The sequence below is a fragment of the Lonchura striata genome, chromosome W (assembly GCF_050655825.1).
Source record: "Lonchura striata isolate lonStrDom1 chromosome W, ASM5065582v1, whole genome shotgun sequence".
Lineage (NCBI taxonomy): Eukaryota > Metazoa > Chordata > Aves > Passeriformes > Estrildidae > Lonchura > Lonchura striata.
Genome location: NC_140743.1, coordinates 19,209,130 through 19,281,218, shown reverse-complemented (window position 1 = coordinate 19,281,218; position 72,089 = coordinate 19,209,130). Strand labels below are relative to the sequence as shown.

General features: G+C 43.2%; 2 long non-coding RNA genes and 2 pseudogenes across 3 annotated transcripts; 2 read left to right on the top strand and 2 right to left on the bottom strand.

Moving 5' to 3' along the window:
• Window positions 1-18,465: 18,465 nt before the first annotated feature.
• On the bottom strand, window positions 18,466-19,632 carry LOC146763136 (uncharacterized). Its single transcript, XR_014952653.1, has 2 exons — window positions 19,015-19,632; window positions 18,466-18,865 (listed from the first exon to the last, which is right to left on the bottom strand). It is a non-coding gene; the product is annotated as an uncharacterized LOC146763136 (long non-coding RNA).
• A 14,621-nt stretch (window positions 19,633-34,253) lies between these two features.
• On the top strand, window positions 34,254-53,170 carry LOC146763134 (uncharacterized). Of its 2 annotated transcripts, XR_014952568.1 has the most exons (4): window positions 34,254-34,299; window positions 34,941-35,114; window positions 50,955-51,433; window positions 52,472-53,170. It is a non-coding gene; the product is annotated as an uncharacterized LOC146763134 (long non-coding RNA). The 2 variants fall into 2 exon arrangements; XR_014952567.1 differs by lacking the exons at window positions 50,955-51,433; window positions 52,472-53,170 and adding an exon at window positions 48,084-48,215.
• LOC146763135 (endogenous retrovirus group K member 9 Gag polyprotein-like) lies at window positions 44,919-46,350 on the top strand (annotated as a pseudogene).
• Window positions 53,171-62,888: 9,718 nt separating the features above from the next.
• Window positions 62,889-64,158, bottom strand: LOC146763133 (uncharacterized; annotated as a pseudogene).
• Between the last annotated feature and the right edge of the window lie 7,931 nt (window positions 64,159-72,089).

Here is a 72,089-nt window from a genome sequence, read left to right as displayed (position 1 = left end):
TCTTTACTAGGAGAAAACTAGACAACAATTTAAAAAGGCAAATGCAATCGGTACAAACAAAACCAGTGAAAGAAAAAGTCTAGAACCTGAGGAATGCCAGTATCAGTTTTGCTGGGACAATTGCTTTCCCTTGCAATAGTTGATGAGTTGCAGCTGAAGTGGTGATCTTTAGAAGGGTATAATTTTCCTCTGAAGATCTGGTGGCAGTGGGGGCCGGTCTTCCTCTGCGCCGGGGTTGCCTCTGAGCTCCGCTGCCGTCGCCTCTGCGCGCGCCGGCTGCTTCGCTGCGAGTGCCGCCGAAGAGAGAGAGAGCGAGAGCTGCTTTTCTGGGAATCCCGCGAAGAGAGAGAGAGAGCTGCTTCTCTCGGAGTCCCGCAAAGAAGAGAGAGAGCTGCTTCCCCCCTCTGGGTGGGACCCCTCACGGTGTTACATTTTTTTCAGCCCTTCATTGAATCAGTCAATGGTGTATAAACAAACCATTGCCTCTACAGGACAAACCATTGTCTCTGAGAGAGATAACAAAAACCTGTCCAACCGGTTCGCCTTCGACAGATGGCAAATGGAATACAAGCTTATCTTACAACCCAGGACAAGTACCCAGAAGTTTGCACAGTTCATTTTTTAGTTCACAAAACATTAAATGCAAAAATAAGTTTTAGAGAGAAATCAAAAATAAGTCAGGAATTAATAGAAAAGATGACAGTGTTTACTGATAGTTCAAGAAAAGCTCACAAATCACATGGAAAATTCCAAAGACAGAGAAATGGGAATCAGATGTAAAAAATGGTACAAGGTTCACCACAAATTGTAAAATTAGTAGCAATAGTCAGTTTTTCAGTTATTTCAGAAGCCATAAATCTGATCACAGATTCAGTGTATATTGCAAATGTGGCCAAACAATTAGAGGAATCACTTTTAAAACATATGGACAATGAATTTTTATATTCATATCTATTATGCATGAAAATAATCCTAAAAGACAGAGAACATAAATATTTTGTTATGCACATCAGAATGCATTCTTCATTTCCAAGGTTTTTAAGTAAAAGTGAATGTTCATGTAGATAGATTTACAGTGTCCATCTCACAGACACTGCCAGACATTTTTGAGCAAGAAAAATTGAGCCATGCATTTTTTCACAAAAGTATACAAACATTGATGGAATCCTTTCGCTTTCTAAAGGTCAGGCAAAGGAAATCATCAGTGCTTGTCAGAGTGTCAGTTTGTACAGCATCCTGTATTTACAGGAGTGACCAATTTGAGAGGTTTGATAAAGCCTTCAGCTGTGGCAAACTGATGTCACAAAATATGCATCTTTTGAGAGGCTTGAAAACATTTGTGTTTCAGTTGATATGTTTTCACATTTATGTTTCAGTTCACACATTTTCAGGAGCAATTTTTGGATCATGACATACAAGAGAAACCACAGAATATATCATACCTTAAAATCCATTTGGATAAACAGAAAAAGAGGAGGCAGGAGCAACATCTCACATGCAGTTGAACAAAGATTTGTATGTGAATTGTCAGACATTTTACAAACAGTGCACGAGCAGAGCTAAGGGAAAATTCTTTAGTTTTGATCAAAAACCCAGAGTCAGGACAAATTGAAAATCCATTTACATTAATAACTTGGGGCAAGGGTTTTGTTTGTGTTTCTATAGAACGAGCACCGAAGTGGGTATTATCATATTTCGCAAATCACCCATATGGGTATGGTGTAACGGGTCTTGATTATTCCACTGGGGATTCTATAGGGGCCATTTAATATCTGCTAATGGTCCCTGTTGATGTTCATCATCCCAGATTCTCATGACCATTCTCCTTTCTTCTGCAGAAAACAAAATCCCTAACATGGATTGCATCTCCTCTTATTTGTCTCTCCCTGCAAACTTCCATGCAGTAATGAGCCATTTTTACTTTATCTTTTTCCTTCCTAGAAGGAAAGGCATTCCAATATTTAATCATTAAGACTAATGGACTATCCTCTGAAATATGGGGAAGTTTTACAGGGATTCCCCCACCCATGGGTTCAGCAGGCTTGCTTTTCCTCTGACCCATCTTCTGGAGTGCCTTCTAACACACCCACACACTTGCTTCCCTCAGTTCGTGGCCCAGTCCGTTGCTGGATATGGGAACCGCACTACTATGAGGTCCGCACTTGCTTGGGGAGTCCGAGCTGCTGGCTCCCTCTCATACACCACACTCGTCACACTCCAGGATCCCCGACCCCCGACCAGGCGGTCCCGTTCTCCCAGAACAGGCCTCCTCCGGACACCAGGTCCTTCGGAAAATACTTACACCATCCAGTATCTTCGCCTGGGGCTTCGTGCACAAAAGATTAAGGGGGTAGCCGGCAGTTTTTTGCTTGCTATCTGATTTTAGGTTCGTCGGTCGGAGTCCGGGGAGGAGTGTCCCCATAAGGCCACTGTTAAAGCAAAGGAAGTGGGGCGCCTCCTTAGGAGACCTCTTGTCTGGGTGTTCTGATCTGCGTCACGGCACCAAATTTGTTATAAATTGAGGCGAATAATTTGATTCAGCCTTTTAAGATCAATTAATAATTTTATTAATTACAGCAAGTGATAGCAAGCAAACAGCGCTGGGTTCAGCAGGGAGCCTGGCTGACAACCTTTACTTCTCTTCAGTCCCTTTTTATCCAGCACAAGTGGGGGTGATGGGTTTCCTTCCACTGTGGTTATCAATTCCAGCAGTAGTTGGTTTCACAAGTGGGGGTGATGGATCTCCTTCCGCTGCGGTTATCAATTCCAGCCAGTCCTGCAAGATCTTTCACAATCTTTGTTTGCGGTTACCAGCCTTGCCCAAGCCTGCAAATTCCATGCCCCGCCGCCCCCCCCCCCCCCCCCCCCCTTTTATCCTAATTTCATACTTTTGATGAACAAACAAGTCAATGCAGTTTCTCACATGTAATATATCATATAAAAGATAGCAGAAGCCCTGGGCGGGGGGAGAGAGACGAAGAAGACAGCAGATAGAGAGGATGTCAGTGTGTGTGTGTGTCTCTACCCAGGCTGCTGATCAAATAGCCGCAGTCCAAGAACATAATCTGTTAGATAACTAGCAATAAACTGCCTTGAGACCGAACAGCTAAAGCCTGCGGAGTTTTTCTTTGGAAGCATGGGTTGGAGGAGGAATTTCATCACCATATGAGACCCCAGAGCAAGGCTGGGGTTCTCACAATTGGGATCCTTTGCAAGCGTTGCCTCCAGCGTTTCCACTCGCCGCCTCACCGTCCGCGGCTGCACCGTCGGTCCCCGCCCCCATCCTGGCTCCGGCCCCGCCGGTTAATTTGTCTGCCCCGGTCCTGTCCGCCTGGCCCGCGGCCGCTTCGCCGGCCGTTCCGGGCGTGTCCTGCCGTGTGGTCTGGGGTCGTCGTGCCGACCGCGCCGGGGGCGGGGCGGGTTCCGGGGCTTCCGTTGCTCTCGGCCGTCCCATCCCTGTCTGCCCTGTCCGTGCCGGCTGCGCTGGGCGCCGCCGCTGCTGTCGGGGACACCCCGCCTGGTTTGTCTCTGCCGGGAGCTCCTGAATCAGCCGCCATCAGACATGTGCGGCTCGGTTTCCATCGAAGATCCCCCTTTGGAGGTTCTGGCAGCGGACCCCGCCTGCGCCTTGGAGGACTAAGCCTCGGCGCGGATCCCTCCTCTAAACCCCCATCCTGCCCTGCGTTACGTTCTCTCGGTAATTGTTGCTGTCGAGCCAGGACGGGAATGAGAAGACTCTGACTCAGAAGGCTGTGAGAGAAAAACTCCGATTTATTCAAAATACACCGCTCTTTTCTACAGAGCTTCGCAAGGATCAAATCCATTGGTTCTGAAGTGAAAACAACCCAAAGCATTGGTGCAGAGTGCTTGACGCACAGTGATAGAACTTAACTATAAACAATGTGAAAAACAAGAGAGATAAAGAATTATTTACATTCTTCTCCAGCTCTTTCCCAGGCTTTTTGCCTGGATAGAAACTCTCAGTTTCTTTCTTTGACTGAATCTGAGACCCACAGGTAACCACAAGTCTGGCTGTTCAGGGAAACTCTATCTAGAGGAAGCAGCTCCGGAGTTGGGTCAAAATGATGAAGAGGGGAGGAAACACATGAATAATTACCATAATTGATAATCAAGGGAATAAAAGAGACGGCATCCCGAAGGCGAAATGAAACAACAAAAAAAAAAAAAGGCTTTTTAGGGGCAACCTTTAAGAGAGAAAGAAGAAATTCCAACTGAATAGTTAGACAGGCTTAGGACATTATAAAAGACATTGTACTAATCAGGTAAAAGATCTGAAAATCTTCCAAGAGATGGGCACAGAAATGGAATAGAGAAGTCATAAGCTCTATAGTTTAGGGGACAAATACCATCTGGAGCCGGTGATAACTTTAAAAGTGGGTGCCCAAGAAGAAGAGTTAGAATTTGTGGTAGACATAGGGGCAGAAAGAACCTGCCTGTTAAATATTCCAAAAGGTTATAGTGTGAGCAAAGATACTTTAAAGGTAATAGGGGCAAAAAGAGAGAGTTTCAAAATTCCTGTCATTGAAGATGTGGTAATTAAGGGCGAAACTAGAATTTATATGGAGAATGTCTTATTGGTCCCTGGGGTAGGTAGCAACTTATTAAGAGGAAACTTACAGGTGAAACTAGAAATAGGATTTATACCAGATGAAGGGAAAATGACAGCTAGAATTTTAAAATTTGGCCAGGAAGATGAGAAAAAAAAAAAAAAAAAAAAAAAAAAACAACAAGATAATCTGGGCTGGGGAAGGAAATAGGGGAGGATTAGATATTGACCCAATAAGGGTCACAGTTGAGAGAGAAGATTATCCCATATGTGTTCTATATCCTTAGAAGGACGGAAAGGTTTGAAGCCAGTAATAGAAAGACTAATAAAAGGATGGGACATTAGAACCTTGTATGTCTCCTCATAATACCCCTATTCTCCCAGTAAAGAAGCACGAGGGGAATTATCTTTTATTATCTGGGGAAGCTGAAGTTGAGGTTAGAGATGATATTATAAAACTTAAATTTTCTGCAAGAAAAAGTATTAAGGGTATCAAAAGGGAAGCTGCAATTTGTAGAACCAGAGGTAAAATATCTTGGACGCTTAATAAGTACGGGTAGCTGGAAACTCAACTATGAGAGAATTTCAGGAATTTTATCTCTTCCCCCTCCCTCTCCAAAGAGGGAAATCAGAAAACTACTCAGATTATTAGGATATTGCAGATTATGGATTAATGGGTACACACAAGCAATAAAAATTTTATATAGAAAATTAACAAGGGAAAATGATGTTAAATTAGAAGAGTTGAAGTTAAAACTGGCCTAAGTACCAGCTTTAAGCTTACCCTTGTTAGAAAAACCCTTTTCATTTGCATATAAATGTTGAAAATTGAGTAGCTCATAGAATTTTAATTCAAGAGTAGGGAGGAGAAAAGAAACCAGTAACTTGTTTTTCAAAGGTGCTAGACCTGATAGTAAAAGGGTTTAAAATCATGGGGATTTAGCGTTAAAAGGAAAATTAAGCTTAGTAGGCCCTGAAAAGAAAATAAATACCCTAAGTACAGGAAGACTTTGTACCTTGCTAGAACTGCACCTGTTTAGCTAGTACATGATAAATTATATAATTGTTAGATGTGATGATTGTTTAGTAATTAAATATAATTACTGTTTAATTGTAAGAATAATCATGAGAAACTGTGGTCAGGGGCCTAAGAAAGATCATGAGAAACTCATGTCAATGTATACAATAGAACAATATAAGTTTAATAATTAATATGTTAGTTATATAACATCGCAAAAGCGTTGCAGGTTCGGCATTCTGTGGTGTCTTGTAGCTGTAATATGGAGAAGCTTAAAGGTCTCTTGGGCAGCAATGCCCCCATACCACGTTCTTCTCCTTTGGGGTGCTTATTAGCACATTGGAAACAGGGTAATTTTGGGCAAGATTTACGTAGGGGTAAGTTAATTGATTACTGTAATACATGGTGGCCAGAATATGTCTTGGAAGGCGGTGAAAAGTGGCCACCACATGGAACATTGAAACATAACACTATTTTGCAATTGATGTTGTTTTGTAAACGCGAAGGAAAATGGGATGAGGTTCTGTATATTGATTTGTTTTTCTACTTGCGAGATAAGCCAGAATGGCAGGTTGAATGTGGATTTATGGTAGTTAAGGCATCTGCAAGTGATAAGTGTGGGGTTTGTGGGAAGGAGAAACGTTGTTTAGAACATTTTGCATTGAAAGAAAGTCTGGATCAGAGGAACAATACAGATGTTGATTTACAGGTAGCCCCCGCAAGACCAAGAGAACCTAACTCTATCCTGCCTGCCCCTACCCCTACTTCATCACCTGCTTCATCCAATCCTATTTTGTCTAGTCCTATTTCACCCACTCAAACCCTCTCTCCCTATCCTCCTCTTCCACCATCATCTGACTCTTTTTCCCCTGGAGATGATCTAAATTTAACTGTGATGCATAGAAGGGGGGAGGATGAAAGTGAAGGAGATAGCAAGAGTGTAGATGAAAGTGAATCTGCGATACTGGTGTCTCATAGGATTCGGAGTCAGTCAAAGCCCTCCCCGGTTTTGGCCAGAAAAGATCTGGGTAGAGAGAAGCAGACTGTGATTGCCCCCTTACAACAGGGAATAGGAGCGGAGGGGCCGGTGTTTTTAAAGGTACCTTTTTCCCCCTGAGGATTTAATAATTTGGAATCAATCGGCTGGAACTTATAGAGAAAATCCTGATAAACTGGCAAGAGTGGTAAAAATTATTATGAAAACCCAGAATCCAGATTGGGATGATATACAAGTAATATTAGACACCCTAATGGATTCTACAGAGAAAGAGACGGTACTTAAAGCAGCCAAGGAAAGGGAAAGGGAGGATATCAGAAACAGGCTCATAATGGGAACCCTAGATGATAATTTTCCAACCGAGGATCCAGGGTGGGATCCTAATGCACCTGGGCATATGCAGAGGCTGAAGAAATATCAGGAGTGGGTCCAGATAGGCGTTCAGAATGCTGTGCCTAAGACTATAAATTGGTCTAAATTGTATGAGATAAGGCAGGAAAAGAAAGAATCCCCTACTGCGTTTTTGGAAAGGCTTAAGGAAGCAGCGAGAAAATACACAGATCTCCAAATAGATGCACCACAAGCAAAGGTTCAGCTCGCTCTCATTTTCCTGGGGCAGTCACAGGATGACATTAGGAGAAAACTGCAAAAACTAGAAGGGGAAGAATTAAGAAATCTGGATAAATTGCTTGAAGTAGCTTGGAAAGTATATAATAACAGGGAAAAGGAAATAAGTAAAAGGCAACAGCAAAACCTCTTGGCAGTAATACAAGGGAAAGGAAACCCAGGCATCAGAGGGAGGGGCAGGGGTGGCCGTGGACTGGGGAGGGGAGGTGGACTTGGCAGGGGACACGGGGGAACTGCTGTGCCAAAATTAGGATTTAACCAGTGTGCTTTTTGCCTGCAAGAAGGTCACTGTAAGAACGAGTGTCCAAACCGGTTTTACCAAGGCAACCATCCAAGCCAGGATCAAGATATTGAAAAATTAATGATGCTGGGTGAATATAGTAAGTAATTGACTAAATACAGGAAATACCAAGGAACCTTTCATGACCATACAGCTAGGTGATAAAGCAGCAAAATTCCTGGTGGATAGGGGGGGCACATATTCTGTACCAAATGATTTGCAAGGACAGATTGGGGACAAACAAACAAACAACAGTAGTCGGGGCCATAGGGAAGGAGGAAAATCGGTCCTGACGCATGAATTCCTGTATGTACCTGAGTGTTCAATTCCCCTTTTAGGTAGAGATTTATTGGCAAAACTTGATGCAGTGATAACCTTTGAGAATGGGGAGCTTTTAATGAAAATACCTGCATCAAAGACAGGACAAATTTTAATGATTAAAGAAAAACCAGCTCCCACTATTCCTAGGGAAGTATAAGATGCGGTAATTCCTTCAGTATGGGAAACAGATATACCTGGGAAATCTAAATTAGCACAGCCAATACATGTTGAATTGAAGGAAGGGGCAAAAGCAGTACAGGTTAAACAGTATCCTATAAAACCAGAAGCACAGCAGGGAATAGTAAAAATTATTGATAAATTCTTGAAATACCAAATTTTAGAAGAATGTGAATCAGAATATAATACACCTATATTTCCAGTGAGGAAACCCAATGGTGAGTTTAGACTAGTCCAGGATTTGAGAGCAATAAATGAAATAGCTAAGGACATTTATCCAGTGGTTGCCAATCCCTACACATAGTTAACATCCTTAAAAGAGACATATAAATGGTTTACAATAATTGATCTAAAAGATGCCTTTTTCTGCATACCCCTTGACAAAGAAAGTAGGAACCTGTTTGCCTTTGAGTGGGAAAATCCAGGAAACAGAAGAAAGACCCAGCTCACTTGGATTCAAGAACAGTCCGACCCTATTCGGAAACCAACTGGCAAAGGAGCTGGAGACCTGGACGACAAGAAGGCAAGTACGGAGAGAACAAAACCTGCTGCTACAGTATGTTGATGATATACTGATAGCCACAGAGGAGAAAACAACCAGCATAAAGGTAACAATTGAGATTTTAAATTCACTGGGAATGGGAGGATATAAGGTATCTAATGAAAAAGCACAAATTGCCCAACAGACTGTGATTTACCTGGGATGTGAAACCTCAAAAGGGCAGTGAAAACTGGGTATTAATCGTATTCAAGCTATTTGTGCCATTCCAGAGCCCCAGAATCTACATGATCCACAGGCGGCACCACCCTGTCATCCCAAGGAAGACTCACAGCTCATGTAGATTCTGGGGCTCTGGGTGTATGTGCTGATTAATTCTGTCACTTAACTAAAAAATCTGGGGTTAGCATTTAGAAACATTGGAGAAGTTAGAAGGAGACCCTTGATTTTAAGTGGCGACTTAGCTGTATCTTATTTTTTGGGTGAATGTTGGAATTCTATCTTATTATTGCTGTGGGACATTTGGTGTAATAGATGTGATTGCAAAAAGTTATTTACTTTGACTGCTGTGGTTTCTGGGCTGTGCCGTGTATTTGTTGTTAATGTTTGGATGTGCACTGCAGTGGAAAAAGCCTTAGCATCTATTACACCGCAGCTCTGCTGTGGAGAGGCAGTGACTAAAGAAATTCCTGCCTTGGCTCTGCCCAGTCTCCGCTTGCACAGCCTGAGCGGAGGGGAGGGGAGCAGTTCTGGCACAGTTATAACACGCTTCTGCTCGTATTGGGGTGACTGTGTCTCTTTCTTGCTCTCAGCCCTCGCTCACACTTAGTGTTGGCTGCGCTGGACTTATTCTTGTAATTTGTCCCTCTCTGATACTTTTGCGTTCGCTTTAATTTCTGCAAACGCAGTGTGCATTCTGGATTCACTTGTCTCTGTTTGTGTCGCCATGGGAACGACAGAAGGAACACTAGCCCCGACTGTACCCCGCCGCGCCGGCCCCGGCCACGGCCGTGGGCTTGGGAATGTCCCCTCTCACGCCTGACTGGACTTGGCACTATTTTAGTCTCGCCTGGGTCATTCCGCTCGGCCCTGGTGGCTGTCCCTATCTTAGCGTGGTTCGGCGCCCTGCTGACGTCATTAGCGCGCGACCGCCGCTCCCCGCCGCGCCCTAACTTTAACTTAAACGGATAAGTTTGCCAACAAAATTCAGAGGTTTTTGCACAAAAATGAATGTTATATAGATCATTTTAATCCATCAATTCGATCCTACAAATTTGACAGCTAACACAGCTTTAGAGTAAGACTTATCAGCCCTGCCCGGGAAGGGATGCCAATTTTCACTAGAAACAAGTGTTTCAGCTGTTTACAGACTCTGAACCACTGGCACAATGTTTCTAATAATTATACTTTGTTCAATTTTATATATGTTATTTAAAATCTTTCTTTTGAACTCTTTTGAATTATTATTGTTTTTAATAAGTTTTCTGCATTTTATTATTAAGATATTTTGTCTTGTTCTATATTATGTTTTATATTTTAACCTTCTTGTTTCAAAAGAAAAGAAGAGAAAGAGAGAAAAAAGAAAAAAGGTATAAAGAGAAAAAAGAAAAGAAGTGAAGAAGTGCCTAAAATAAGGCTAAAATAAGTAATGAAAATTTTATATATTTTAATCTTTTGAGATTGTTCTTTTGTAGATTTAATTTCACGGATTGTCGAGGAAAATATGAAGAAAGTGCCAGACATTAGACAGATCAAATTAAAAAAATCAGTCAAGTTAATAACTTTGAGCAAAGATCGTAGTAATGTTTTCATGAAGTTTAAAATAGATCTTTGTTTTTATCTTACAAGCCCTCAAAAAGTGTTCTTATAAATTTAGAAATAATGGCTCAAATCATTGTTAAGGCAAACACCAGATTACTAACAATGTCAGGCAGAAATTTCCTAATCATTCATTTACATTTAAAGAAAGAAAAAATATTTTGAGTAGACAATCCAAAGTCACAAGATTTTTCAATCACATTGTTAAAATACCCAGAAGTTTGCACAGTTCATTTTTTAGCTCACAATACGTTAAATGCAAAAATAAGTTTTAGAGAAAAATCAAAAATAAGTTAAGAATTAATAAAAAAGATAACAGTGTTTACTGATAGTTCAAGGAAACCTCACAAATCACATAGAAAATTCCAAAAATAGAGAAATGGGAATCAGATGTAAAAAATGGTAAAAGACTCACCACAAATTGTAAAATTAGTAGTAATAGTCAAAGTTTTTCAGTTATTTCAAAAGCCATCAATCTGATCACAAATTCAGTATATATTGCAAATGTGACCAAACAATTAGAAGAATCACTTCTAAAACATATGGACAATAAAGTTTTATATTCGTATCTATTATGTATAAAAATAATCCTGATAGACAAAGAACATAAATATTTTGTTATGCACATCAAAATACATTCTTCATTTCTGAGGCTTTTAATAAAAGTAAATGCTCATATAGACAAATTCAGAGTGTCCATCTCGCAAACACTGCCAGACATTTTTGAGCAAAAAAAATTGAGCCATGCATTTTTTCACAAAAGTATACAAACATTAATAGAATCCTTTCGCTTTCTAAAAGTCAGGCAAAAGAAATCATCAGTACTTGTCAGAGTATCAGTTTATACAATGTCCTATATTTACAAGAGTGACCAATTTAAGAGGTTTAAAAAAAAAAAAAAAAAGTCTTCAGCTGTAGCAAACTAATGTCACAAAATATACATTTTTTGAGAACCTTAAAAACATTTGTGTTTCAGTTGATATGTTTTCACATTTATTTTTCAGTTCACACATTTTCAAGAGCAATTTTTAGATCATAACATACAGAAGAAACCACAAAATATATCATACCTTAAAATCCATTTGGATAAACAAAAAAAGAGAAGGCAAGAGCAACATCTCACATGCAGTTAAACAAAATTTTATATGTAAATTGTCAAACATTTTACAAACAGTGCACGAGCAGTGCTAAAGAAAAATTCTTTAGTTTTAGTCAAAATCCCAGAGTCCAGACAAATTGAAAGTTCATTTACATTAATAACTTAGGGCAAGAGTTTTGTTTATGTTTCTATAGAACGAAAATCGAAGTAAGTGTCGGCAAGGCACGTGAAACCTTATCGGGTGCAGATGCCAGTGAACATAGACCAGAGAAGCAGAAAAGCAAACACGCAGACAAAAATGGACAGCAATGCTGCAGACGTCTCGTCAGACAACGATTAGCAACTCAGAAACTTAAGGTTTTTCTAAAAAATCAAGTGTTATTTAGATATTACTACATTGCGGAATTTCTCACAGAAGTTGGGGACATAGACATGGGGTTCAAACAGATAGTGTTCATGTGCTTCATTCCTTTGCTTATTGCCTTAGGCAATGGGACAAGCTTTCCCATGAGACAACCAAGAGAAAAGGTGTGGGAGACTTTAGCAAAGGCAGCGGGTCTGGACAGCATTTGCCTAACCCATTCAAAACTAGAGAAACAATTTTTGACATGCTTAATAAGTGTGCCAATAAAGGAATGTCCAATTCCAAGAGACACCCTTCCAAAAAGGTTCTGAAGTCCTTTTCAGATCCTATGGAGGGATGGCGTGTCTAGACACAGTTCCTTCCTGTAGCTCACTTTAAACCTCCAAAATTAGAAATTTTTAGATCAACAAAAATGGGATTTAGTACCAAATTCAATCCATTAAGAGTAGCAAAGATAGATAATCAGATAGTAGATATCATTCCAAATCAGTTCTTTTATAGAAATGCCTAGTGCAATCACACCAAAGTGATGAACAAACTATCCCTTCAACACCCAGCCACTTTACCGAAGGGAGTGTTTTTTCATTTGCGAAGACAAAATTTGGCCTGCTATCCCTGCAAAAGTCAAAAGCAGTCCATGCAACATTGAGGAGCTCTCATTAGTAACACCTAATTTGAGAACTTTAAAAGAGCAGACACACATGAAAGAGAAAAGGTCCTTTGAACAATATAGCCAAATTGTGATAATGATGTCTATATTTAGGACAAGGCTCAGAGAATTGCAGTAGCAATTTTCTCACCCCAAAAACAGCGTTGGGGGTGACCTTAACACAATTAAACCACATAGCATGCTAGATTGAGTAAACATAATCGTGCCATTTCATCTGCACTGAGTGACATGTTAACAAATATCAGCAGTGCAAGACAAGCGGTGCTTCAAAACAAAGCAGCAGTTAGTTATTTGCTGCTGTCACATAAGCACAGATGTAAAAAATTTGAGGAGACATGCTACATAAACTTGTTTAATCATTCAAAATCTATTCATAAGAATATGAAACAAATGCAAAGTTGTTGCAGAGGATAGATAGATATGATTGTTATTTTAGCTAGCCGGATGTCACTTCTACCCTTGGATGAATCCTGGAGTGAAATGGACTGTTCCATCCCACCCCGCAAAAGATTGTGGTTCATCCCGCACCTCTGTACCTGCCCCTGAAGCATCAGAGTCTGTAACCCCATTGGCCCATGCCTTGTCCCAGCCCACCTAGGAACCCCTGAAAAGGGGGCTCCGAGCGGCCATGCGGCCTCTTGGCCCTCTCCTCCTCTCTTGGACTTCCTCCCTCTCTTGGATTTCCTCCCCTCTAGGACTCCCTCCCTGCCTGGGGCTTCCCCTCTCCTAAACCCTCCGTTTCTCTCTCCCCTCCCCCGTCCTCCTAAGCCCAGCCACGTGCTACGCCTGAGAGCACGAGGCTTGGGCATCCCTGAATTCTCCAATAAACCTCTTCCCCCAAGAGCAAGCTTCAGAGATCTCTGCCTCCCTACACCCCAACCGTGCGGAGGAGAATACTCATCCCCCACAAAGTAGTATCAGCAAATTGAAAAAAAAGAAACTTACAAGATTCTAATAAAATAATTTCATTAGCTTTTTTAATCTTTCACCATTGTGAAAAAACTTTTTAAAATAGTGTTATATATTCTCATAGGATTTGTAGTTCTACTTATTCTGCCATACATTTTCATGTGCATTCAAAAAGCCTTAAACAACATAGCAAAACAGGTGTTTCTAGTTCAAACAGGGAGGGGAGATGTGGGAACTCAAAATGTCTCTCAGACATTTTTAGAGGTTCCAGGCCTTGGTCAGAAGCATTCTAAACCCTGGCAAACAGCTGAAAAACAACTGTGATTTTGAGTTTGAGCCATAGAATGAATTACCAACTTTGGAGGTAGAAAAAGCAATCACAAAAGGTTAGATAATATAGTATAAGTAGTTACGAAGTAGAGGGGAAATTTTTTTAATATTGTACAGGGAGGTTTTAGCACATATACAAGAAGGTTTTTACTTTGTACATGGGGGTCAGAAGTTCTAAGATGGAGGAAAGTGGGCTGATCCTGTCCTTCTTCTTCCTTACCTCCATGTTCTTGGTGATGTTAGCACTCACAGATTAGTTTAAAGTAGAAAAACACTTGGCAACGTAAGTAGTAAGTATTAGGGAATAACTGTAAACATGTTATACGTAATATAAAAGATAGCAGCAGCCCTAGGCAGAGGGAGAAACAAAGAAGACAGCAGATAGAGAGGATGTCAGGGGGTGTGTGTGCCTCTACCCAGGCCGCTAATCAAATAGCTGCAGTCCAAGAACATAATCTGTTAAATAACTAACAATAAACTGCCTTAAGACCAAACAACTAAGCCTGCGAAGTTTTTCTTTAGAAGCACAAGTTAGAGGAAGAATTTCACCACCACATGTGACCCCAAAACAAGGCTAGGGTTCTCACAATGGATTAATTGCAAAACCCCTGTATGAGGCCCAGAAGACGCAGCCATTTACCTGGGGCAAACCACAGAAGGAGGCTTTCCTCAAACTAAAGGAGGCCTTGACAACTGCTCCTGCATTCGGGTTACCTGATTTGTCCAAAGATTTTCAGCTGTTTGTACATGAAAGGATGCGTCTGGCATTGGGAGTCTTAACCCAACGTTTGGGAAGCTGGAAAAGGCTGGTGGGCTACTTTTCCAAACAACTTGATAACATCAGTCCTGGATGGCTTTCATGTCTGCGGGCAGTCGCAGCCACTGTGATCCTGATACAAGAAGCGAGGAAGCTCACCATGGGGAGGCACATAGATGTCTATGTACCACATATGGTAACGACTGTGTTGGAGCAGACGGGGGGCCATTGGCTCTCCCCGAGTCGAATGATGAAATTCCAGGTAATCTTAACAGAGCAAGATGATGTAACATTAAAAACAACTAACCTTTTGGACCCAGCCTTGTTCCTAGGTATAACATCTGAAGAAAGCCCATTGGAACACGATTGCGTGGAAGTAATAGAACACACCTGTGCAGCTAGAGCGGATCTGAAAGATGTCCCCCTAGAACAGCCAGACTGGGAGTTGTTCAGAGATGGAAGCAGTTTCATGAAGAACAGAATCAGACATGCTGGATATGTGGTAACAACAATCAGTACAGTGGTAGAGGCAAAAGCATTGCCACCAAATACATCCGCCCAGAAGGCAGAACTGGTTGCTTTAACCAGAGCACTAGAATTAAGTGAAGGGAAAAAGGTGAACATATGGACTGATTCAAAATATGCATTTGGAGTAGTGCATGTGCATGGGGCCCTATGGAAAGAACGGGGCCTGTTTTCGTCTCAAGGGATGCACATTAAATATCAAGATGCAGTTCTGCAGCTGATAAGAGCAGCACAAAAACCTGAACAAGTGGAAATTATGCACTGTAAGGCACATCAATCAGGAAACTCCAAAATGTGTGAGGGAAATTGAAAGGTAGACTGGACAGCTTGACCGGCTGCTAGAAAGGTGCAAAGAGCAATGGCATTGGTACCTTTAAAATTTAATGTATCTCAATTTAATTTACCTCCACAGCCAAAATATTCAGCAGAAGATGAGAAATTGGGACATTTACTGCATGCACAGAAGAATCCAGAAGGGTGGTATGTAACTGCACACGGACAGATAGTGGTACCCCCCTTGATAATGAGAGAGGTTGTACAAATTAAACATAACGAATGTCATTGGGGTGCAGAGGTGTTGGTAAAATTTCTAAAACGTTATTTGGTCTCAGTACAAATGTTAACAATGGCAAAATGAATAGTGTCAAAGTGTGAGATTTGCTTGAAAAACAACCCAGTGGCTAGATGATAGGCACAACTAGGAAGGGTTTGGGTAGGCATAGAACGAGGAGATTATTAGCAGGTAGATTTTTTAGAATTACCAAGAACTCGAGGATACAAATATTTGTTTGTAGCGTGTTGGGGTGTGTTTTAAGTTACCCCTAGTTATGGTTGCTCCCTCTCCCCCTCTTTTTGTAAAATGGTCCAGCCTCCCTTCTCCTCCCGCCTCCGTCTGCCTGTGATTCCTCCCTCCACCCAGTTCATTGTATTCCTGCTGAGTTATCCCCCCAACCCCACCCCGGAGCCTGTCTGTCTCTCAGAGACCTCTCCCTTCCACCTAGAAAGTTCCATCCAGGGCCTCGAGTGATAAGCTGGTCACCGGGGTCCCCTCCCTCCCTCCTAACTCATTGGAAGTTTCCCCTGCGTGTCACCCCTGTCACCACCCCCAGGTGTTATCCCATTGGTTGGCTGCTGTTTCCTCCCCTTGTTACCACCCCCCTTTAACAAGCAGGGCTTCTGGTTCTCATCACCTTTTGGTGCTTATCTTTCTTCGAGCCAATAAACTCGAAACACAGATACCCCCAGAAGGACGGCTCCTTGCTTTTGTCAGAGTCGCTCTGCGTGTCTTTCAGTCTGGTGGCTTCTTTTCCCACAAGCCATACCTCGTGTCCCCAGCGGCACACGAGAGTGGCCTTTGCTGCCGCAGTGCTAAAGGTACTAGGCTAGCTGAGACAGCAACAGCCCTGGTTGGTCAGCAGTAGAATTCCTGCCTGCCAGGGTTCGATTCCGGGCTAAGGCACCAGTGCTAGCTGAGACTTCGGAAGGCACAGTGACAGTAGGGGTTGATACATTTTCTGGATGGCCAGAAGCCCTTCCCTGTCACATGAACCCAGCAAAAGAAACAGTTAAGTCTTTACTACAAGAAATCATTCCCAGATTCGCGGTGCCTCTAGGGATATCAGATAGGGCACCCCATTTCATAGCCACGGTGGTAAAAGAAGTAAGTAGGTTGCTGGGAATAACTTGGGACCTCCACACACCATGGAGACCCCAGTCAAGTGGACAGGTGGAAAGGATGAATCAGACACTAAAAAAGGCAAATCAGTAAAATATGTCAAGAAGCAAAACTGCAGATGTAGAATATGACATCAGTTAAAACAAATAGAGCATAAAGTACAAGAAGAGCAGAAATATTTGACTATGAGCTGGTTAGACAAAGTCTTCAAAGGGTTATGGTGTAATGTGGGTTCATGGATTTAAGTCTATCATTGAGAGTGTAATAATCCTATTAATTGTTTTCTTAGTAATTTGGTTAATCTACAGTGTCCTAAAAGGAGAGATACAGAAGAGAACATCCTGGAACCGGAAAATAATCAAGGCACTGACACGGGGTCCACACCTATCATCCTCTGATCCTCCAGCCAATGACAACTTTTGCGTCAATCCTGGATTTGAAGAACATCATGTATAAACTTAGAAACTAAAAGACTGTATCAAGTGAAAGTATTTGCACTTACAGTGAAGTGAAAATACTTTCAAAGGGGGGAAAATTATAGTAAAAGGGTTTAAAATCATGGGCATTTAGCGTTAAAAGGAAAATTAAGCTTAGTAGGCCCTGAAAAGAAAATAAATACCCTAAGTACAGGAAGACTTTGTACCTTGCTAGAACTGCACCTGTTTAGCTAGTACATGATAAATGATATAATTGTTAGATGTGATGATTGTTTAGTAATTAAATATAATTACTGTTTAATCATAAGAATAATCATGAGAAACTGTGGTCAGGGGCCTAAGAAAGATCACAAGAAACTAATGTCAATGTATACAATAGAACAATATAAGTTTAGTAATTAATATGTAAGTTATATAACGATAGAATATAAAATACGTTCAGCTCGAAAGCCATGTTGGAGTCAGATTTGGGTCTGTACCCCTGATTTCCAGAGCTCTCAATAAAAGCACCTGCATATAATCATATCCTGTGATTATGTGTGTTCTTGAACGCTAACAGACCCAATAAGCCATAACTGGCAAGTATGTATTCAAGCTATAGCAGCTACTGTGATCCTAGTAAAAGAAGGTCACAAGCTTATTTTAGAAGTAAACTAGTTGTGTGTACAACTCATGCCGTTCGAGGTGTGTTGAATCAGAGAAGGGAAGGAAGAAAGAAATTGAAAAAGGGGGGAGGGGTGATTGGCAGGGTCTGGGATGCTGGAATGTGGAGTGATGATGTCTTGGTGTGTCCTGGTTCAGGGCAAATTTGGGAAAGAACCCCCAAAGGGGTTCCTCTAGGAAGCAGATTCAATTGGCCCCTCCCCCCAACAAGTTCAGGAAAGATACCTCTTTGGAGAAAAAGTGGAAAAAACCTGTTTATTAAACTAGCAAACTTAAACAATATTAAACAATAAAACTTCTTGCCACTCCAAGAGAGAGACAAACTCAGAAAAAATCCCCCGGACTGCAGTTCATCTCACTCAGTCTCTGATCAGTCCCTCTGGTGCTGGAAATGTCGCGTCCCAGGCCCGGCCCGCTGGGCCACAGGTGCGAGCTGCTGCTGCTTTTCTGGTGTTCAGTCCAGAGCAGGTCCAAAGAAAGGGAAAAAACCACAGTCCAGGGAACTTCTTTGCCTCAGCTAGCTAAAACTAACTAGAAAAAGCAAAGTACAGCTCTGTCTCACTGTCTGTCCATCGGCAGACACCACAGTCCAGGAGCAGGAATGTGGAGGAGAGAGTGCAGTTCTTCTGTCATGGTTTGACACTGGCACAATGCCAGTGCCCCCATGAAAATGTGATCCCTACCTTGAATGCTGTGAAGTGGAATCTAGAATAGAGCAAAGCAGGCCCAAGCTTAATAACAGGAAAAAAACTTTATTAAACTACTATTACTAAAGAAAAGAGAAAACTAAAGAAGGGAAAAAAAACCACACAAAGATCAAATGAAAACCTTGCAAAACATTCCTCCCCCCACCACCCAACTCCAACAAACCACAGTGAGACACAATCTGGACCCCAATCAGGTTTCCACACTCCAAGCAATCGATACTCAGTCCATCGAGGGAACAGAGTCTCTCCTGTGCCACAGACCCCCCAAGAAACACAGCTCCACATCCTGTGTTTCCATGTCACACATGGCACCGCCCGGAGAAAAAGTTTGCCATGGTGACCCTTCTCCTTTCCATGCACAGTGCTCTCACCACAATGCATGGATGGACAGACTGCTCTTAGGATTTTTTCCTTTCAAGGATGCCCTGCCAAGAGGGGAGAAAACAACAGTTCAGTTTTTCATTGTTTGGGACCACAGTCCCCCCCATTTTCCCCTGGGGCCGAGGGCTCAAGAACAGAGATCTTCTTCTCTTTCCTTTCCAGGACAAGGGGGTGCCACCACAAACCCCCTAACCTTTTCTCTGTTCACTCCACGTTTGTCTCTTCCCAGCTGAAGCAGGTCTCTTGACTCACTGGCATCCTCCTAAAACACAGTCCCTCTTGGAGGAGAAGATTGGTTCAGGTTGTGGCTAACACGGAAAAGTCCAGCCAAAAGCCACTCCTTGTCCCCCTCCCATCCAGAATTCCTCCTTCTAACATCCCAGGGTCCAAGGTGTCCCTCTTCCTCTCTTTCAAAACCGAGGAGGGGAAAGGAAAATTCACAAAGCTTTCATTTCTCAAGGAAGGGTTAAAAGTCCGAACTCCCAGGGATGGCTCAATGCCCGGACATCCAGCAACTCCCACGCACTGGGCACCTTGCAGCTTACCCCGCTCCTCCTTCCTCGCGGTGGAATTGCTGACAGGACAGGACTGCCGCTGTCTCTTTCTTTCTCCCTCTCGGGAGAGAAACTCTGGGGGGGGGAAATGGAGACATCCCAGATTTCTTCCACCCTTCCATCTGCAGGGGCCAGCCCGATTCCAGTCCCTCCACCCTTCGGAGTCACCTCCATCAGGCCATGGGGCTTCCCCTCCCCCACCCAGCTTGCTGCTGGGCAGGGGAGGTTTGCACTGCACGCTGACCGGAACCAAAGAGAGCGAGTTCCCCTGGGAATTCTGCTTTCAACCCCTCTGTGTTCTCAGAGGCGTGTCTACTTTCAATTGGTCAATATCTAAATTGACCTCTTCCTTCCGGAAAAAATTCTCTTTCCGTGTCAAACCACGACATCTTGAAAACAAACTCCACGCTTCTTCCCCCCCGCTTTCACTCTTGGAACAAGTCTTAAAGGTGTAGAACTTATTATTCAACATAAACAGGGCAGACGATTGGGGATAAAGGCATCCTACAGTCAACCTAGGACATGGTGCTAGAAGAGGACAAGGGTTTGAATGCAGTCTCTGCATAAAGGGCAGAGAAGTGTCTTAACACATGGTTGTTAGGAAGCTGTTCAACGCCGAACTGGGGTCTGGAAAAATTTTAGCAGAACGGGCCCTCCTTGAAGGGAAAAGTAGCTATGTCGACTAAGGAAATAGAATACCAAAAACACCTGGGGATGCCAGGTTTAAAGTAGTCAAAGTTGAGAAGTGGGGTCTCAGGGTCTGTGGCAGGGGCTGATTCATGGGGGTGACCCAGCGCAGCAACTCCCAGTGTTTCACCGACCCGGTAGAAGTGGCACAGGGTGCAGTTTCCATGAGGCGCCGCTGGGGTTTGGGGGCTGGCTTGGTTGTCCCAGTGTCCCAGACAGTGAGGGACTGCCGGATGCACTAGCTGCCCCAGTAGTGGTGCTGGGTGCATATAGCGTCGGTGGCTCCCAGCCTGCTAAGGTCCCGAGTCCAGGATGGTATCCTCAGACCCGGCAAGCGCTGCCAAGGGCTGAGAGACAGGACGAGAGGGAAGCAAAGCGCAGGCGAGAGACAGCGTTAATAAAAGCACTGCTGTGAAAAAAGGGAGAGGGACCAGCATTAGACATAAGATCAAGGCAGAGATAGCCTTAATCTCTCGCTGGCTCTCCAAAACTTCACAAAGTTGTTTATTTTTAAAGCAAGATTTCTTTTTTTTTTCTTTCTGTTTTTTCTCTTTTTTTTGTTGTTAAGAAGAGGGGGATTTTGTTCTGAAGAATGGGTCTGTAAGGCTAAAACAGTTAAATGCTGCCCAAAAAGTAAAAAGCAAGAGATGTGATTCATCTCGTGTTAAAATTGGCCTGGTCTTTCTTACTTAACTAATTACAGCTCACAGGAAGAAGAATTTGCCTCTGCAGCTATTAACACAACTGGATACAAGAAGAGGCGGCTATAAAAAAAAGCTTTTAGCTAAACCCAGAAAGTTTTAAAGAAAACTAATAGTAAAAGAAAATGCAGTATTGTCTTTCTTTTAACACTGTGTTATTAAGAAGTCCTTTCCAGGTACTACTAAAGCAGCAATCTGAACCACAGAAAGAGGGTGAATTCATGCCAGCAAAATTAAAGGACTTGTGAAGAAACTTGAGGAATGGACTATCACATTTAAACCAGGTGATACCAAACTGACTTTCAACTGGGACTGGGTGGTAATGGTTTGGGAAGACCCAAATGATCCAAGGAAGGTACAAAGAATAACACCTAACTGAGAAATAAGGCAAAGCTTACATCACTGGTTTTAAGCACTGCCTGAATAAGCCCTGAGACACCTCCGACACCTCCTTGGGAGAGGAATACTGCTACTTCAAACAGGAGGATCGGGACTGTTTTAGTCAAAGAGTTCTTATATTCTGGCCTTGGCCTGTGACTTGTACAGGGAAGAAGGGAAACTACCATTAGTACTATACTGTATACTTTATTTGATTCATCCCAATACTGGACACTCTAACTGGGTTATAAATATATGTTTAAATTGTGGGAATAATTGGTATTGTAGTTCACAAAATCTATGTCCACTTTGCAAGTATCGAGTACTGAATCTATTCCCTATACAGATAAAATTCAAAACAACTGAAGTAATAACTTTGTTTTGTGGATGGGAATTATTAGTGGCTGTTGACGGAGAAATACCTGAGGAACGGTGGGAAACAACAGCTAAGGAGTGTAGAAAACAACTTGCCTAAAAAAATTAATAGAAAAGGAGTGATGAGGGAAACAGAGGGCAAGCCTGGATTGACCACTGTACTCGCCACCGAGAAGATCCCATATACCTGCTATGGGAAGCAAATCCATAGGTAAGTGAGGTGGAGGCATAAGCCATACCAGACCTCTGTTATTCCTGTTTCTGTCACTCATTTGTTCTCTTTTCCCTTTCAAGATACCAGCACGATCACATCACAAATGCTACCGAAAGCATTACATGGAAAGAAACCAAAGTTCCTCTTTTATTACACATACCCATGTCAACAGCCACTGTTATAACCCATCCAAATTAAGTACCTGCAGGCAAAATGGGGAAAAATATTGGATTACTGTGGGAACTCAAAATGTCTCTCAGACATTTTTAGAGGTTCCAGGCCGTGGTCAGAAGCATTCTAGACCGTGGCAGACAACTGAAAAACAGCTGTGATTTTGAGTTTGAGCCATGGAATGAATTACCAACTTTGGAGGTGGAACAAGCAATCACAAAAGGTTAGATAGTATAGTAAAAGTAGTTACAAAGTAGAGGGGAAATTTTTTTAGTATTGTACAGGGGGGTTTTTAACACATGTACAGGGGGGTTTTCACTTTGTACATGGGGGTCAGAAGTTCTAAGATGGAGGAAAGTGGGCTGATCCTGTTCTTCCTCCTTCTTCTTCCTTACCTCCATGTTCTTGGTGATGTTGGCACTCACAGATTGGTTTAGAGTAGAAAAACACTTGGCAACGTAGGTAGTAGGTATTGGGGAATAATTGTAAACATGTAATACGTAATATATTTTATAAAAGATAGCAGCAGCCCTGGGCGGAGAGAGAGACGAAGAAGACAGCAGATAGAGAGGATGTCAGGGTGTGTGTGTGCCTCTACCCAGGCCGCTGATCAAATAGCCGCAGTCCAAGAACATAATCTGTTAGATAACTAGCAATAAACTGCCTTGAGACCGAACAGCTAAGCCTGCGGAGTTTTTCTTTGGAAGCACGGGTTGGAGGAGGAATTTCACCACCACATGAGGCCCCAAAGCAAGGCTGGGGTTCTCACATTTGGCGTCCCTGCGCGAGCATCAGCAAAAAGAAGAAAAAGAAACATCAAACAACCTCCAACCTTCATCGGCAGAAAAAGAAAGAAGAAAAAAAAAAAAAAAAGGAAGAGCAGTACACACTCTCCGCATTTTCAAGAAGAGAGGGAGTGGATAGCTCAAGATAAGAACCTGACCTTCACCAAGGCATTTCGTCTGGAGGCCAGCCAGGAGGAGAGAAACCAGAAGCGCGCCTGGGATTCCTTGCCTGTGGCCTGCTGGACGATGGACAGTGCCATCTTTGGACTGACTTCATGCTGACTCAACTTTTGGTGAGAATGGTCGAAATTAAGAACATGGGGAGGGAAGGATTTTTTCCAAGGACACACCAAAGATATTTTTTAGCCCTATAGGGCGAAACTTCTACCCATCAGGTAGAGACAGCCCAAATGAAATGAAAGCTTTGTTATCATAGGTGGGGTGTAGTCACTCGCACACAGATATATATTTTTTCTTGGGATTGAATTTTTGGCAAAGGATCAATAAGTAACTTTATTACTGAGCCACAAAAGGACAAAATATAAGACTGCCGCAAAACTTTTGCTTTTAACAAAGACAATATTATAGCCAGCTCTACGGCACGGCACGTCCAGCCGGACAGCTGGGGTTTCTATGGGAGCACAAAGGGGGAAGATCGCCCAGCCAGCAGCTTGGGGCAGTTTTCCTCACCACAGATCCAGGGGAGAATCAGGGGATGGTCTGTCATCATGCCCTGTGTCTCTGGGTTGCCACTGTTCCTCAGTTTCCCTCGAACCTCAATCCCTGAGCTCCTCCAATGCAAATCCCCCAGACAGAGAGATAAGCCAAGCACAGCCGCAGCCCCTGGTGGGGAAGGGACCAAGCGCTGCTCGAGTCCAAATCCGCGGCGAGAGGGGCAGCGGCGGCGGCGTCTCCGTGGGGGTGGGTGCAGAGGGAGTGCAGAGCAGAGAGGGAAGAGGAGGGGAGAGGAGAAATCTTTCGTAGCTGCTCAGGCTGGGAGTTCAAAACAGCCCGCGGTGTAGGCGAGAGTTGGGGCAGCGGGAACAGCGCAGACACGGGGCGGCAGGGGCGCGGGTGCAGCGGCCAGGTGTCCTGAGCGTCCCGTGAGGCGTTCGGTGTCGAGAATCCGTGAAGCCGCAAGAGCGGCCACCCAAGAGGCGGGGGGGCAGCTCCCGGACCGCGGCAGCCAGACCCGCTGAGGAAATAGCAGAGTGAAGCGACAGGCGTCCCTCGCTGCAACTCAGGCGGTGGGCACGCACGTGAAGGTTGAGCGGAGCCCGAGAGCCACGGGTGCAGGGAATTCTCGCATCTGGAACGCGCGGGACGAGCGCAGGCAGGGCGGGGCCGGCGCGCGCGGGCTGTTGGTGCTGGGACAGTCAGGAGAGGGGCAAAGCGAAATGGGAGACATCGGGGCCGGAATGGGAACAGGAGGGTGATTGTGTCAGCCCGGGGGGGACGGCAGTGGCTCTGAACCAAGCGCTGCAAGCCGGAGTTAGGCGAAAGCACGGCCGGGACCAGAGCAGGAGCGTCCACACCCCCGGGGTGACACAGGCAGGGACGGAGCGAGGCCAGGATGACTCAGGGCACGGATCCGTTGCAGTTCCCATGGCAACAGCCAGCTCAAACCCACAGCCACCCCTGTCAGTTTCAGATACGGCCAGAACAGAATAGTTATTGCATCAAAAATGAGTTACACATAGATCGGTTGTTAGAAGAAATGTTAGACTGAAAGTTTATCAGGAATTAGTACGGGGTTTGCGAATGTAAATCAATTGTCGGAAGTACAAATTGGAGAGCAGAGTGCGCCGAACGGTAGAGCAGGTTCTCTCGTATCTCGAGAGCGGCACGGGCACTGAGACCGTCAGCGGCGGCGGCGGCCGCCAGCCAGCCAGACATCCACAGGCTGCGCGGCGACCGCGCGGGGGGGGAATCCCGAGCGCGGGACACGGCGCGGGACACGGCGGCTGCAGGAAGCGGCGGTCACGCGCTGATGACGTCAGCAGAGCGCCGAATCACGCTGAGATGGGGACAGCCACCGGGGCCGGGCGGGACGACCCGAGCGGGACTGGAACGGTGCCAGGTCCAGTCGGGTGTGAGAGGGGACATTCCCGAGCCCACGGCCGTGGCCGGGGTCGGCGCGGCGGGGTGCAGTCGGGGCTGGTGTTCCTTCTCTCGTTCCCATGGCGACGCAGACAGAGACGGGTGAATCCAGGATGCACACTGCGTTTGCAGAAGTTAAAGTGAACGCAGAAGTGTCTGAGGGACAGATTGCAGGCACGGGTCCAGCGCAGCCGACACTGGGCGTGAGCGGGGGCTGAGAGCAGGAGAGAGACACAGTCACCCCGATGCAGGCAGAAGCGGGGTGTGACTGTGCCAGAACTGCTCCCCTCCAAACCGTTCAGGCTCATGCAAGCGGGGACTGGGCACAGCCAAGGCAGGGATTTCTTTGGTCACTGCCTCTCCACAGCAGAGCTGTGGTGTGACAGATGCCGAGGCTTTTTCCACTGCAGTGCACATCCAAACATTAACAACAAATACATGGCACAGCCCAGAAACCACAACAGCCAAAGTAAACATCTTTTTGCAAAGCGCATCTATTGAACCAAATGTCCCACAACAATAACGAGATGGAATTCCAACGTTCACCTAAAAATAAGATACAGCTAAGTCGCCACTTGAAATCATAAGGGTCTCCTTCAAACTTCTCCAATGTTTCTAAACTCTAACCCCAGATTTCTTAGTTAGGTGAGAGAATTGATCAGCACATGCACCCATCCGGTGTGGTGAAGAATATTGTTAATAGAACATAATGTGAAAAAGAGATATCATAATGAGAATTGAGATAGAAAATTGAATCGCATGAAACTTTAGTAATTTATTATGTTAAGGTTTAAGTTAAGTTGTATTTTAGCATTCTATTAATAATATAATTGAATTTTATATATAGTTTAATTTAAGTTTAAGTTAAGTATTGTTTAATTAGAGTATATAACTTTAAGTTTATCTTAGTTTGGGCCCTGAAAATGTTAAGTTTATAAGCGTTTAATTGATAGTGGATTTATATATTGTTAATTTGATATATATATAGATTTCTTAAAGCTAATATAATTTAGGGATTTTTTTACCAATATTTTATATGTTAAGTTTAAGTAATGTTTAATTCAAAAATTATTTTAAGTTTTTCAAAAGTTAAGTTTGTTTAATTAACAAAGTTTAGTTGTTTTTCTTTAAGGATAAGAAGGTTTTGACTGAAAGAGTTTATGAGATAATAATGAATATTAAGTTAAAGGGAAGATACAGTCTATCAGATTCTTGGTTTTATTTTAATCTTTTCTGTTTTATTGTAAGTTTATCAGTGTATAAGAGTCTTGAAGAAATTTATTCTGAGTTTTTCTGAGATTGATTTCATTGTTTAATGATCACTTGTTTATTTTGTTATTTCTTTGTGTAATTATACAAAGGATATTTGTTTCCAAATTCTTTCTTTTACGTTTAACTATTTAAGTGTTTTATAAATGTTATTGTTAAGAAATTTTATCATGTTATCAGGTGAAGCTCTGTGCTTTGTTTTTTCATAGCGAATTTTCGTATGTTTTATTGTTGTTTTTGTAATCTCATACAGGTTACATGTCATTCTGAAGTTTCATTTTGGATTTTAACTATTTCATGCATTTTTCTAGGTGAACTCTCTGGTTTGTTTTTACATTTCTTGTGAGTGGAATCATTGCATTTCTATTTTTTAACATTCTTGAATGTTTTTCAGAAAATCTCAGATGCCTGAAGCATTCTGACAGTCTTTTGTTAATGTTAATTTTATGGTTTCTTTCAATTGAAAAAACATCCGTTTCCTTCAAAGGAGTTTCAAGAAGAATGAATCCTCGTGTCATTTCATCAATTTATCAGTTTGAACTTTGAGTGTTTATTTTATATGAAAATGTTATAATAAGTTGTTATGTTCTAGGTATCATATATGTAATGTTAGTATAAGCTTTGTTTAAGATAGTATGTTAAAGAGCATCACTCCAATTTAAAGTTTGGGTTTTGGCCAGGCCCTGACTTTAACTTGGACGGATGAGTTTGCCAGCAAAATTCAGATGTTTTTGCACAAAAATGAATGTTATGTAGATCATTTTGATCCATCAATTCGATCCTACACATGTGACAGCTGACACAGCTTTGGGGTGAGACTTGTCAGCCCTGCCCGGGAAGGGATGTCAATTTTCACTGGAAACAAGTGTTTCAGCTGTTTGCAGACTCTGAACCACTGGCACAATGTTTCTGATAATTATGCTTTGTTCAATTTTATATATGTTGTTTAGAATCTTTCTTTTGAACTCTTTCGAATTTTTATTGATTTTGAAACGTTTTCTGCATTTTATTATCAGGATATTTTGTCTGGTTTTATATTATATTTTACATTTTAACCTTTTTGTTTCAAAAGAAAAGAAGAGAAAGAGAGAAAAAAGAAAAAAGGTGTAAAGAGAAAAAAGAAAAGAAGTGAAGAAGTGCCTGAAATAAGGCTGGAATAAGTAATGAAAATTTTGTATATTTTAATCTTTTGAGATTGTTCTTTTGTAGATTTGATTTCACTGATTGTCGAGGAAAATATGAGGAGAGTGCCAGACACTGGACGGACCAAATTGAAAAAATCAGTCAAATTAATAACTTTGAGCAAGGATCGTGGTAATGTTTTTATAGAATTTTAAAGTAGGTATTTGTTTTTAGCTTACAGGCCCTCAAAAAGTGTTCTTATAGATTTAGAGATAATGGCTCATATCATTGTTAAGGCAAACACCGGATTGCTGACAATATCAGGCAGAGATTTCTTAATCATTCATTTACATTTAAAGAAAGAAAAAATATTTTGAGTGGACAATCCAAAGTCACAAGATTTTTCAATCACGTTGTTAGAATACCCAGAAGTTTGCACAGTTCGTTTTTTAGCTCACAATACGTTAAATGCAAAAATAAGTTTTAGAGAAAAATCAAAAATAAGTTAAGAATTAATGGAAAAGATAACAGTGTTTACTGATAGTTCAAGGAAAACTCACAAATCACATGGAAAATTCCAAAAATAGAGAAATGGGAATCAGATGTAAAAAATGGTAAAAGACTCACCATAAATTGTAAAATTAGTAGTAATAGCCAGAGTTTTTCAGTTATTTCAAAAGCCATCAATCTGATCACAGATTCAGTGTATATTGCAAATGTGACCAAACAATTAGAGGAATTACTTTTAAAACATATGGACAATGAAGTTTTATATTCATATCTATTATGTATGAAAATAATCCTAAAAGACAGAGAATATAAATATTTTGTTATGCACATCAGAATGCATTCTTAATTTCTGAGGTTTTTAGTAAAAGTAAATGTTCATGTAGACAGATTCACAGTGTCCATCTCACAAACACTGCCAGATATTTTTGAGCAAGAAAAATTGAGCCATGCATTTTTTCACAAAAGTATACAAAAATTGATGGAATCCTTTCGCTTTCTAAAGGTTAGGCAAAGGAAATCGTCAGTGCTTGTCAGAGTGTCAGTTTGTACAGCGTCCTGTATTTACAGGAGTGACCAATTTGAGAGGTTTGAAAAAGTCTTCAGCTGTGGCAAACTGATGTCACAAAATATGCATCTTTTGAGAGGCTTGAAAACATTTGTGTTTCAGTTGATATGTTTTCACATTTATGTTTCAGTTCACACATTTTCAAGAGCAATTTTTAGATCATAACATACAGAAGAAACCACAGAATATATCATACCTTGAAATCCATTTGGATAAACAGAAAAGGAGGAGACAGGAGCAACATCTCATATGCAGCTGAACAAAGATTTGTATGTGAATTGTCAGACATTTTACAAACAGTGCACCAGCAGTGCTAAGGGAAAATTCTTTAGTTTTGGTCAAAAACCCAGAGTCAGGACAAATTGAAAGTCCATTTAGATTAATAACTTGGGGCAAGGGTTTTGTTTGTGTTTCTATAGAACGAGCACCGAAGTGGGTGTCGGCAAAGCACGTGAAACCTTATCGGGTGCAGATGCCAGTGAACATGGACCAGAGAAGCAGAGAAGCAAGCACACAGACAAAGATGGACAGCAATGCTGCAGATGTCTCGTCAGACAATGATTGGCAACTCAGAGACTTGGGGTTTTTCTGGGGAATCAAATGTTGTTTGGGCATTGCTGCATTGCGGGGTTTCTCACAGAGGTTGGGGACATGGACATGGGGTTCAGACAGATAGTGTTCATGTGCTTCATTCCCTTGCTTGTTGCCTTGGGCAATGGGACAGGCTTTCCCATGAGACGACCAAGGGAAAAGGTGTGGGAGACTTTGGCAAAGGCAGCGGGTCTGGACAGCATTTGCCTGACCCATTCAGAACTGGGGAAACAATTTTTGACATGCTTGGTAGGTGTGCCAGTGAAGGAATGACCAATTCCAGGGGACACCCTTCCAAAAATGTTCTGAAGTCCTTTTCGGATCCTGTGGAGGGATGGCGTGTCTGGACACAGTTCCTTCCTGTGGCTCACTTTGAACCTCCAAAGTTGGAAATTTTTTGGGTCGACAAAAATGGAATTTGGTATCAAATTCAATCCATTGAGAGTGGCAAAGATAAATGATCTGATAATAGATATCATTCCAAATCAGTTATTTTATAGAAATGCCTGGTGCAATCACACCAAAGTGACGAGCAAACTATCCCTTCAACACCCAGCCACTTTACCGAAGGGAGTGTTTTTTGATTTGCGGGGACAGAATTTGGCCTGCTATCCCTGCAAAAGTCAAAAGCAGTCCATGCAGCATTGAGGAGCTCTCATTGATAACACCTGATTTGAAAACTTTAAAGGAGCAGACACACAGGAAAGAAAAAAGATCCTTTGAACAATATAGCCAAATTGTGATAATGATGTTTGTACTTGGGACAAGGCTCGGAGAATTGCAGTTGCAATTTTCTCACCCCAAAAACAGCGTTGGGGGTGGCCTTGACACAATTGGACCACATAGTATGCTGGATTGAGTAAACACTGTCGTGCCATTTCGTCTGCACTGAGTGACATGTTAACAGATATCAGCAGTGCAAGACAAGCGGTGCTTCAGAACAAGGCAGCAGTTGGTTATTTGCTGCTGTCACATGGGCACAGATGTGAAAAATCTGAGGGGATATGCTGCATGAACTTGTTTGATCATTCAAAATCTATTCATAAGAATATGAAACAGATGCAAAGTAGTATCAGCAAATTGAGAAAAAAGAAACTTACAGGATACTTGTGAAATGATTTCATTGGCTTTTTTAATCTTTCACCATTGTGGAAAAAACTTTTTAAAATAGTGTTATATATTCTTATAGGGTTTGTAGTTCTACTTGTTCTGCCATGCATTTTCATGTGCATTCGAAGAGCCTTGAACAACATGGCAAAGCAGGTGTTTCTGGTTCAAACAGAGAGGGGAGATGTGGGAACTCAAAATGTCTCTCAGACATTTTTAGAGGTTCCAGGCCGTGGTCAGAAGCATTCTAGACCGTGGCAGACAACTGAAAAACAGCTGTGATTTTGAGTTTGAGCCATGGAATGAATTACCAACTTTGGAGGTGGAACAAGCAATCACAAAAGGTTAGATAGTATAGTAAAAGTAGTTACAAAGTAGAGGGGAAATTTTTTTAGTATTGTACAGGGGGGTTTTTAACACATGTACAGGGGGGTTTTCACTTTGTACATGGGGGTCAGAAGTTCTAAGATGGAGGAAAGTGGGCTGATCCTGTTCTTCCTCCTTCTTCTTCCTTACCTCCATGTTCTTGGTGATGTTGGCACTCACAGATTGGTTTAGAGTAGAAAAACACTTGGCAACGTAGGTAGTAGGTATTGGGGAATAATTGTAAACATGTAATACGTAATATATTTTATAAAAGATAGCAGCAGCCCTGGGCGGAGAGAGAGACGAAGAAGACAGCAGATAGAGAGGATGTCAGGGTGTGTGTGTGCCTCTACCCAGGCCGCTGATCAAATAGCCGCAGTCCAAGAACATAATCTGTTAGATAACTAGCAATAAACTGCCTTGAGACCGAACAGCTAAGCCTGCGGAGTTTTTCTTTGGAAGCACGGGTTGGAGGAGGAATTTCACCACCACATGAGGCCCCAAAGCAAGGCTGGGGTTCTCACAGATTACAAGGAACTTTAGGAAAAAATGGTAATAGATGGGGAGTTGAATGTCCAGAAGGAGAGAGATAGATTTGTTTTGCATTTGATCTTTGAAATATAGTTCAAGACTCAGTAAAAAGGCAATTAGTAAACAAAAAAGTAAAACCAGCACAGAAATATAACTCTGTATTGACCCCAAATTATATACTGAATTGTATTATAAGACTCCAAGCAGTTATAGAGAAGATAACAAAAAAATCTGCACAGGCATTAGAATTAATATTGAGTCAGCGAAGCCAAACAAAAACTGTAGTGTATCAGAATAAGTAGGCTTTAGACTATTTACTGACTAAAGAAGGGGGTGTTTGTGGTAAGTTTAGTATAGCACATTGTTGAAAATAGATGACAATGGGGACGTCATCCTGGAAAAAAAAAAACAAAGGTTATCAGAAAAGAATAACCCAGGTACCGGTCCAAAAATTGGAAAACAATGTTAAAAACTAACTGGTGGAGTAATGTATTGAGGATAGGATGGTGGAAGAAATTAGGATTCTTCCTTTTATGTGTTACAAGTGCTTTGATGTTTCTTCTTTTTTTAATTCCATATTTGATTTGATTACCAACATAGTCTGGGGTGTTAAATTTTAGATAAATGGTATGCTCTGTCTCACCCCTCGAAAATGTATGGTTTATTCCAAGCCTGTAATGCTCCCCTGAAGTATCATGTGTCTGTAATCCCATTGGCCCAAATCTTATTCTGTGCCCACTTTGAATCTCCCTGTTAACTGTGTGTGGGACCAGGCTCACTCTCTTGGCCGGTGCTCTCTCAGCCTGTCTCTCCCCCTCCCCTTTCCCCCTCCCTCCCCATTTCCCCCCTCTCCCTCAGAAACCATACTGCTTCCTGGGGGTAGGACCCCCAATAAACCCTCATCTAATTAGCACCCTCAGAAGCTGTGTGGAGTCTCCTTGCCTGCCTGCTGCTACCAGTGAACTCACAGCTTAGGGGGCCCCCCAGGGACACCCCGGGAACACCCCGCGGGTTCCCCCAAATGCATTGCAACAATAATCCAAAGAATGCATGCAAGTGGATAAGAAATATTGCTCAAGACAAATGATCTATAAAGAATAAGAGGGGGGATTGTAAAAAATGCATATTTTATGATTGGCTCTTCGCAAATATTAAATTGAATATTATATGTGTTATGGAGGGTTATTTTGTAATACTGTATTGATCCTATTTAAGTAGTGTGTTAAATATAGTTTGAGGTTACAACATAATGTTAAAATAGAAACTATGCGATGTAAGATATTTTTTACTAGCTCAAGAAAGGGATAAGATAATCAAGAAACTTTTCGCACAGAGATAACAGCGACACGAAACCTGTAGAGTTACAACCTCCTTATCAGAAAAGACAAACATTCTTCCACCTTCTCTCCATCTTTATGGAACCACCAGGATTAAGGGGAAGAAGTTGACAAGAACCAGAAAAGTTCTTAATTTGCAAGGAATTTATGCATCATGTATGAGATATATGAATATGCATCAGGCTATTGCTTTTAAAGGTTATTCCTTTGTTTGCAAGGCATGTTTTTGGCAGCTTAGTGCCCAAAAACATCTGGACATCCATAATTCTTTGCTTTTTATTGTCTCGTATTGTCCTAATCCTCATGGTCCAAATTTTTATTACTTTAATTTTATCACTATTTTTATAACTATTTTATTACTAATAAACTTTTAACATTATAAAAAACAATTGATTGATGTTTTTCACATCCTCTTTTCCCTTCAGGGAGGGCTTGTTCTCCTAAACCTTCCAGGACTCCAATTTGGCTATGAACAACCTCCAAATAACCACGTGTTAAGACACTTCCCTGCCCTTCATACAGAAACTGCATTCAAACTCCTGTCCTCCTTCAGCACCAAGACATCATCATTCCAGATTCCAACATCCCAGAGTCTGCCTACCACCCCTTCCCCTTCTTCAACCTCTCTCTTTCTTCCCTTTGCACTTTCTTTTCTTTTCCCTATCTTTTCCTTTTTTTTTTTTCCCCTCTGATTCAACACACCTCGGACTACATGAGGTGTACACACAACTAGTTTATTTCTAAAAGTAAGTCCACAGTTCTCTCCTCTTCAGGTACAACCCCCACTTCCAGTTGCATCTGCAAGTCTCTCCCTAACAATTTGATGCTTGCTCTAGGAACCAACAAGACATATCCCATTCAAATTCTAGTTTTTCCTTCAATTACCATATCTTTTATGACAGCAACTGTAAAACTCTCTCCTTTTTCCAAATGTTTACCTTTACAGTGTCTTTGCTTACACTATAACCTTTTGGAATATTCAATAGACAGGTTCTTTCTGCCTCTGTGTTTACCATAAATTCTAATTCTTCTTCTTGGGGACCCCCTTTTAAAGTTATCACAGATTCCAGATGGTATTTGTCCCCCAGAAAACAGAGCTTATGACTTCCCTGTTCCTCTTCTGAGCCCATCTCTCGGAAGATTTTCAGATCTTTTATCCAATCTGGGCAATCTCTTCTATAATGTCCTTCGACCCCACAGTAAAAACAGATATTTCACGAATGCTCCTGAGATTTGGTTTGTACTGAGGTTCTGTTCTTGTCCTTTCCCCTGTCTCTATGACTTTCATGTCTAGGAGTGGTGCCTGGGGGTTTTAGAGTTCTCTGGAAACTACTTTCTTGCATAGTGGTTACCATAATTTTTGCTTTCATTTTAGGTTTTTCTTCATCTCTCTGGACATAAGTCTTTTGAGCCTCCTTTAATAATTTATCTAGTGATCTTTCATGCTAGTCTCACTTTTTTTTTATATTTTTTTCCTAATATCTGGCCATGCATTAGTGACAAAATTTATTCTTAACAGATCTTGTCCCACCATAGTCTCAGGGTCTATTCTGGAATATTGTTTCATATTTCTCTTAAGTCTGTCTAACCATTCAGTTGGAGTTTCTTCTTTCCCCTGCGGTCCCTCAAAAGCCTTTTTAGGATTTTGCCTTCGGGGTGCTGCCTCTTTTATTCCCTTGATTATCAAATTACGATAATAATTCATGTGTTTCTTCCCTTCCTCATAATTTGGACTCGAATTAGGAGGTGCTATTGGCATTTTCTGATCTCCTGTGGGGGGCCTGCTGGTTTTCCCTTTTCCAAATTTTTATCCCAGCAGCCCTGATTATTTGCTTCTCCTCCTAAAAAAACCCCTATTTTCATCCCAAGACGATAAGGTGCTTCTTCTTCAGGGAGAAAGTTTTCTTGAACAGCAGGAGCTGTCATTACCAAGGGAACGGGACCCAGGGCAGGGACGGATGGAAGTGTCGAAGGAAGGAGGAGTGAGGGGAGGGATCCCACGCCAAGGCTTGGTCCTCCAAGGGGAGGGCGTAGGCGGGGTCTGCTGCCGGAACCGCCAAAGGAGGGGGGGTCTTCCGGTGGAAACCGAACCAGAGTGTGGATGGCCCGCACATGGTTCGTGGCGGCTGGGTTGGCAGCTCCCATAGACAAAGCAGGCGGGGCGGGGGCGGCAGCAGTGGTGACGCCCAGTGCAGTCGGCACGGGCAGAGCTGCCGGGGGTGGGGCTGTGGGAACGGCCGCAGGAGAGGGGGTCGGGGATGGAGCGGTTGGAACAAACGGGGCGGCCGGCACGGCCGGCCCGGGGCCATAGACCACGCGGCAGGCGGAACCCCGGCATGGCCGGCAGAGTGGCCGTGGGCCAGGCAGCTGGGATTGGGGCAGACAAATTCACTGGCGAGACCGGAGCCGGGATGGGGGCCGGGGGCGGGGCGGGGGGAGGTAGCGGCGCAGCTTAGAAGGCAGCAAGCGGGAACGGAGAAGGTGATACTTGTAAAGGATCTCAATCTTTTTTCTTTCTTTTTTTCCCTCTTGTTCCCAGCCCTTTTCTTTCCCCTTTTTCTTTTCTTGCTTTGTCTCGGGGATTTCTGATATTTTAAAGATTTTTATTCTCCTACGATCTCACATCCAGCATGTGTCATATTATCTTTCTTCTAGATTAAACGGTTCTTTTGAATTTACAAATAAATTAAGAGCTTGACTGTTATAAATTTACGCCACAACGGATCATAATCCAATTAGAATTTTATTAATTACAGCAAGTAGGATATGAGCAAAGACTGCGCTGGACGGCCGGGGAGTCTCCGCTCCACCTCTGCCGCGCCGATTCGTTCAAACAGCCTTCTTTTTATTCCATCCTTTCCATGAAGTTCTGGGGGCCTCCTTTTGTCTAAGCTAATTCTTGGATCATCTTGCAGTTTCCTTCTGTTTAGGTAAGCAGTCTGTAAGTAATTGTGGTTATCTTTATCTTGTATCCTCAGTCTCCAGGTGTAAGTGATTGTGGTTCTCTTATCTTGCAAATGTTGTGCCCGCAGGCTATTTGCATATCTTCCGTTTCCTAAACAATACCTCAGTCTGTCGTTTCTCACACTCTGTTTCCTAACCTTTACATATATCTTAATAAACAATACCCTAGTCTGTAGTTTCTCACATTGACAAATCCAAACTTCAAAAAAAGAACAGTATCTAGGCCAATAAGCGTGGTCAGATCTTATTTCCTTCTTTGCCAATTCTATCATACAAAATTGGGTCATCTTTACCTTGTCCTTTCTCCTTGTACAAGGATTTGTATCCCAGTTAGCTAACATAATTCCCAAAGGGCTATCTTGGGGTATCTCTGATGGTACCCTTTTCCCCCCTATATAAAGCTTACTGATTTTCTGTCCCATTTTTCAAGATCTTATCAGTGAAAAAATGCATATTTTATTATTGGCTTTTTGCAAATATTAAATTGAATGCTATATGTATTATTTTATATTGATTAGAAGTGATGTATTAACATTTTAATAGTATGGTAAATGTAGTTTTATAGTTAAAATAGAAACTATGTATGTGGGGTTTTTTTAAAAGGAATGAGATACTCGCTTCGAGATAAGTCACAGAACACCTAAATCTTCCAGAGAAGAGGAATTTATGGGGCTTTTTTCCCTTTTATTAGACAGAGGAAAGAAATGTTAGCAAACCTCTTAGACTTACACGAAGTGGACCCCTGTTGCCAGAGAATCACTGGCCTGTGTAGGCCCCCACCCTGACCCCTTCTACCTCCCCTGAGGTTTGGCTATCCCTCTGAATTGTTAAAACAGAAAATCACGGACAAAAGTTCTCTAACTAGTCAAAGTTAGAAAGTGGTATGTTTATTACGCCAGCGAGCAGCACCATGGGGATCATCCCCGAAATGCATGACCGTGGCGCACAAGGATTTTTGCCTTTACTTATTTCCCAAAATAATACATATGCACAACCCCAGCACCTCCCATCCCCACTTTGTATTAAAATGAGGTTATTAGTCTTTCAGGTGTGCGCAATTCTTCTCTTGAATTGGGTCCCTGGTCTCGAATTGGGTCAGTGGTCCCAGGGATGCAGTCAGGAAGGTCTTTGTCAGGTCTCTATGACCCTCTGGCATGATCCAAGGCCCCCTGCTTCCTGATGGATTGACATAGGGTCCAGGTGCTGGGCATTGTTCTGCTGGTTTCAATATGTTCCTATGAAGGTTCACTTGCTCCACTTCCTTCTACAAATAAGCTCATCATATAACAATTAGCTTTATCTTAAGCATCTAATAATCATTAACCTATAATTGGTGTATCAAACTTCAATATGAATTGGTTCTGACCCTCAGCTAAAATCTTAACCCTTTTAAATCGTGATTCATTCCCCACTCCTTCAAAGTTAGTAAGTTCTTTTACTAATATACAGATTCTTCATCTAGCAAAGCTGCGCAGTAAGTGTCTCTTAAAACTGTACCATATGCTCTTGATATTGACGTTAAAGCTGCTACTCACCACAACAATCTCCAATTCTAAACAAGTACTATAATAGACAAAATCAAACTTATACTAAGTTAAGCAAAACAATAATTGGATGAACTAAGGTATTGAGCAAGACAGTTGCAGTTGGAGACCACCCAAAGAGCACATCCCACCAATGATGGGATGGGCCTTCTTTCAATCTTTTAGACTCTCTGTATAGTCTCTGTCATGGTGTATTGTAATCAAAGTTTTCCTTTCTTGCTTAATCTTTACTTTTTTTAAGAATTCTCTTTAATTCATAATGCTTCTACAATTGGGTAACTAAAGCTAAGTTCATCCCTATAGGCACAGATGATATTTCTTGGACAGTAATCAAATTCACCTTTATATGTTGGTATGATACAACAGGTGCCTGATAGGAAAAATAACATCCGTCAGTTTTGACAAAGTTGCAAATGCACATGTTAAATTGAGTTTTATTCACAGTGATCTCATCCACCATTATAGTGGGGCATGCTGTCCTGAGGCAGGCAGAACCTTGTCCTGTATACACAAGCAAGGTTGTCTGGTTAATGGGATGCATTTTAAAGTGACAAATACTTTGCTCTGTATCTAAACAAACATCTTTATCATCACTTACATTACCTTCACATATAAACCCTAATTGTTCCCTCATTGAGCAAGGTTCTAAGTTAACAGTTCGCCACATTCTTTTGACCTTTCGTGCCCACATTCTGTGTTCAAAAGGATATAGTATGGTCCCCTCGTGATTTAGGAACAATTGGATATATCAAGCTTACTGATGCATCACATATGGTTAAAACAAAAGCTGTTACCATATTCATCATGGGATCATAAGTAAAATTAAAACCCACTAGGATTGAAGTTATTTTTCTAAATCTGAGGTGTTATCCCAAACAACTTTACGAATTTCGTCAGGGAATATGTCTTCTTCCCCATCCCCAATAATTGAAGCTGCCACTGATTTCATCCATAATTGTGCCTGTGTACACCCAAAAGCCAAAGATATGTTCCCACTAGCTGTACCTAAAGTATCAATTATCAATTGATGATCTCGTTCTTCCATATTGTCCTATGCTGGTAATATTTTGGATAATTGTTCCAATAAATCTCTACCCAAAAGTGCTGATGGAGCGTTGGGCATATATAAGTACTTGTGAATTCCCCATTGTTTCCCAAGTTTATATTTCAATGGCCTACAAAAATAATCTCTTTCAGATTGGCCAGTTGCCCCCTTTACCATGACATAATCATCTGTTATTGGCATTCATGCTTTATTTAACGCCGAATATGTTGCCCCTGTGTCTATCAGAAATTCCATTTCTTTTTTCTTGCCCCCTAGTTTCATTATAACCAGAGGGTCTCCTACGGTAAGATCTTCTTGTCCACATCAGTCTTCCTTAACATGGGCAACTACCACCCCCCCTTTTTGATCTCCTCTGTTTTGTTTGTTGCCTTTTCTTAGTTCCAGGCACTGGTTTTTCCAGTGTCCAACTCTCTTGCAGAATGCACATTGATCTCTCCTTAGCCGAGGTGGTCCCTGTCTTAGTGGCCCTTGTCCACATTTCCCTTTTTCTTCTTCCCTTACTACTGCTAATAATTTTTTAATCCCTTCATTGCACTTTTCTTCCTGGTTACTAAATACTTTCCATACCTTTTCTAGCAAAGTCTCTAAATCCCGCACTGTTGGACCCTGTATCTTCTGAAGTTTGCATCTAATGTCCCCTGTAGATTGTCCTATGTCCTGGCTTGTAAAATAAGCATGTATTCTATTTGCCATCTGTTGGAGGTTGGACAGTTTTCTTATCTCTTCCAAGAACAATGTCTCCCTTCGGGGAGATATGTTAATGGACCATTAAATGACTCACTGCATGGCTGGTAAAGTTACATCATCCCATTGTGAGATGCTCCACCCAGAGGGAGGAGCCAAGCATTCCCTACATGCATAAAACCAGCATTTTTTGAGACATCAGGGCAGCCTCTTTGCTGGATTCCCAGGAGAGCAGCTTCTTCTCTGCTGGATTCTCAGAGGAGCAGCTTCTTCCCCACTGTATCCCCAGAGGAAGACCAGGCCCATCACCAGACCTTCAGAGAAAACTACACCCTTCTACAGATCACCGTTTCAGCAGCATTTCATCTGCCACTCCAGGAGGAGCAGCCACCATTTAACTAGACTATTACCAACACCCTGACTCCTCAGGGTGTCGGGTTTCTGACTCTATCAGTAGTTTTGTTTGTACTAATTACATGTTTTTTATTTAGTTTTTTTTTCCCCTAGTAAACAACTGCTATTCCCATTCCCATATCTTTGCCTGAGAGCCTTTTAATTTTGAAATTGTGGTAATTCGGAGGGAGGGGGTATACCTTTTCCATTTCACAGGAGGCTCTTGCCTTCCTTCACAGACTCCTATCTTTTCAAACCAAGACATCCTAAGAATAAGTCCACTAGACGTTGTATCCCTTCCTCAGATTTAGGATCTAAAGTTGTATAATGACGCATTGCATCCAGCAAATGTTCTAGAAATTCAGAAGGTTTTTCGGTGGGACCTTGCTTAATTGTATATAGGGCTGACTATATATTGGTGGTTACCAATATTGGGAATGGGACATGTCCTGGCTTGTCTGGCCCCTGCTGCTGGACCAAATGGCGGCAACTGTGGTGTTTCACCCCAGAGACACCTTTGGCTAGCTGGATGTTGCAGCTGGGCACATGGAGACAAGCCCAGGCATGCCGGAGCTCAGGTGGCGGTGGGATGGAGGTCTCTCTTGCAGAGGTTCCACTCCTCAGGTTTCCTGCTGTTGGAGAAGCTTTTAAGGCTATGGTGAAGGAAAGGAGTTGGTTCTGATGGAGGGTTTAATCAAGAGCTTTTCTGGCACACAGGCCTCTGAATCCAGTCGCAGCTCCAAGCAGAACTGTGAATCCAGTCACTGCTCCATCAGAACTCTCCGGACCTCGTGGTTCCCCTCTCTTTTACCTGGGTGAGGGGGGAAGGGATAGGGAGCCCACCAACCAGGTATGGGAGAGGAGGTCTCAGGGGACAAAGGACACGTGGATGGCCCAATGCCCCCTGGGGGTGGAGGGCATCTTTTGAACCTACCCAATCACTCAACACACTTCTGGAATGACAGGAGTGACAGACAGTGCTGGCAGGGGTCAAGGTGGGGAAAGGAGGAGTGATTGACACACTTGGGAGGACAACTTCAGGGAAGAAAACCAGGGTTCTGGGGAAACCATGAAATCACACCGCAACATTTGACCAGTTTATTGTTTTTGGGATTGCCCTTTCTAACTCCCTTACTATGAAGTCTTGATAATCATCTTGTCTTTCCATATCATGAACATAATTAGCATTCTAATGTGGATCGTGAAGAGGAAAGACATCTCTTATATCACTCTGTGTTATTCTACAATCATCCTCTGCTAAGCCCCCTGCTACTTTTAAAAACAATTGTTTTTCTGTTTCAGTTAAGGCATCCAGTAATGTCTTGGTTCGACAAGACAGGAGTCTGTGAAAGAGGGCAAAGCCTCCTGTGCAATGGAGAATGGCAAACCCCCCTCCCTCTGAATTACCAGGATCTTTAAATTAAAAGGCTCTCAGGCAAAGATATGGGAATGGGAGTAACAACTCTTTACTAGGAGAAAACTAGACAACAATTTAAAAAGGCAAATGCAATCGGTACAAACAAAACCAGTGAAAAAAGTCCAGAACCTGAGGATTCGGGGTGCCAGTATCAGTTCTGCTGGGACAATTGCTTCCCTTGCAGTGGATGATGAATTGCAGCTGCAGTGGTGATCTTTAGAAGGGTATAGTTTTCCTCTGAAGATCTGGTGGCAGTGGGGCCGGTCTTCCTCTGTGCCGGGGTTGCCTCTGAGCTCCGCCGCCGTCGCCTCAGCGCGCGCCGGCTGCTTCGCTGCGAGTGCCGCCGAAGAGCTTCTTCCCCGGGAATCCCGCGAAGAGAGAGAGCCAGCTGCCTCCCTCCCCAAAAGCTACCCCTTTAAAACAATAATAGAGTGCTTGGCTTCCCCCTCTGGGTGGGACCCCTCACAATAGGATGATGTTACATTTACCAGCCCGGCAGTGAGTCAGTCAATAGTGTATAAACAAACCATTGCCTCTACGGGGCAAACCATTGTCTCTGAGAGAGATAACAAAAACCTGTCCAACAGGTTTGCCTTCAACAGATGGCAAATAGAATACAAGCTTATCTTACAACCCAGGACAAGTAACAACTGGAAATCTGACCAATCAGCTCGATGCTGTTTAACCATAAACTTTAATTTCTTTGCAGCACCTATTGGGTCACTCCAATAATGTTTAGCAATCTTTTCCTAAACCTCTTAATCTGTTGTAGAAAAAGGAATTTTAACCAACAATGTCTTCCCTTCAGGACTTACTGCCTCCCTCAAAGGTGCTTGTATAATTTTCTTAGTTTGTTTCCAAGTCTGAGAAACTATAGGACCTTCTGGAGGGGTCTCATCTTGTTTGCTGTCACTGCTGGGTAGTTGGAAAAATGTAGGAGTAGTCAAGGTGAGGAATAGAATAGAAGCGGGAGTTGAACTTGAGATAGAAATTGGAGTGGATTCAGCTGAGCTTACAACCGGAACTGGAGATGAAATGGAAATAGTGTTGTTTAAACATGGAGCTGGACACCCCTAAATAAAAAACTAAACACAGTTGAGGGGTCTGGACACGTACAATATGCTGACTGAGAAGGAGGAAAACACAACCCCCGATCAATGTTTGACCTGTCACCATAACCGACAGAAAACTAGACTAGAGTGGGCTGTGGAATGCAGCAACAAAGAGGCAAGATTTTCCTGGTGTTACCATGAGGAAAGGAGAGGGGACAGCTGCTGCTGGGACTTCAGCAACAGACTCTGCACACCTCCTCACCCTTCAGCTACCTGGGAAAGCTACAACAGTGGGGGCGAGCTCTGTGTCGGGTCCCCTGCCCAGCTGATCTTTTTAATAAAGAGCTGAACATTAATAAAGGCATAAGCCCTGTTCATTTCAATTAGAGGGTGGAGCAAGAGCTGGAGTTGGAATTGAGGGTGAAGTCTTAGGGGGTGGAACAAAAGCTGAAGTCCAGACAGGGAAGTCAGGGGGTGAAACAATGGCTGGAGTTGGAGTTGAGGGTGAAGTCTTGGGAGGTAGAATAAGAGTTGGAGCTGGAGTTGAGGTTGTTCCCAAATTTGCTGCCCCTCTCCACCCCTCTTTCCTTCTAGGAAGTGGTTCAAACAGATCCCCCAACTCTTGCTCCAGTGAGTCAGCTGGATATACCTTGTCTGGGTGTGTGCAGCATTGACTTATGGATCATGCACTACAACACTATGTCAACCTTCCCCTACTAGCCTCATTATCTTTTTCCAGGGCCAACACAAAGGGGTCAGAGGTAGCCATGAGTCCACAATCCCTCTGCTACTCAGGGTGATTCTGGAGGGAGAAAAGCATGTCAGCATATGTCACCTCTTCCCATTTTTGCTCCTGTCTCAAAAACAACATAAGCTGTAACAAGTCTCATAATGTAGGGTTCCAGTTGGGGACCACCTGACCACCTCTTCAAGCCTATAAAGTGGTCACCACTGTGTGGAAAATCTCATGAGGGTCCTTTTATTTTTTTATCCTCCCATACCCTTACTTGTTTCTTCCAGTGTGACAAAATACACTTTAAAAGACTACTTTTGGGGATCTCTTTACTCTGGTTGCTTCCCATCGCTCCCCTTCTCTTTAACAAAACCACCCCTCTACTCCAATCCTTATTACCTCTTCCTTTGCTTCTTGTTTCGCTTCCACCCAAACCTGGCTTTGCAGATTTGTACAGTCCTTTCCCAGTCTTCTTCTCGCACAGCCCACTGCTCAGCTACTAAATGTGACTTTCTGCACACCAGCTCTAAAATCCTTGTTTCTAAATCAGCTCGATCAGAGAGCTGTTGACACTGGGCACACTCTGTACCAGTTAGCAGAAGAACAGTAATAACGTCCTGCACAAATGTTACACTGCAGTAACACCCACACACAATGCCAACCTCGAGATGCACCAAAAGCTGCAGGTAAATTCCCACAAATGCAAGCTATTTCATTTGCCCCTTCTTGACTCTCTAAATTCTCCACAGCTGGTTGCTCCCAATCCAAAGCCACTAGTCTCCCGGCAGATGTCTGATATAAACCTTCTAAATATACTCTCTCATTTCCCCTGTCTATCCACCAGTTTACTGAATTCACAAACTCCCACAAGTTGAGCCCAAACTACTGAAGCAAAAGAATTCCTCCTAGCCATCTGGTCAGATTAGATTCTTATGTAGGAAAGACATTTCTGTGCTGTTCTTGTGAGCCAGCTATTGTTACCAAGGCTATCGCCATAATGGTGTGAAGAAAGAGAGAGAAAAAAGTGTAAGCAAATCTGTACTTTGGTTGGCTTAAACTGTGTCATGGCTCCTTTCACCTATTGAAAGATTTGTTTTTCCTTTATGACCAATGGGCAGTGTGTGTGTTTGTTAAGTTAAATGTAAATACCTTGTAAAACTATAAAAACAACATGTTGCTTCAATAAATAAGTCTAACAGCCTTCTGGCTGAGCTCTGGTGCTTTGTCCCGTGTGGGGCTCTATAGCGACATCTGGTGGTCGTCCGCCATGATTGCAACTGGACTGCATAAACAGAAAAAAAAAAAAAGAAAAAAAAAAGAAAAAAGTTGAAGGGTACCCTAATGAGTGAAGGCAGCAAGGAGGCTACCGAGGTCCGGACCTAATTCAGACGTCTGATTTGAGGTGACCGATTGGGAAAAAAAGTGGGAAATAATTTGTGAAATGAGGAAAAGACTGTTTTGTCCACATGGAAAGCTATACTGAAAAGAAAAAATGCTCAAGCTTCTGATTATGCCCTTCATAGTTTATTGATATGGTGTAAGTCTCAGGACTTTGAAGCTGATGCTGACACTGCCTTCAGTGTCAGGGCATGGAAAAATGCTGGGAAGAGACTATGGGAAGTGATATCTAAGGGGGATAAAGACGGTTGTCAATTTGACCTCTACCTGGAGATTGTTGCATGAGGCATTGAAGGAATGGAAAGCAGTACAAGATAGAGGGGAGGAATTGGAGGAAGTGGAATTAGAGCAAGAAACTGAAGTGAAATGAACAGGGTCTATGCCTTTATTAGTGTTCAGCTCTTTATTAAAAAGTCAGCTCGGCAGGGGGGTGTTGTAGCTTTTTCCGGTAGCCGAAGGGTGAGAAGGCATGCAGAGTCTGTCCCTGGAGTCTCTGTGGCACACTGGTAGCCTGAGGTGAAGAGGTGTCCAGTCTGTATCTGAAGTCCCAGCAGACTGTCCTCTCTCCTTTCCTCCTGGCACACTGGTAGCCGAAGGGTGGGGGGATGTGCAGAGCCTGCTGCCGAGGTCCAGCAGCAGCTATCCCTCTCCTTCACTCCTGGTAACACCAGGAGGAGTGTCTCTTTTCCTTGTGCCTGCTTCCCACAGTCCAGTCCAGTCTGGTCCTCTGCAGGTTATGGTGACAGGTCAAACACAGACTAGGGATGGGATTCCCTTTTCCCCAACCTGCACACCCATCTAGCCCCCTCCACTGTGCCCCTCTTTTTCATTTTGGGGTGTTTTTCATCCCCAAAACCCCCTCCCATGATTCCACTGGATTATTTTGCATCCCAGTCCTAGTTTGGGTGGGGGTAGGTGATTCCCAGGAGCAATTAGGTAATTAACATTTCAATGTCAGTACTTAGTTCGAACCAAGTGTCCCAGCCAAGCTGTTTTGTTCATAACAGAAGTAGAGGAACAAGTGGAAGATGGGGCTGAGCTTTTCAATGTATCTTCCCCTCAGGAGTCTGCTGCAGTTGCTGTGGAGGCTCCCCCAAGGTTTGCTATTGTGAAAATCAAACAGCAGGCTGAGACTGCTTCTCTGTACTCATGTCTAAAAGACTGTATTATACTTGTGCATATTTCGCCTGCTCAGCAGTTAGTTGAACTGAGTACTAAATCAAAGTACCTTACGCCTACGCAGCAATTAGCCAAAATGAAGTTAAAGAAGAAGCGAAGATCAGGCTGGGTCATTGGCCCTTCTATCTCCCCCTGGGCCATTTGCCCCCCTGCCCCGCCTTCCCGTGGGTCAGCTGTTCTACCTTCCCCCTTCTGTATGTCGGCTGCTCCCCCCTCACCCTCCTGTGGATTGGCTGCTCCTCCCCCGCCCTCCCATGGTTCGGTTGTTCCCCCCCTCCTGCTTTCCCTTGAGCGGTCCGTCTCCTCTCCACGTTCCCTTGGGCTGTCCGCCCCTCCTTTGCCCCCTTCCAGTCTTCTGCCTTCGCTCCACCCTGCATTGAGCTGTCTGCCCCCCCTCTCCCTTCTGAACTGGCTGAACAAATGCAATCTTTAACAATGTGTTCTTCTTTGCCTAGTGATAGTTCTGAGGATGAACTGCCAGTGATAAGTACATCTAAAATAACACAGGGATCTGTTTCTGTTAGACCTCATAGCAGATCTAGGCCTGCTGTTTCTCGGACTTTGCCTCCCTACCAGGTGGCTTTGTCTACTCCACACCCTTTGCAATTTTGGGAGTGTGTGAGAACAAAAGCAGCTCAAGTGGGACACTGGAATTTGTTGGAGAAAATAGGCCCACCTAAAAGGATGCAGATGGCTGATGCTGCTTCTGGTGGGCCTGTGGCATTTCCTGTTTTCAAAGCTGCTCCTAATAGCCATCAGGTTTTTGCATGGAGGGTTGTGCAGGATCTCCAGGCAAAAGTAGATCAGTATGGTGTTAACTCTTCACAGGTGATGCAATTGATTCATGTTTTAAATGCTGATGTACTTGGTCCTTATGATATTGTTCGCCTTGCTGCGATTCTGTTTCAGACAGTGCAGTATGGTGTATTTCAAGCTATCTGTAAATAAATGGTTGAAAGAGTAGTTTTGGACACTATGCACTTACCTCAGCACGATCCACGTCATGCTGTGGGAGTTGGTGCCTTGCTGGGCAATGGACCATTCTCTAACCCAGATTTGCAAAGCAATCTGGGACACCCTGGTTCTGGCACAGGCTCAGCAGCTGGGTATGAGTGCTTTACTTAAAACAATGGAAATGGCAGCTCCTAAACCAAGGTATAGTACTATCCAGTAAGGGGTAAAGGAATCTTTTCTGCACTTTGTGGAAAGGGCTGCTGCAGCCCTTGAGAAGCAAGTAGAAGATGATAAGTTGAGGCAAATTTTATGCAGACAGTTAGCCTGGGGCAACATGAATGAAGATTGCAGGAGATTTATTGATTCTTTACTGGGGGATCCCTTACTGTCTGGGATTGTAGTTGCTTGCTTAAAGGTCGGTTCAGTTGAGCATAAAATGGCTGCTCTGGCAACAGTCTTGAAGTCTTTACCCAGATGTTCTGCTTGTGAAGAATCAGGGCATGTGAAGGCACAATGCCCTCAAACTGATGGACAGTTTGTATATTCTAGGGTAATTTGGGCCAATAAAGTGCCTTGTTATCATTGCGGTAACTTTGGTCTTATTGCTAAATTTTGTAAGTTACGATCTTTTTCAGGTGGTTGACAAGTGCAGGGAAACTGGATGAAGAACACGAAGGGGCACATGGAGACACAAATACCCCAACAATAATCATGAGCCTTGCCAGCACTGCAAAGCTCTCCATTTGTGAGCGATACACAGGGGCCACGAGAGGCTCCGCAGGGATTGATATACCGACAGCTGACACAGTAACTATTTTGACAAGAGGTATATGTAAAGTGCCTCTTGAGGCCCATGGTCCTAGAGGCCGAGGTTTGAGTACTTTTCTCATGGGAAGATCTAGTAGCACTATTCAAGGTATTAATGTGTATTTAGGTCTTACTGATTCTGATGATGTGGGACAAATTCATGCAATGGTGTCTCTTAGTGAACCTCCTATTGTTATTCAAAAAGGTACATGTGTTAGCGTTCAGAAACACACATAATCACAGGATATGATTATATGCAGGTGCTTTTATTAAGAGTTCTGGGAGTCGGGGTACAAACCCAAATCTGACTCCGACATGGCTTTCGAGCTGAACGTATTTTATATTCTATCATTATATAACTTACATATTAATTATTAAACTTATATTGTTCTATTGTATACATTGACATGAGTTTCTCGTGATCTTTCTTAGGTCCCTGACCACAGTTTCTCATGATTATTCTTATGATTAAACAGTAATTATATTTAGTTACTAAACAATCATCACATCTAACAATTATATCATTTATCATGTACTAGCTACACAGTGCGGTTCTAGAAAGTACTAGTTCTTCATGTGCGTAAGGTATTTATTTTTCCATGGCCTACTAATCTTATTTTCATGTTAACCCTAAATCCCCATGGTTTTAAAACCCTTTTACTATAATTTCCCCCCCTTTGAAAGTATTTTCACTTCATCATAAGTGCAAATACTTTCACTTGATACAGTCTTTAGTTTCTAAGTTTATACATGATGTTCTTCAAATCCAGGATTGACGTGAACGTTGTCATTGACTGGAGGATCAGAGAATGATGGGTGTGGATCCCGTGTCAGTGCCTTGATTATTTTCCGGTTCCCGGATGTCCTCTTCTGTATTTCTCCTTTTAGGACACTGTAGACTAACCAAATTACTAAGAACACAATAGGATTATTACACTCTCAATGATAGACTTAATCCATGAACTCACATTCCACCCTAACCCTTTGAAGACTATGTCTAACCAGCTTGTAGTCAAATCTTTCTGCTCTTCTTGTACTTCATGCTCTATTTGTTTTAACTGATTGATGTCATATTCTACATCTGCAGTTACATTTGGGATGTGGATGCAGCAATGCTATTGGTAAAGCCTGTGGCCACTGCAGTTTGTCTTCTTGGCATATTTTACTGATCTGCCTTTTTAGTGTCTGATTCATCCTCTACACCTGTCCACTTGACTGGGGTCTCCATGGCGTGTGGAGGTCCCAAGTTATTCCCAGCAACCTACTTACTTCTTTTACCACCGTGGCTATGAAATTGGGTCTCCTATCTGATGATATCCCTAGAGGCACCGCGAATCTGGGAATGAATTCTTGTAGAAACCACTTAAATGTTTCTTTTGCTTGGTTCGGGCGACAGGGAAGGGCTTCTGGGTATCCAGAAAATGTATCAACCCCTACTAACAAATATTTGTATCCTTGAGTTCTTGGTAATTCTAAAAAATCTACCTGCCAATAATCTAGTTCTATCCCTACATGAACCCTTCCTAGTTGTGCCTGTCATCTAGCCACTGGGTTGTTTTTCAAGGAAATCTCACACTTTGACATTATTGATTTTGCCATTTTTAACATTCGTACTGAGACCAAATAACATTTTAGAAATTTTACCAATGCCTCTGCACCCCAATGACATTAGTTATGTTTAATTTGTACAACCTCTCTCATTACCAAGGGGGGTACCACTATCTGTCCGTGTGCAGTTACATACCACCCTTCTGGATTCTTCTGTGCATGCAGTAAATGTCCCAATTTCTCATCTTCTGCTGAATATTTCGGCTGTGGAGGTAAGTTAAATTGAGATACATTAAATTTTAAAGGTACCAATGCCATTGCTCTTTGCACCTTTCTAGCAGCCGGTCAAGCTGTCCAGTCTACTTTTCAATTTCCCTCACACATTTTGGAGTTTCCTGATTGATGTGCCTTACAGTGCATAATTTCCACTTGTTCAGGTTTTTGTGCTGCTCTTATCAGCTGCAGAACTGCATCTTGATGTTTAATGTGCATCCCTTGAGACGAAAACAGGCCCCGTTCTTTCCATAGGGCCCCATGCACATGCACTACTCCAAATGCATATTTTGAATCAGTCCATATGTTCACCTTTTTCCCTTCACTTAATTCTAGTGCTCTGGTTAAAGCAACCAGTTCTGCCTTCTGGGCGGATGTATTTGGTGGCAATGCTTTTGCCTCTACCACTGTACTGATTGTTGTTACCACATATCCAGCATGTCTGATTCTGTTCTTCATGAAACTGCTTCCATCTCTGAACAACTCCCAGTCTGGCTGTTCTAGGGGGACATCTTTCAGATCCGCTCTAGCTGCACAGGTGTGTTCTATTACTTCCACGCAATCGTGTTCCAATGGGCTTTCTTCAGATGTTATACCTAGGAACAAGGCTGGGTCCAAAAGGTTAGTTGTTTTTAATGTTACATCATCTTGCTCTGTTAAGATTACCTGGAATTTCATCATTCGACTCGGGGAGAGCCAATGGCCCCCCGTCTGCTCCAACACTGTAGTTACCATATGTGGTACATAGACATCTATGTGCCTTCCCATGGTGAGCTTCCTCGCTTCTTGTATCAGGATCACAGTGGCTGTGACTGCCCGCAGACATGAAGTCCATCCGGCACTGATGTTGTCAAGTTGTTTGTAAAAGTAGCTAAGGAATGTCATCCAGAAACCACAACAATATCAGGTTTACTTGACACGGGAGCAGATGTAACTGTAATTTCACAGTTATTTTGGCCTCCAACATGGCCCCTCACTCAATCAACCTTTGGAGTTGTTGCGTTAGGTGGGTCAACTGTTGTTGCTTTATCTACTATTGCAATCACTATAACACATCCTGAAGGCCAACAAGCTAACATCAGACCTTATGTTACTAGTGCTCAAGCTAATTTATGGGGATGTGATTGTTTAACCCAGTGGCGCGTTAAAATTACTATGGATTTTTAGTGGGGACCACTGGGATGCAGGGCCTTAAACGTCCTGTTGTATCCTTGACATGGTTGACAGATAAGCCTGTCTAGATTGATTAGTGGCCCCTGCCTACTGAAAAGCTTCTTGCCCTGTGAAGCTTAGTAGCAGAAGAATTGCAAGCTGGACATATTGAAAAATCATTTAGCCCATGGAATACTCCTGTGTTTGCAATAAAAAAGAAATCAGGTAAGTGGAGACTTTTGCATGATTTGTGGTGAATAAACACTTTGATGGTCGCAATGGGTGCTTCACAATCAGGTCTTCCAACACCCACAATGATTCCACAAGAATGGGAAATAATTCTCATTGTTTGAAAGATTGCTTTTTTGTGGGGGTTTGTAATTTTCCCTTCTTTCCCCATTCCCCCTCCCCCCTTCCCGTGCGTTCCCCCTCCCTCCCGCGGTACCTTGTCTCATTCCTGTGTTCCCTTGTCCTTCCCCCTCGCCACACGGTCCGGTCCCTGCCTCCCCCCCGCCTTCCCCCTCGCCATGCGGTCTGGTCCCTGCCCCCCTCCGCCTTTCCCATCGCTGTCCCCGGGGTTTCCCTGCCCCTGTCCCCTGCCTACAGTCCAATTGGCCGCAGATCAGGTTCCCCCCTGCCCCCGGCACAGGGTATAAACAACCTGCGGGGTCGGTTTCCCGGGATCTCGAGGACACGCTCCCACAATAAACACGTGTCTGCACCCGAGTCCTGTGTCACCATTTCATATGTTCCTGCGCTAGAACTGAGCCTCGCACAGTCGAAGGGGAAAAAGCGGAGCTGCATCTCTCCCCCTCCCGCTGTGCCCCGCTGGCGCTCGCCCGGAGCCAGTCACTAACAGCAACAAATGGTAGCAGAGGAGGGTTCTTCCCATTGATTTGTGAAAAGGGGGAGAGAGAAAGGAACTCTGCCATCACAAGAGCTCTGCAGACGCTAAGAGAGTTGATGCGCCAGTGTCTAGGTTCGACAAGACAGGAATCTGCGAAGGAGGGCTAAAGCCTCCTGTGCAATGGAGAAGGTAAACCCCCTCCCTCTGAATTACTAGGAGTTTTAAATCAAAAGGCTCTCAGGCAAAGATATGGGAATGGGAGTAACAATTCTTTACTAGGAGAAAACTAGACAACAATTTAAAAAGGCAAATGCAATCGGTACAAACAAAACTAGTGATAAAGTCCAGAACCTGAGGATTCGGGGTGCCAGTAGCAGTCCTGCTGGGACAATTGCTCCCCTTGCAGTGGTTGATGAATTGCAGCTGCAGTGGTGATCTTTAGAAGGGTATAGTTTTCCTCTGAAGATCTGGTGGCAGTGGGGCCGGTCTTCCTCTGCGCCGGGGTTGCCTCCGAGCTCCGCCGCCGTCGCCTCAGCGCGCTCCGGCTGCTTCGCTGCGAGTGCCGCCAAAGAGAGCTGCTTCTCTGGCAATCCCCCAAAGTAAAGAGCTGCTCTGTTCCCAAAAAGGTACCCCCTTATATCCAATAAAAGAGTGCTTGGCTTCCCCCTCTGGGTGGAACATCTCACAATAGGATGGTGTTACGTTACCAGCCCTGCATTGAATCAGTCAATGGCCCACTAACAAACCATTACCTTTTAGGAGCAAAACCGGTTCTTGGAAAAGATAACAAACCTGCCCAACAGGTTTGCCTTCAACAGATGGCAAATAGAATACAAGCTTATCTTACAACCCAGGACAGCCGGGCAGAAAACAAACCCAAAGCTCCGGGACCCTCTTCATCCTCGCCGTGTGCTCTCTACCTGCCCGGGAGCGGCCGCGCTGCGGGGCAGCCAGACTGCAGGGGCAGGAAGCCGGGTAGACTTACCCGAGGACAAAGAGGAGAGTTTGGCAGAGGCTCGATGGACTGAGCTCGAAGAGTGGCCTGTCAGGGGACAGCATTTGAATGGAGACCAGAGACTGACAGTGGCCGAACCCAGAGATTCAGGGGACGAACTCTGGGTTAACGGGAACACCCAGGTCTCTGGGAGAGCCAAACTACGAAAGAATGCGTCCTCAGTTCAGCACTATGTTCCACCACCGAGGAGAGAGATAGAGATTTCACCGCCTGAGCCCGGAGGGTAAGTTGGGTCAGAGCAGGGTGTGGGACCCTGGTGGGTGGCTGGTCTACCTTTTTTCTTTTGAGTTTTAACCACTGTCCACATCCAGATGGGGGCTGTAGCCTTGCATGTCCCTGGCAGCCAGGAGGCTTTTTCTTTTCTGAGGAGGACGCAACCTCACTCGGTCTTTTCTGGGGTAACTCATACTGGAAAGCTCCTTCTCTTTCTCGGAAAGCTGCCTTTTCTACCCTCTCCTCCCTATTCTGGGCTATGGGGGCAGGGGGGGTCGAAAGGACACCAATGGGACAGAATTGTAAATGGTGACACGTCAGCTATGGGAGAATTGTAAACATCCTAAGAGAGGCCCTTCACATCCACGCATTTTGTCGGCTACCAGCCGCCTCGGGCCCCTCTCCTGTAGTTTTCCCCCTCGGCTTCTTTGAAGGTCCCCCTTCCCTTTTCCCCATGGACTTCCCTGAACCTCGTCCCTTGGGGATGGCACCGGCCAAGCCGCCCCAAGCGCCCTGCCGGACACTGTTATCCTCCCTTAGGGGTGGCATTGGCCGTGCCTCCCCGGGCGAGATGCAGTGCACCCGGCACCCCCTCCCAAGATGGCTCTGGCCACGCTACTTGGAACCCATTTTCCCGCCTTGATCCTCCTTTTCCGCGCCTGGTTTCCCGCCAACCCCATCCCTTCCCCAAGGTCCCTGCACCATCTCTGCATGAGGCTAGTCCCTATTATGGGAAGATCGGGCTGGATATTCCCCAATCCTTCTTCTGGCTCTTCCTCTGAGGGGAAGGATCGGGAGGGACCTTCTTCCAAGGAAATGGAGTCAAAACCCGTGACTGGGGATCCGTCATTTTGTTTTCCCCCTAAGATGGTGGCATCCTGGTCCACCCCTTACCGATTCCCCTTATTATTCATGACAACCGCTAATTAAGTGATTGTCTGATGTTCCTATCTTATTCCTTAATGTACCCTACCCTATGTTCCCTTTTATTTTGCTACAAATTCTTCTTATTGCTTTTGATTATTTTTGGAATAATCTGTTTGTTCAGTTATATCCTATAGAAGGAAAGATCATCCTCTGTAATTACTGTTCACAATTCTATGCCAACTTCGCAACCAAATAATCAAATTGGAGAAACCACATCGCTGTTCGCTGCCTGCTTCTGCTCTGCTAGAATTTGAAAAGTACAAGCATCACATCATGAATCCTGCTTTCATCCTCAATACAGAATGTGTTTATGATAATTTTGTACCCTTTATCTTCAGTTGTAATGTAGAAAAGATTTTTGCCCCATTCATTGTAACTATGATTGGTGTATCATTTTCTGATGTCTCTTTGTAACATTGCTAATTTGTTTTTACCTCAGAACTCCCTTTCCTTTATGTTAATACAAAAGGGTGAGCTGTGGGGGTTTGTAATTTTCCCTTCTTCCCCCCATTCCCCCTCCCCCCTTCCATGGTCCTTTGTCCCATTCCTGTGTTCCCTTGTCCTTCCCCCTCGCCATGCGGTCCGGTCCCTGCCCCCCCCCCCCCCACCTTCCCCCTCGCCACGCGGTCCGGTCCCTGCCCCCCCCTTCCTTTCCCATCGCTGTCCCCGGGGTTTCCCTGCCCCTGTCCCCTGCCTCCCGTCCCATTGGCCGCAGCTCAGGTTCCCCCCCACCCCCGGCACAGGGTATAACCGACCCGCGGGGTCGGTGTCCCGGTGTCTCGGGAACACGCTCCCACAATAAACACGTGTTTGCACCCGAGTCCTGTGTCACCATTTCATCTGTTCCCACACTAGAAGTGAACTTCGCAGAGTCGAAGGGGAAAAAGCGGCGCTGCATCTCTCCCCCTCCCGCTGTGTCCCGCTGGCGCTCGCCCGGAGCCAGTCGAGAACAGCAACCCTTTTTTACAATTCCATTGGCTGATCAGGATAAGAAAAAATTTACCTTTACTGTGCCTTCTTTAAATCATGATGAACCAGGCCAAAGATATCCATGGACGGTTCTGCCTCAAGGAATGAAAAATTCTCCAAGTATTTGTCAGTGGTTTGTGGCACAGGCCTTCTCTAAAGTCTGAGAGCAATTTAGCAATTGTTATTGTTTTCATTATATGGATGATATCTTGTTGGCATCTGAAAATAAACAACAACTATCAGCTCTTGAACAATGTGCTGTGACAAATTTAGAAGCCTTTGGTTTGGTTATCGCCCCGGACAAAGTTCAGAAACAGATGTCTTGGTAATATTTGGGGTTGATAATCACCAACACACGAATTGTGCCTCAACCTGTAAAATTGGACATTGAAATTAAAACTGTTACTGATGTACAGAAATTCGTTGGTGCAATAGGTTGGCTTAGGCCATACTTGGGGATAACTAATCATCAGCTGCAACCTTTGTTTGATTTACTGTCAGGGATTATTTCCTCTACCAATGAGGGACATTTGACCTCTGCAGCAAAAAAGGCTGTAGAATGTGAATTGGCCTGGACATCTAAATTTGTTACCAGGATAGATATTTCTGTTGATGTGCATTTATTTATTTTGAGAGATGATGAAATACCATGCAGATTGTTGTGTCAATGGAATGATAAATGGGAAGACAAATTGCATATTTTATAATGAATATTTTTATCTTTCAGGTCCCAAAAAAATAGCTCCAGGTCTTTATGAGCTTTTTGCAGACATCATTATCAAAGGTCGCAGACACAGCCATGAAATTTTAGGCTGTGATCCTGTAGCTACTGTCATACCTGTACAACAATGGTCTTTTGAATGGTTTTACAAAACAATGATGAGTTGCAATCTGCCTTATCTTCTTTTACAGGTCAAATAGCATATAATTTACCTTCTCATCCTATTTTGAATTTCACTAAGAAGATTGCCTTTCAGGGGAAACAACTTTATTCTTTTGTTCCAGTGGAAGGTGCAACAGTTTTTACAGATGGATCAGGGAAAACTGGAAAAGCTGCTGTAGCCTGGAAGAAGGATAACCACTGGGAATATGAAGTAATGGTTCAAGAAGGGTCTTCTGAATTAGTTGAACTTTGTGCTGTACTTCTGGCTTTTACCTTGTTTCCTGTGGATGAGACAGCCTGGTCAGAGAATGAGAAAATGAGATTCATTTTCTCACAGTGGACTTCTGACACTTTTTAAGGAGTTTTAGAGAAACTATGATAACTTTTTAGTATAAACAACCTGCAGGTGAAGCTTTCCTACTCTGTTTTTCTGTTCTTCTCAAGGACTGTTTGTGAGAAAGATATTTTTGTTAATTAGCCAATCAAGTACAATGTGTCGAAGCTGTCTATAAAAGAGGAGTTTTTTAAATTAAAGTGGCTGTTGTGCAAACCAGCCTTCTGGTGAATCTGTGTAATTTCTTGCTCAATGGCAAAAGTTTCCTAGTTCTGTAAATATAGTTACTGATTCTATTTATGCTGCTAATTTAGTAAAACAGCTGGATCAAGCGGTGTTGTATAATGTAAAGGAGAAACCATTATTTGTTATGTTGTTGAAATTGTAGACTGTAATTCATAATCAAAAGCATTCTTATTTTATTATGTATATTCGTAGCCATACATCGCTACCTGGATTTTCTGTTGAAGGCAATGCCTATGTGGATTTACTTGTGGCTGCCTCAGCGGTAAAAACAGTGTCTTATGTGTTACAGAAAGCTGTTCTATCTCATCTATTTTTTAATCAAGGTGCTCAGGCACTATGGCAGCAATTTAAATTATTGAATAGTGAAGCAAAGTCAATTATTTCTTCTTGTCCTGATTGTCATATGTCTCATGTTTCTCAATATTACGGTACTAGTCCTAGAGGCTTACTCCCTTTGCAAGAATGGCAAACAGATGTTACAAAAATGCCTGAATTTGTGTTCATGTTATGATTGACACCTTTTCTTATGCCATGGTTGCCTCAGTGTTGTCAGGTGAAACAGCTTGGGATGTTATTTGTCGCTTTTGCCACGCCTTTTCCATCTCAGGCGTTCCATCACATGTAAAGACGGATAACGGCCCAGTATATGTTTCAAAAAAATTGCAGGTGTTTTTTCGTGCCTGGGGTGTTGATCATTCCACTGTTATTCCTCATGCTTCGACAGGCCAAGCAATTATTGAACACGCCCATGGTGTGTTGACGTGTCAGGTACAAAAATAAAAAGGGGGAATGCAGAGACAGTCGCCTCAAGTGAAATTAGATAAAGCTGTTTATGTGTTAAACTTTTTGTGTCCTTTACCTGACTTGCAATTGACTCCTATATTCTATATTTTTTCATCTTTGAATTCGAAACAGCCAAATTTTCAGAAAGGTATTAAAGTATGGATAAAAGATTTAATCTCGGGAAAGTGGACTGGCCTAGTGGAATTAGTAACATGGGGAAGAGGATATGCATGTGTTTTAACAGAGAATGGCCCTTGTTGTTTCTCTGCCTGTTCTGTTAAACCTTATTTGGAGCACACAGGAAAGGACAGGATGGGTGGTTCCACAGCAGAAGGTAAATGAATTGGTTATTAGTATTAGGTGGATGGAAGCATGGACGGCCAAAGAATGTGTGGTAAAGATGGTAATTCAAGGCAGAATAAAGGGAGTTATTGACTTAGGGTGAAAATTTAAGTTAATGGATGTTACTCTTGCTTCTGTTCTTTGAATTCTCTTACAGAGAGGTTGGTAGTACTGAGAAATGTGTCTTGTACCATTTCCTTTTGCAGGGCACCAATGGTCCCAAAAATAGGGGAATTTGATGTACCTAAGGGAGAAGTGTTGCCTTTGCATAGGGATTCAATTAGTAGCTAAAGTTCACACTTTGAGCAACTAGATTTGTTGCCCATTATGATAACAGCAACCAGTTGTAAAGTGGATACTACTTTGTTCTAAGTGGTGACGAGGCAGATGACACGGTCTCTGACTCTGTGTGGGGGAAATTTATTTGACTAGAGATGAAGGTGTCATTCTGCTACAAACGTGTCATCTAGAAATTGCGAGGTCTATAGCAGTATTTGAATATCTATTTTTATGTGCCTTGTTAGTACATGACTATTAAGATTGTGAGGGTGTGTGTTGTGGATTTGGTAGAAGTTAGTTATTTGTAAGTGAATGAAGAATGGATCCTCTGTCTGCTTGGATTTTTGCAAGGGTCCTGCAGAAGTCCTTAGCAGTTTTGTTTGCGGGTCAAATACAAAAGGAGGAATTGTGGGAAAGACATTTCTGCGCTGTTCTTGTGAGTCAGTGTCTTGGTTTGACAAGACAGGAGTCTGTGAAGGAGGGCAAAAGCCTCCTGTGCAATGGAGAAGGTAAACCCCCTCCCTCCGAATTACTAGGATTTTTAAATTAAAAGGCTCTCAGGCAAAGATATGGGAATGGGAGTAACAATTCTTTACTAGGAGAAAACTAGATAACAATTTAAAAAGGCAAATGCAATTGGTACAAACAAAACTAGTGATAAAGTCCACAACCTGAGGATTCGGGGTGTTGGTAGCAGTCCAGTTGAAATGATAGCTGCTCCTCTTGCAGTGGCTGATGAATTGCAGCTGAAGTGGTGATCTTTAGAAGGGTATAGTTTTCTCTGAAGATCTGGTGGCAGTTGGGCCGGTCTTCCTCTGCGCCGGGGCCACCTCCGAGCTCTGGCCGTTTCTCTGGGAATCTCGCCGAAGGAGCTGCTTCTCTGGGAATCCCGCAAAGAGAGAGAGAGCTGCTCTGTCTCCCAAAAGGTACCCCTTTATACAATAAAAGAGTGCTTGGCTTCCCCCTCTGGGTGGAGCATCTCACAATGGGATGGTGTTCCGTTACCAGGCCTGCAGTGAGTCAGTCAATGGCCCATTAACAAAACGATTACCTCTTCGGAGCAAACCATTGTTCTTGGAAGAGATAACAAACCTGCCCAACCTCCAACAGATGGCAAATAGAATACAAGCTTATCTTAAAAACCAGGACAGTAAGTGAAGGCTTTCTGAAAATAAGGAAAGCCTTATATGTCGCTCAAGGAAGTTACCAAGGCTATCACCATAATGACACAAAGAAAGAGAGAGAAAAAAGTGTAAGCAACGAAATCTGGACTTTGGTTAGCTTACATTGTTATGTGGCTCCTTTCACCTATTGAAAGCTTTTTTTTTTTCCTTTATGACCAATGGGCAGTGTATGTGTTCATTAAGTAAATGTAAATATATTGTAAAACTATAAAAGCAGCATGTTGCTTCAATAAATAAGTCTAACAGCCTTCTGACTGATCTCTGGTGCTTTGCACGATGTGGGTCTCTATAGTGACATTCTTAGACCAAAACAACTCCTATTATAATTGCAAACACAATCCCCCTGCCTTAAACCACAAGTGAGCCCTTAACAAAGGCTCCAAACAAACCAGTTTTACTACTTCACACTCAACATGTGCTACACTTTGACACAAGCTATATTTCAAATTCCCCAAAGATAAATACCTGAACAGCAAAGTGCCGCTCCTATAATTTTTCAGAGTCCGAACACTTTTAATGTGAACGCCTAGTGTTCCCCCGTAACCAAAACACACACACAGAGTTACAGCAGGGAGGGGATTTTATTAAGGATCATGTACACCACTCGCTTTGTTTTTCCATGGCTGTTTCAGTCACCTGAAAACAGAACCGTGGGTCCAAACTCCCACTTGTGTTGTGCTAACAGCACATCACAATTATTCTCACAGTCAGGACACATTCACAATAGCATAACAACTTTAGACCAGGATTTGCCCTTATGACTGGTAGTTCCAACCACTACCAGACTGAGCCCTCTATGGTGAAACAAATGGAAGAACCTCTTCTGTCAGCAGCAAAAGCCAGAGTTCACTACAACAGTTCCACAAATCTTTCTGCTGACAACCAGATTTCAACTACAACTTCAGCTTGCAAGCACACTACAGAGGCACAAGTTGGGCATGGGATGTCTCCCACGACTTATCAAATAGCCTTTCCTGACCATGCATATGCCTTGCAGGTCACTACTTAAAACTGTTTTAATTTTTAAACATACTATTTTGTCTGGAGTTTTAGTAGTCAAGGGTCCTTGTCTGCTTCTGGACGAGCAGTCCAGGCAGCAGAGCCCACTCTTCCGAGAATATCCTGGAGGCGTCCAGAGGGGTTCCACATCCTGAGCTGGTCTCACAGCCTAGCAGAGTCTCCTCCTGGCTGGCTTGCCAATTGAATCATTACAACTGAAAATCATGAACAAAGACTCTCTAACTAGTCAAAGTTAAAAAGTGGTATGTTTATTACGCTGGCGGGCAGCACCATGGGGATTGTCCCCGAAGTGCATGACTGCTCCATACAAAGATTTTTGCCTTCTATTTATTTCCCAAAATAATACATATGCACTACCCCAGCACCTCCCATCCGCACTTTGTATTAAAATGAGGTTATTAGTCTTTCACGCGTGCGCAATTCTTTTCTTGAATTTGGTCAGTGGTCCCAGGGATGAAATCAGGAAGGTCTTTGTCAGGTCTCTATGACCCTCTGGCATGATCCAAGGCCCCCCGCTTCCTGATGGATTGACATAGGGTCCAGGTGCTGGGCATTGTTCTACTGGTTTCAATATGTTCCTATGAAGGTTCACTTGCTCCACTTCCTTCTACAAATAAGCTCATAATAGAACAATTAGCTTTATCTTAAGCATCTAATAATCATTAACCTATCGTTATGGTATCTAACTTCAATATGAATTGGTTCTAACCCTCAGCTAAAATCTTAACCCTTTAAAATCGTGATTCATCCCTTCCCTAGAGATAGCCTCAGACTCAGGGGTTTGGAATTCTGCACCTTTCCCAAGCTGGAATTCCCACCCACCCCATACCCTTGAGGGAATGGGCCACCCAACTACCCCTCACAGTCGTGGTGCTAAAAATCCTACCATACTGTAGGCCCCCTTGCCTTGGGGTCAGCCTTTCCAGGCTTCAGTATCGCCAGGCTTCTGGGAAGGGCCCTGAATCTGGTCACCTCTGGTGCCAGTTCACCTGTGAGGCTTTCTGCGTGTGACTCACTCTTTCTCTCCTAGTCTCCCCACACGCCCAGGGAACAATGGCTTGTTTGCGGGTGTCACAATCTGCAGGTACAAGTGGGGGTCGTGATGGTTCGTTTTACCGATCTCAGAGTGCAAAAACAACACAGATGGGATTTTCAGTATCAATCAAAACAAATGCACCTTTTATTGAGTGCCTACAGCAAATGTGATAGAAGGATTAGAAAGGAGATAAAGGCTAGAGAGAGGGAGAAAAAGAGGGGGAGGGAATAGCTACCAATGAAGAGACAAAATCCTCATGGTCCAGCCAATAGATCCATCTTGACACATTGGGGACACTCTCAAAGTCTTTGGTCAAATCAGGGGTCAGTATGTCGAGGGAGCAGGTACAGGACAGTGGAGAATAAGTCTGTTGAGAACAAGTACAGACAGTCCAGTTTGGAACAGGACAAACCAGTCTCAGCAGTGAGCAGGACCCATTGTTTTGGGACTGGTTCCCATGGGAAACGAGTCTTGGTCCAGCAAACACATCTGCAGGTAACACTTGGCAGACATCCTGCTTCAGTTAGGCCAGCAGCCCTGTGTTAGAATTTTAAGGATCTCAGTATCAGTCCTTGGGGGCACTTCAATCTCCGTTCTTGATGGCGGTCGTGAGGCAGATGAGAGATCTTCCATAGGGGATCACCAAAGTTCTCTAAAATGAGTGGTATCTGGCCAAGAGGTGGGGAAATTCATGGGCTATTGTGATGAGCGGGGATTGTGAAGCAGGTGTAAGTGTACAGAGCAAGCCGCTAATTGCCAGCCCTTTCTCAAAGCAGTGTACCATGACGGCACAGTAAGCACACCTGCAAATAATCACTTGGCAAGAATCCACCTCAACTGGGTCAGAACTCCAGTCAGGGTCTTCAGGGTCTTAGTCTCTGTCCTTGCGATGATTGTGAGGCAGATGAGGGAAACTTCGGACTGTCTCTTACACCATTCCATCACTCACGATTGTCGTCAAGAGAGCTCCATCAGCAGAGTTCTGTACCATTGTTGCGAAGTCTTCAGGACTATTCAACATTGCTAGCTGTCGTGGTTTGACATGGAAAAATAATTTTTCTTGGAAGGAAGTGGTCAATTTGGATATTGACCAATTGAAGGTGGACACGCCTCTGAGAACACAGAGGGGTTAAAAGCAGAATTCCCAGGACAACTCGCTTTCTTTGGTCCCGGTCAAGGTGCAGTGCAGGACTCTCCCCTGCCCAGCAATGAGCTGTGTGGGGGAGGGGAAAGCCATGTGGCCTTTGGAGGTAGTCCCAAGGGTGGAGGGACTGGAACCGGGCCTGGCCACCTGCAGATGGAAGGGTGGAGAAATCTGGGATGTCTCCATTCCCCCCCCAGAGTCGAGAGAGAGAGAGAGAGAGAGAAAGAGACAGTGGCAATTTTGTCAGCAGTATGCCGCGGGGAAGGAGAAGAGCGGAGGGGCCGCAAGGTGCCCAGCCGCCTGTGAGAGCTGCAGCCTGGGCAGCGAGCCATCCTTGGGAGTTGGGACTTTTAACCCTTCCTTGAGAAATGAAGGCTTTGTGAAATATTGAAGGAAAGAAAGACAGCCTGGGACCTGAGATTGTGAGGGAAAGAAGGTTGGGGGGAGATGGTGGAGTGGCTTTTGGCTGGACTTTTTCTTTGTAGCCACAGACTGAACAGATTTTCTCCTCCAAGAGAGACTGTATTTTAGGAGCATGCCGGTGAGCCAAAGAGACCATGCTTCAGCTGGGAAAAGACAGAAGTGGAGCGAACAGAGAAAAGTTAGGGAGGTTTGTGGTGGTGTCCCCTGTCTTCATAGAAGAAGAGAAGAAGATCTCTGTTCTTGGACCCTTGGCCCCAGGGGGAAATGGGGGGACTGCGGTCCCAAAAATGAAAAACTGAACTGTTGTTTTTTCGCTCTTGGCAGAGCATCCTTGAAAGGAAAAAATCCTAAAAGCAGTCTGTCCATCCATGCATTTGTGGTGAGAGCACCGTGCATGGAATGGAGAGGGTCACCAAGGCAAACATTTCTCCGGGCTGTGCCATGAGTGACATGGAAAAACAGGATGTGGCAGCTGTATTTCTTGGGGGAGTTCTGTGGCACGGTAGGGACTCCTCTTCCCTCGATGGACTGAGTATTGATTGTCTGGAGGGTGAAAACCTGATTGGGGTCCAGGTTGTGTCTCACTGTGGTTTGTTGGAGTTGGGTGGTGGGGGGAGGAATGCTTTAGAAGGTTTTCATTTTGAATTTTGTGTGTTTTTTTCCTTTCTTTTTTCTTTTTAAGTAGTATATTAATAGTAGCTTAATAAAGTTTTTTCCCTTGTTATTAAGCTTGGGCCGGCTTTTGCTCTGTTCTCGATCACATTTCACAGCATTCAATTGAGAGGTTGCATTTTCATGGGGGCGCTGGCATTGTGCCAGTGTCAAAACATGACAGTAGCATATTCTGAAAAACAGAGTACGTCAGAGAGAGAAGGAAAAGAAAAATCAGAAAAAAAAAAGGAATCAATCAAAACAAATACAATCAATATTAATGAAAACATTTTTTTCAAATAATCTGAACAAATCACAAAATATAAAAAATAATTTTCTCAAGATTACAAAATATTATTTCAAAACACACATCCAAATTTTATAATCTATTTATAATCTATAATTAGCTCGCCTTGTTTCAATAGCTTTGGGGATGTCCACAGGAGAGAGGACATTGGTCAAATTGTGTGCATTCATTATAGACGTCAACTGTGTTAACCTTTTAATCATTCTCCAATTCATAATGAATAAGATTGCTGATAAAACAAAAACAATCAAAACTAAAATCAGAAGGACAATGATGGGATGATGCAATTTGTTCAGGATACTTGTGGCAGTAGGTGACCTCCCAAAAAGAGCACCCCACCTGTGTTTGGCATCTTTTCTTACCCTTTCCATAACATTATGTATTTCTTTCACATTGTGATGAACAGTTATCAGGGTTTTTTGTCTATTTTTCTTGATTTTTTCCAAAATTTCAATTAAATACTGATTGTAGGGAGCGCTGGGCTCCAGGATGGCTTAGATGAATGGAGACGAGAGATCTCTGAAGGCTGCTCTTAGAATATAAGGTTTATTAGGGATGGAGAAGGGTCTTGCTTGTAGCTGCCAGACGCAGCACGTGGCAAGGCCTGAGGGGACGGGGGAGGGAAGAGACAAGGGGTAGAGAGGATGCTCTAGGAGAGGGTGGAAGTTCTAAGAGGGGTAAGATCCAAGAGAGGGGAAGTTCCAAGAGGGCGTCTGGCCCCTCGGAGACCCCTTATCAGGGGGCTTCAAGGTGGGCTGGAACAAGACTTTGGGCCAATGGGGTTACAGACACTTGATGTTTCAGGGGAGGGTTACAGGTGTGGGATGAACCATACATTTTGGGGGTTGAGATGGAACAGTCCATTTGACTTTTGGACTTATCTGTAGGTAAGGGTATTGTCCAGCCAGTAGGGGGGATTGTTTTCATCCTGGCTGTACTATTGTGAATCTTCTGCCAGGCAATTATATTTATCCATCCTTCCCAACACCCGATGAAGCAACAATTCCTTTACCAAAGTAAGGTTCATCCCAATGGGGGTAGGCAATAGTTTGTGAATTAGTGTGTAATTGGATTGTAAAAGATGATTGGAGGTAACCAGGGCTTTGTAAGCAAAATCACATCCTGAAATTTTAGTAAAGTTACAAACACAAAAATTTGAATGATTTTTAGTATTCACTACTACATTATCCACAAATACAGCATCACAAGCAGTTCTAAAGCATGCACACCCATTGCCTATATATATAAAGACCGTTTCAGAAGTCTCGTTAGAATGAATTTCAAAATGACAGATATTTTGTTCTGTGTCTAGAAAAATGTCTTGAGCTATAATTGCATTACTTTCACAGATGAACCCTTGCTGTTCTCAGACAATACAGGATTCTAAATTAACAGTTTGCCATTTCTCACCAATTTGGCAGGCCCATTCTCTATGCTCGGAAGGATAGAGAATAGCTCCATCATGATTCAATCCTAATGCAATGATACGAAATATCAAATGCACTGAGGCATTATGCATGGTTAACACAAAAGCTGTGGCTGTGTTTGTAATGAGGTTGTAAGTAAAATTCACTAAGTTCCACCAGGATTGGAATTCTCTTTCAAAATCAGTGGCACTGTCCCAAATTATTTTCCGAATTTCAGTAGGAAAAATGTCTTCTTCACCTTCTCTTATAATTGAGGCAGCAACTGACTGCATCCACAATTGTGCCTGGATACATCTGAGAGCCAAAGAAATATTGTTTTGTGTAGCACTGAGTGCATCAATTACCAATTTGTGATCATTTACGTTTGCTTCCTCCCAGTTTGGTAATATGTTTGATAGCAACCACTGATGTTTTCCCAAAGCCAATAATGATGACTGCAGTGGTTGTTGTAATTTGGTCAAATCTGTAGTTGTGGCAGCCAATTTATTCATTAATACTTCTGAATCAATACTATTTAGAATTCCCAATCCTGTTGCCACAACACTGGTTATGTCTCTTAGCATCTGTCCTTTAAAAGGGTTCTGCTTTTGCAACCAGTTTGTCCAACCCTCAGAGGAAGTTTGCAAAAAAAGGTGAACAAGCTGGCTGAATTTCTGAGACATTATTTTGCATAAGCAGTTTGATTTGTTTAAGAGACCGTGCTGGATTGAACAATATTTGTTGTTGACCTGTTTTCCTGATTATATATGGCCCAATTAAAAAAATTCTCGGGCTAAGCATAACCAGTGTTTGGGCTGGAGTGGTGGTACTAACTGTAACAGGTTGAACTATATAATTTACTTTAAATTTGAAAGAAAGTGCTTCAGTATTTTTGAACCAAAGGCAAACTACTTCTACGGTTTGTGCTAATGTAAGATTGTACCAACAATCCTTTATGCTTGGGTGCATACAAACTTCTTCATTCTTATTTGTCTGATTTGTCAAAACACTGAGTAAGGTTGCCTTTCTGTGGGTAGTTCCGTTAATCATTTGGCATCCTATACTAATTTTTTCCACAACTATCCCTTGAAGCTGCCAGATTTTTTTTGTTTTTCCTATTCCTGCCTAGTGTATATCTGATTTTCATGCATAAGAGTTGATAGGTTTAAATCCTTCATATTTCCCATGGATCTGGCAAAATGAACAAAAGCCTGGGACCAAGGTCATTCAGTATCATATTGACTAAGGGTGCTCTCAGTCCCTTCCGCCCATTGTGGTGTGACTACTGTACTCAATGTGTCAATGTGGGTTTTGTTATAGCATTTATCTTAAATTTGTAAACCAGGCCTTTAAAACCTAACGGATCTGTCAGGTTATTTAGCCAATGGCATGTCACATAAGTTGGTTTGGCTAAAGTAAAACTATACTAGCAATCAGTTAATTCATTTTCACAATCCTTTGTAATTGCAACATTGTTTGTTCTGGGGCCTAAAGTGTACTTACTAACATACTCCTGATGACAACACAAAACAAGGGGAATTTGTTTGGCACACTCCCACTTCTTTGTAGGACACAGTTCTGCTGTAGGGAAGTGTGAATAGTTTTTCCCATCTAGTTCTAAAAAATTTCCAGCATTTGTAATGGAGGAAGCTTTCTCATAATGAGATCTTTCCACTTTTCTGCATGCTACCACAATTATTTCACCAATTGTTCTAGTTAGGTTTCTAATCCAATCTTTCCGATCCCATCCCCATTCACTTGGATGGTATATCTGAGAGACATGCAGCACTATAGTCTCTAGGTTTGGGTGGTGATCCCTGGGATATGACCCTAGAACATTAGTGTACTTCATGGTAGCTTCAGACCATGACCACTCAGCTGGTTTCTGTCCATGGAGTTGTGGTAGGATACAGAAAAGCATGACCAGTTTTATCATGGTTCATGTGGTCTTTATGTCTCTCGGGGTTCTTCTGTAAAAGTAAACACAAGAGAATCCTGCCACCAAGAGGCAAAAAAAAGTTAGAATGATGGAATTATCCAGCGTGTATTTATTCAATGCTCTTTCCCTAGAGCATCAGAGGCTACCCATGCATATTTATTCAGAGGGGTTTTTAGCACTAGTGGTACTTCCCCTACAGTAAGGGAGGTCCACCAAAACAGGTTGTCCAGGGTAATGTGCTGGGTTCTTGAAATCATCTGGTCCCTGTAGTGAGGGAATTATGCTTGGAGCTGTCAGGCAAAAAGCAGTGATTTTGGGGCACCCATTTACCCCCCATCTATCATTCACACCTTTCACAGCTTCCCATAACCAAACATCCCAATTTCCCTCCTGTGGTTTCAAAAGTAATTTCAAAAGAGCATTGGTCCTTTCTACAATCCCATTAGCTTGGGGGTAGTAAGGGATGTGAAAAGTCCATTTAATCCCTTCACTTTCTGCCCAATCTTGTACAACCCTGTCAGTAAAGTGAGATCCATTATCAGATTGAATTTCTTGTGATTTTAGGAAAATTCCAAACCATCTCTGCAATGCTTTAACAGTATTATCTCCTGTAGCTCTTTTAAAAGCATTGACCTAAACCAACCCAGATATAATCTACACACCTACCAGCACAAAGTGTTTACCACCTGACTTCCTGAAGGGACCGATATAATCTACCTGCCATGCGTCCCATAAGCCTTTACCCTTTCTTAAATGAAGAAGGTCATCTTCTAGAGGCTGTCTTTCTAGTTGTCTGCCACACTGCTTGCAGGCTGATATGCATGTTTTACACATTTCCCTGGTGACACACTGGAATTCTGTTAACTTCCCAATCATTTTGCTGCCAAAAAGGAAGCCACTCAGTACATCCTTTATACACAGCATAGGTGTCAGTGTAGATACAGACAAGAGAGGTATGCTGTACCTCACGTTGGAAAACACTCCAAACAGCTATCAGCTCCCAAACCTGAGCACTGCCTTCTCCCTCAGTAAAAATTCATTCACCAGAGGAAATGTGGAGGGCTGCTGCCCTGTATCTCTACAACTTTCTCTCTTGTTTAGCAGAGGCATCAGTGAACCAAGAATTTGCTGATTGTTCAGGGGAAAATGGAGGAGATACTTTAATTACAGAGGCGGGTTTGTCATGGCTGCTACCCAAGCTCTCAGTTTCTTGTATTGCTAAATTTTTTGCAGCTCTTTCTCTTATTGAGAAGATGTTACAGTAATATTCAATCTGAGCATACCACTTCCTAACTGAGGCCCTCTGGGCCACCCCATCAGGAGGGGGGGTTCCAGTAGTGACTGTCTTAATAACTTTGAAAGGGCCTCTCCATACAATTTGCTGTTGTCGTGCAATTTTTTCCACTTCTATGAGAGATTAGCTGACCACAAACAATCCCTTTTCTCAGACAGCGTATAGTTTCTCTGCATCTCTGAAACCACGGGAATAAAAACCAACAGGCCTTGTCGGACCCTCAGGACCCCGCTGCCATATGTGTACTGACAGCCCTAAGGAGGCAAATCCCCATTCCACCTGGAAAAGATCTGTAGGATAGATAGGGCCCAGTGCTTGATGAGCTGTTGTTTCAAAAATCAGCAACTGCAATGCTTCCTCCTGAGAAGGAGTCCAATCCCATTTCACCCCTTTCTTCAGCTAGTCATTAAGGGGTCCTGGCAATTATTGAAAAATCTGGAATATGTTTTTCTCCAGAACACTAATAATCCTAGATCTTGGTGGAGATCTTTTCTAGATCCAGGCATTTTGATCTGATCTAAAGAGGTTAGGGTATCAGGTGGAATATATGTCATACCTCCTCTCCACCAAATTCCCAAAAACTTCACTTCCTGAGAAGGCTTTCGAATTTTCTCTGAGGGAATTTGCAAATCAAGACTTTCTAAATGGGAGATTATTTTTTGTTGAGTATCTCCCATTACTTCTATTTCATCTCCTTCCACAAGGATATCATCAATGTATTGATAAACAGCTACATTGTCAGGTTTGGGTATCTTTTCTAATTCTTGGGCTAAAGTGTGACGGGCCAAAGTGGGGGAGTGTTCGTAACCTTGGGGAAGCCTAGTGAAAGTGTATTGCTGACCTTCCCACATGAAAGCAAAACGGTCCATATCTTCTGGCTGTATAGGTATCATAAAAAACCATGTCTTTGACATCTATAGTTGCCATGATTGAGTGATTCTTTTCTTGAATTTATGTTATTAATTCAGCTAAATTTGGAACCGCTGCTGTCAGAGGGTCTGTGTTGGCATTAAGCCTGTGAAAGTCTACTGTTAACCTCCACTTCCCATTGGGTTTTTGAACTGGCCACACTGGTGAATTGAAAAGAGAATAAGTATTAACTATTACTCCTTGATCTCACAAGTCCTGTATAACTGGTTTGACGCCTTCTTTGGTGACAGAAGGAAGAGGGTATTGTTTTACATTAGTAATTTTGCTAAACGGTAGCAAGAACATCCATCCCTAATAAATTGTTTGGAATATCTTCAATTACCATTTTGACAACTAATTGATTCTCCTCTCCAGGGAGAGTGAGTTTTACTAAGGCCACATTCATAGATTCTGTAGTTCCTAAAGCATTAAGAACACAATATCGTTTTCTGATTGGAACAATTCCACACTTCTGGGCATCCTTTTTTGTTAGTGCAGAGATTTGTGCCCTAGTGTCAACCAGAAAGTTTACAGGTGCCCGTTTGGAGCCAACGATGTCTGTGATCAATAAATCTCCTGATTTATTTTTAGTGAGTATTCTCAAATACATCCATGCTCTGTCCCTTTGCTCACTTGTAAGGGATGGAGAACTTAGTTTCCCTAGTTCCAAGTTTGCTTTGGCTCACATCCCAAATTCTGAGGGAGAGGCTCAGAGAGGTTTTGTTTAGGCTCACTGCCCGGATTCTGAGAAGGGAGGGGTGCACTTAGTTGAACCGATAAATTCAGTTTTCGATAGTGCCAATGAGATATTATTTTCTGTAATTTATCAAGGGGCAAACCATCCATCACCTCTCTAAGGACCCCCTTCTAACTCCTAATGACCACCAATGTAGATGGTTAGAGATCTGTTTTCCCTTTTCTACTTTTTCACTGTGAGGACCCCTGATAAACCAAATATCTTTTGTTTTTTCTGATTTCTCCTCCAAGGTTTTTACAGCTCCATATTGTCTACCATAATTAATCAAATCTACCACAACCTCACTCCATGTACAAACTTTATGGCCACTGGCAGGTGAATTAGATTGAAAAGCTGGGGGCTGTGAGGAGGTAGAATATGGAGTGAAACCAGGATCAGTAGGAATCTATATAGTCTTTCTATGGGACCTAAGGCCATTATGGTTTTCTGTAAACTGATTGCTGTAGGTTTAAGTGTTTCTGGAAGCCCCCAAATTAAAGAGGTCATCAGTTCAGGCTTCACAGGTAATTGCATCGGGGATTCAAAACCAGGAGTCAATCTCTTTTCAAGAATCATTTGCAGGCAGGCGGCTTTGTGGACGCTTTCTAGAAGTTGGTCGGCGATACTAACTATACCTAAAGGGCTTCCACTTTACAAAGGATTAATTCCCCCAGCCCAGAAAGCTGCACGCTGTGTCAGGGACCACGTGTCACGCTTATCTCCTGTTGTTAAGAAAACTTCATGTCCCCAATATCCACTGTCCTCCTGCTCAGTTAATTTTATCTTCACCAGTGAGGGACACTCAGAAGACATATTCTGTCTCTGATTCTTGTGGAAGCCGCCCATATTCTTTCTTTAGCTTAGCCAATTCAGTAGCACTGTATGGTATTTGTTTAGTTGTGATATGTGGTTCAAAATCTTCATCATTAATATAATTATATTCTGTTTTAACCAAGGGTCTCAAATGAGGGCAGCAGTTTTCTCAACAATTTTTTACTACTTCAGGTTCCTTATGGAGATAAATCTGATTAATGTGAGTAGTTTCTTTTTCCTCTGCTTCTGTTGAAGAATCAGCATTCTGTGAGTTCTTAAAATATTAATCTCTCAAGGTAGCTCATTGTCATGGGGTGACGCTATGATGCTGGTATCCCCAATCATGTGTTCTGTTTATGTTTGATATTATGTTCTGTGCTTTCAGAACTGACTCTGAAAGTGAAGGTTTGTTTTGTCTTGTTATTAGCTGGTTCATGTCCCCCCATGGTCTGTTGTCTAGAAGAGGCTAGTGCTGCCTGGCTGGCTTTTGCTTTAATTGCTGGCTTTCGCTTGCTTTGCTTTGCTTGCTTGCTTCTGCTTTTGCCTTTGCTTTTTAGCTAGTTTAGCTAAGCAGTCCAATTCTTTCCCTGGACTGTGTTTTTTCCTTTCCCTTTTCCTGAATATCACTCCAAGCTGCTCCAGACTGGGACCTGGGAAACACCGAGGAACACTGAAAGCCTGCGCTTTGTGATCCACAGCAGACATCCCCAGTGCCAGAGAGCAATCCCCAGCGTCCAGACCCGGGCGACCACTCCCAGGAAAGACTTTCTGGATTTCTCATCTCTTCAGAGTGGTGAAAGAGTTTTGTTGTCATCTGGTGTTGTTAATTTTTTTTTGTGTGCTGGAGAGTGTTTTGTTTGTTAAATAAACAGGTCCTTTTCCACTTCTTTCCGAGAAAATTCTTCCCGAACCAGGTGGGTGGGGAGGGGCCATGGGGGTTTGTTTGCTGGGGGCTCATTCTGGAGGTTTTTCTCCAAAATTTGCCCTAAACTAGGACAACTATTTTGGTGCCCAACTTGTGGCTTGAGAGAGTGGAAAAAACCCTGTTGTAATAATATTTTTTTTTCCAATTAATTTGTGTTGGTATGGAGCAGTTACTGGCTGTGTTGTTTGAATTCATAGTGTCTCTTGGGGTGAAGGCCTGCATGTGTTTCTGGTCCCTAGGGTTTTTTGAGATATTAATCCCTCTATGGTCCATAGGTTTATTTTTTCATCCAGGAATAGATCCGGTATTGTCCCTAATACATAGTTTTTGCAGTAGAAGGGCATTGACCAGAATATCCATCGGGCTGGGCTTTGGTGTAATGGCTTGCAGGGGGTTTATAAAGGTGCTGAGGTCTTTTCCTGGAATGTATGATTCATGGTTATGGTTGTACAGCCAGTTTGTTAGAGAGGAAGCAGGGGATGAGGCTTTTCAGCCTTTGCTTTCTTTCTCCTCTGAATCTGTTACCTCCCTATTAGAGAATGTTCAGTATCCCCTGACTGTTAAAGAGACCATCTTTCTGGTGTTCAGTCTGGTAAGCTTTCTCTATACAGTCTGCAGTCTCTCTAGAATGAGGGCTGAGATTTCTAGAGGGGCTGATGAGACCCCTGACCCAGGAGTAGACCCACGTGCTGACCTGTGGTTCTTCCTGCGCAATTGCAGAGAAAACATGAGGAGATGGGAGGGAAAATCTACTGCTGCTCTGGCACAACGGGTGCGTGAATTGAAGGAAGGCAAGACTCAGAGAGGAAGTTCCACCAAAAGGAAAGCAGCTCCAGTTGCCTGTAGCCAAACTGCCAGGCATGATGATGATGATGACATGTCTGATCCCCTTGAAGGAATCTCTAAGACATATACCCAAGAAAAGAAAGATAAACAGGCTTAGAGGGGCCCTGCCTCTAGCCAGGTAGAGGCAAGGGAAAACCGTGTTTTCTGGACTGTGTGGATTTGCTGTCCTAGCACATCAGAACCACAAAGATATAAGGCTTTGGTTGATACTGGTGCACAATGCACATTAATTCCATTGAGACACGTAGGGGCAGAATCTGTCTCTATCGCTGGTGTGACAGGTGGGTCATAGGACTTTACCTTGGTGGAAGCTGATATAAGTCTGATGTGAAATGAGTGGAAGAAACACCCTATTGTGTCTGGCCCAGAGGCCCCATGCATTTTGGGCATAGATTACCTTTGAAGGAGGTATTTTAAAGACCCAAAGGGACTCATGTGGGCATTTGGGATAGCAGCTGTAGCGACAGAGGGCATCCAGGATTTGAACACCTTGCCTGGACTGTCTGAGAATCCAACTACAGTAGGACTTTTGAAGGGAGAAGAACAAAAGGTACCAATTGCCACTTCAACAGTGCATAGCCGACAGTACAGAACAACTCGAGATGCTGTGGTTCCCATCCATAAGATGATCCAAGAGCTGGAGAGCCAAGGGGTGGTCAGCAAAACCCACTCACCCTTCAACAACCCCATTTGGCCTGTGCATAAATCTGAAGCAGAATGGAGATTGACAGTGGCCTACCGTGCATTGAATGAAGTCACTCCACCACTGAGCACCGCTGTACCGGATATGCTGGAACTCCAGTACTAGCTGGAGTCCAAGGCAGAGAAGTGGTATGCCACTATCAATATTGCTAATGCATTTTTCTCCATTCCTCTGGCAGCAGAATGCAGGCCCCAGTTTGCCTTTATGTGGAGGGGACTGCAGTATACCTGTGTTATAAATAAGAATTTATTCAGTCAGATTAAAAATAAAAAATAATTTTATTAGCAGTCAAATTCTATCTAGCCAGCCACAAGGAAAGAACAGAGCCAAGCCCGGGGTCGGCCCTGGGTGTGCAACAAGGAGTCAACCTCAGCAGAGGTTTTCCCCTATGCCCACACAACTCCATCCTTGCCCAAGCGTTTTTTATAGGGAAAATTTCGCTTGAGGCCAAGATTTCAGCAATCAGTCTTTTCTTCTATTCAGAGTCTATGGGTTAATAAAATTTTATTTTTTGGTGATGAGAAGGAATAATTCAGTGTCTGGAGTAGGTGAATCCCTGATGAGATT